At 46.7% G+C, this 58,936-nt stretch overlaps 1 protein-coding gene across 2 annotated transcripts; it reads left to right on the plus strand.

The window, feature by feature from the left end:
* The first annotated feature begins 5,361 nt into the window (after positions 1-5,361).
* Positions 5,362-47,004, plus strand: WT1 (WT1 transcription factor). 2 transcript variants are annotated; one of them, XM_057749495.1, is made up of 10 exons: positions 5,362-5,371; positions 7,160-7,282; positions 7,716-7,818; positions 17,851-17,928; positions 18,956-19,006; positions 36,488-36,584; positions 38,989-39,139; positions 42,352-42,441; positions 43,040-43,123; positions 45,670-47,004. In XM_057749495.1, exons 1-10 carry the CDS (start codon positions 5,362-5,364, stop codon positions 45,789-45,791), a joined length of 909 nt encoding a protein of 302 aa, XP_057605478.1. In that variant the 3' UTR covers positions 45,792-47,004. The 2 variants fall into 2 exon arrangements, with proteins under 2 accessions (XP_057605478.1, XP_057605479.1); XM_057749496.1 differs by lacking the exon at positions 18,956-19,006 and having other exon boundaries at positions 43,040-43,132.
* The last annotated feature ends 11,932 nt before the right edge of the window (positions 47,005-58,936 follow it).

A 58,936-nucleotide genomic window follows, 5' to 3' on the forward strand; every position in this document is an offset into this window, starting at 1 on the left:
TGCAACCTCCAGGTCACCCACGTTCGCCTGAGTCTGGCCTCTGGAATCCACAAAAAGCCACCCTGCTCCCCAGAGACCCCGAGATTATGACCACCAGTCCAGTCTGACGGCTCTAGAAGCAAGGGCCGGACTCGCGGGGGCAAAGCAAGGGAATCCGCCTCTTTGCAGTCCGGGAAAGTTCTCTGCGCTATCCTGAAGTTCCCGCCCTCGTGGAGCCCCCTGCCCCTCCCTCCAACCCGCCCTCCCTGATGAACAACCGCATGCCTACCCCCATCACACAGGGAAGCAGAGGGGACCTTCACTGCTCACCTGGAGAGGCTCGCCAGTGCCCCGAGGCGCCCACACTCGCGAAGGCCGAGAAGGGGAGGTGGGGGGAGGACTGTGTCCCACAGGCCTGTGGAGAGCGCTTGGCGGGTGGGAGTGGAGGGTGTCTCTGAGAGGGACGCTCCCTCGGGCCCGCCTCCCACCCCCACTGCGAGGACGCCCCCAAGGAGTCGCGCGCCCTGCCTGGTTCGGCTAGGGCTGTGGTGTGAATGGAGCCTCCGAGACTCCTGACTCCTCCTCCTCCCCCGCCGCCGGCCCCTCTTATTTGAGCTTTGGGAAGCTTGGGGCAGCCAGGCAGCTGGGGTAAGGAGTTCAAGGCAGCGCCCACACCCGGGGGCTCTCGCAACTCGACCGCCTATCCGCTCCCCCCTTCCCGCCCTCCCTCCCACTCATTCACCCACCCACTCACCCACCCACCCAGAGCCGGGACGGCAGCCCAGGAGCCGGGGTCCCGCCGCCTCCCCGCCGAGATCCTGGACTTCCTCCTGCCGCTAGAGCCGGCGTCCACGTGTGCCCCGGAGCCGGCGTCTTCGCACACGCTCCGCTCGGGGCCTGGGTGCCTTCAGCAGATCGAGCAGCCGGGGATCCGGGCCCCGGAAGGCATTTGGGCCAAGTTAGGCGCGCCGGAGTCGGACGCCGAGCGTCTGCAAAGCCGGAGGGGCCGCGGAGCGTGGGGAGCTGAGCCACAGCAAATGGGCTCCGACGTGCGGGACCTGAACGCGCTGCTGCCCGCGGTACCCTCGCTGGGCGGCGGCGGCGGTTGCGCCCTGCCCGTGAGCGGCGCGGCGCAGTGGGCACCGGTGCTGGACTTTGCGCCTCCGGGCGCCTCGGCTTACGGTTCCTTGAGCGGTCCTGCGCCTCCGCCGGCCCCGCCGCCGCCGCCGCCGCCGCCTCACTCCTTCATCAAACAGGAGCCGAGCTGGGGCGGCGCCGAGCCGCATGAGGAGCAGTGCTTGAGCGCCTTCACCGTCCACTTCTCGGGCCAGTTCACCGGCACGGCCGGAGCCTGTCGCTACGGGCCCTTCGGTCCTCCTCCGCCCAGCCAGGCGTCCTCCGGCCAGGCCAGGATGTTCCCCAACGCGCCCTACCTGCCCAGCTGCCTCGAGAGCCAGCCGGCTATTCGCAACCAGGGTAAGCAGGCCGGGGAGCGCCCCCTACACGCGGGGCGGCGGCGGCTGGGCTGTGGCTGCGCGCGGGCACTCCCCCGTCCTACCTCTCCCCTGACCGCAGCTCTCACCCGGCTGCCTCCCCAAGGACTGCGGGGGGAGAGGAGGCGGCAGCTGGGGGAGAGGAGGCCCAGGAGAGGGAGTCCACGGCGTGGGCCCCTGACATCCTCCAGAGTGGGGGGCCGGACTCTTCGCAGGAGCCGGGAGGTCAACTGGGGCGCCTCGGACCCCCGGAGATTGTAAGACAATTCCCCTCGGGAATGGGAAGCGGGAACCCGCGCAGTGCCTGGCTCTGCCTTGGGAAGAGGTTTTGTCGCTCAAGGCACCAGCAAACTATCGCCAGGCATTGGACTTTTTAGATTCTGGATTCGGGGTGGGACCAACGCAGGGTGAGCAGCCCTGGCTGCCTCTGCCACGCCAAAATATCCAGCAGCCGTTCTAGCCTTAAGGGAGGCACAGTAAGTTCCTTGGAGCACTGAAACGAGTAAATGAATGAGCTAGAGACTGAATAGTGGCTTTCCTGGACCCATGTCCGTGTTCGCGCGTGGCTCCAGGGTATGGTAGTGTAGAAGTGGGTCTCTCCTGGGCTCCAGCTCAGCAGGCGGCCACGCGGGCTCCAGGGCTGGAAGAGAACCCCGTTTATGGGATGCCACACTCTGTGGGACCGGGTCCTACCACAGGCAGCGGAATGAGGCCCGGGCGTCGACTTTCCTTCCAGCCCGCCTGGGGCGCCTCCTCGTCGTAGAACGCGGGGCTTAGCTGGAGAAAGATTTTGCGAGACTTGTAGGTTAGAACAAGGACAGGGTTAGTTTCTGTTTTCAGTCATTGTACATCGAGGGATACAGCCGGTGGTTTTCTCATCCGACGCCGGGGCCGGCTTACTTCTGTTTCTCAGGGACCAGCGCGGATCCAATCACGCCGAACCTCTGTATTTTGATTTATAAGTTTATTCTAATTAGAATTCTGCGCTGTTGTGAATCGAAACTAATTCGGGTTGATTTCGATATTTTAGGAAATGCTTTAAAAACGCAGGGGCGGATGCTTTTCCTAGAGCAGAAGTTCGATCGGGCCTAGGGACTGGGATGTTTCTGGAATGCGAGGGCTAGGAGGAGCAGAGTGTGTACTGTCTGCAGGAGGTGCTGGGCTCCCGAGGCGCAGAAGAAGGGCCCTGTTCTTCCCGCCTTCGCGCGCACGTTCCAAACGCGTATCTCCAGGCTGTTCGTACCTTAGCCCAGCCCGGAGCACCTGGCCCACCAGGAGCCCTGGCGAAACCGAAACCTCCCTCCTCTCTTCGTTCGGGGAATCTGGGGTCCATGTCCTGTGGAAGAACCTCAAGCCCATCCACGGGGTCCCTCCACTGTAGGTATTTCCTAAAGGAAATTAGTGTTTTGAACTCAAAGAGTATTGGAGTAGCACCGTGACGATTGCAGACTCCTGTTCTCTGGTCGTACCACCTGTTTAGCAGGCTGGTGCTACCTTTGGTAAAACTCCAGGTCTCAGTTTCCCCATCTGTAAGAGGAGAACCGAGATGGGCAACCTGATATTTGACTCTCGTGTGAAGTTCTATGCCACTGAAGCAGAAGTCTGACTCCCCACCCTGCCACCCCAGGGTTCTGAACACAAGGCAGCAGCCACACTTAAACTTGGTTGAACCAGAAGCGGCAAGACTGGCAGGCAGGTGTGTGACCTGAGTGAGTCTCTGTGTAGATGTGTGCTATTTGAAAACATCTGAGAAACCATTTGATCTAAGCACCCCCTGTGCAAAATATTACCATTATCATTTATTTGAAACCATCTGGATTCTGTGGGGTTTTTGGAACCTGGACTCTGTGGCTTTGGTTGGATCCCTGTGTCCATCCTTCTGCAAGGTGGTCTGGTGCCCAGAATTACATTAATTCAGCCTGAGGGGTGAGACTGTGGGCTTCTAGCCAGCAGGCACTACGCTTAAGGGAAAAATCCCAATTGCTGTCTAGAGGATAGGCCCAGGATGTTAACGAGAAAAAGGGCTTGGGAGCTGGGGACCAGGACTAGCAGGTAAAGGAGTCCCTCCTCCCCATCTTGGGAAATAGCCTAGTAGAGAGATAGCCCCAGACCCAGGCCACAGCCTGTAAGCTAGTTATTCCTCTTTTCGGGCTTAGGTTTTCTCTTGTAATGAAAATGTAAAGGGGTCACACTTGCCCTGTCCCTGGGACTCACTCAGCTGGAAGCTGGGGTTGGATGTTAGAAGCCACTCTTGCCTCACTGCTGGTGTTGGCAACCAGAGTGGGCCCTGAGATTTCAGATTTATTCTCTTGATTTCTGGGCTTCCTGCAGCTCCCCCAAGATTGTAGTATCTTGGGAGGAGGCTTGAGCTGGGGAAAGCAAGGGCATCAATTCTTTCCCCAAAGTGTGGGAATGGCCATCAGCAGGCCGAGGCAGGAGAGGAATCAAGATTTTGGATCCCTGTCCCCAGGCAGGGCAACCTAGCAGTGGCCCAGGGGAGGGGACAATTGCTGGTACTTTCGCGTACCTACTCCCTACCGCGAAGTGTCACATCTCATTTTCTTTTTCCAATTTCTTAAATATAACTGGTATTTTAATCTTGCTTCTAAATATTAATTCAGGAAACATTTATTGAGCACCTACTTCATGCCAGGCACTAGGGATTGAATGTTAAGACAATTAAAGTTCCTCAACCTTTGCAAGAAGCTCACAGCCTGACACTGGAGGAGCCCCTCATTTTTGGATGAGGAAATCTAGGCTCTAAGAGATAAAGTGTGCAGGAGGTCTCTCTGTGGCAGAACTTGGACTCAAACCCTGACTATTCTAGGCTATTTCTAGCTCTGTTCCCAGGGATCTTGGCCCCACTGTTGACATGGTTTACCTCTTCCCTGCTGGATGGGCACTGAACACTGTAGTCTGTGTGTGAGGGGTGGGGAATTTGTCAGGGCAGAAGAAGGGTGAGGACTTGGATAGCCCCAGACTAAGTGCCAGGTTTGGGAAGGGAAGACCAAGACTGCTTGACAGTCTGCATGATTCCCGCAGCCCCAGTGTCGCACAGAACCCTATCCCTAGAGGAGGCCTTGTTGTCACCGGGCCACCGTAGTGTCATGTCGGGACATCAACTCAGCCCTAGGGCCAAAGGCGCCCCCCTCGGGTTGCATGGGAGAGGGTATTTCGTTGCGGGACAGATTTCCGCGTATGCTGCCACAGCTGCGGAGTCATCGTTTTCAACCTTGGACCACCTTCCTGACTGAGCCTAATGTCCACTCCATCCTTCAGCTCCCTCGGGGCCTGTCCTGGCCCGGTGGATCCCGGGCTCCTCCGCTGCGGCGGGCGGGGGAGAGAGGCGCAGAGCTTGTCTCGCCTCTCCGCGGGGTCAAGGTTGCACTCCCTTGCCCAGCCGAGACTAACCGTGGGAAAGGCGCTACCTTGGCCGCTCGAGCCTCTCCCTCTAAGGCCTGTACAAGGAGCCTTTGAACACGCTGCCCCTTTCTGCCGGCAGCTGTCCCTCCCCTGGCCCCCCGCCCCCGCGTTCTCCGCGCCTGGCTCAGGGCGAGGCTCCGGGACAGCGCGCTCTAATCAGCCCCGCATCCGATAAGCTTCTTCTAATTTAAAGAGCCCTCCCTCCTCTTGGAGGGCGCTTTCCCAGATGCCCACCCCCTCTCCGGGGACGGGGACCTGAGAGAGGGGGGTTGGAGGCCAGCCCCTGCCCAGCGGTCCGGTGTCCGGTCTGGGAGGAGGGGGCTTGGGAGCCTGGCGGGGCGCGGAGGCGACGCGACCCAAGAGCTGCAGCCCGCAACCCGTGGCCCTCGCCGCGCACCGACGGTTCCGGAGCCCGCCTCGGAGGACGGCACGGTGGCCGGGCCACTGCCTACTCATCGGCTCGGGAATGGAGAAGGGTTCGTCTAGAGACAACTTCTTTGTCACTTCTGTTTCTCCGCTTTATTTAAAAAACGTTCTTTCAAAATTCGGCCTTCCCTCTGCAAAACTGGGTGCTTGGAGCCAAATTTCGTTTGTCAGCGGATTGGTAGGCCTTAAACACAGCCTGGCTTCCGCTCCCAAAATGAAGTGCCTGGAAGTGCAAGAGTGCTCACCCACTCCTGACAGCTAACGAGGCGGGGGTTATCTTCGCCCACTTAGGCCAGAAATGGAGGCCTCTGGGGTCATGCAAATTATAAAGGCTGGTGGCTTCTTAAGTTGTCAACCTGTGGCGCCCATTGGTGCGTGAGACTTGGCCTGCCCTGTAGTCTCCAGTTCTTAAGACTTGCTCCAACCCTCCCTCCTGCACTGACACACCACATTCCCTGAAGTGGGACTGTAGAAGCTCAGTCTTGGCTTTGTTTGGGGGTGTGTATTTGAAAGATGTCGGTAATGGGAACATTTCTCTGTTCAGTGTAAGTCTCCGTGGACACTTGTTGTAGAGCCTTGATCCTGCCTGGGGCAAGAGCGGGGATTGGGGTTTGTTTGACTCGTCCCACTGCCAAGAATTGAGCGGGGTTTGGAGACTCAGCTCAGTGGCTAGAGGCGGGGTGAGGGGACTGGGTCCGGCCCAGTGGCCCTGCGGGAAGCGGATGTGAGCGCCTGGACCAGTTGGATTCCTCACTTGGCCTGGACCTCAGGCCAGAGACTAGGGAGGCTGTGCATAGGAAGGGACCCCCCCCCCCACTGGGTTCAGGGCTCAGAACCGATCCTTATCTTACCTGGAGGGTGCTTTTTCCCCAGAGGCAGCTACAGTTTTACAGAAGCTACTGGGGTAAATGTTTAAAGTGACAATAATCTAGACAATAATTTAGCGACAGTAATCATAGAGGGAGACTACGTTTTTCAACCAATATCACATTTTTCCCCCTCACCTTCGGAGAGCTGGGGAAGAATACCGGCGGTATTGCCCTCGGTTTCTCGGCAGGGAAACTGAGGCAGAGGACCCGTGCATACCATGGAGGGAAAGGGAGGTACAGTGTCAGGCACAGTCTGAAACCAACAGGCTTCCCGCCCTGGGGCGCGAGGAGGTCGGCCCCGGCAGTGGTGATCACCGTCGGACTCGCTGGGGGCGAGGTGGGTCCGAGGGAGGAAGGAGGAGGGCGCAGGCTCGAGGCCCGTGGGCCCAACTTGAAAGGCCCTTTTTTCCCCTCACCAGCTTTCCCGAGGGCCTTGGGTGTCAGTGGTGTCGGGTCGCGCAGCCTCAGACAGATAACATTACTCTGTAATTACTCTCCCCATTTAAAGCCCATGCCGTTTAACTGGCTTCGAGTAATTAATGAAAGTTGGTGCGCGGGACTCTGATTTACGGCTGCGAGTCAGCGCGGGGTCAGCCGAGCAGATTCATTTCGGTCGCCCGCGCTGCCCCTGCGCTAAAGCCGTGGTATTTTGTTTCGGGGGGAGAACAACTTTCTCCGGCGAGCGCTTGGCGGTTTTCATGCTTGCGAGGTTCGGTGCAGAGGCGGCGGACATCGTGAAAGACAAGGGCGTAAATAAATTGGAAATGGTGGGGAGGTCTGGGTTTTCCTCGGGAAAGGGCGGGGAGCCCGTCCCGAGGTCACATTGGGCCCGGCATCCCGCCGAAAGCCCTGGGGGCTGATGGAGCGGGATCCGAACGCCCGGCTGGGCGCTCCTTGCCCGGGTTCTGGCTCAGACACACGGCCCCTGACTCCCCGCTGACGCTGTTTCTCTCTTGGCCGCGCCCGCAGGATACAGCACGGTCACCTTCGACGGGACGCCCAGCTACGGTCACACGCCCTCGCACCACGCTGCGCAGTTCCCCAACCACTCCTTCAAGCACGAGGACCCCATGGGCCAGCAGGGCTCGCTGGGTAAGCGGGGTGGGGGGAATGATGTGGGGTCCTTCTCCCCTTCTTCCATGCTACTCCTCCCTCGCCAGGAATTTCCAACCCACGGCAAACTGGGAAAAGGAGAAGAGGACATCTAAAGGAATTTTAGAAATAATTAGCCTAATCTCACTCAAAAGAAGAGATTGTTTCCCCCCAACCAAAGTATGTTAGCTGCACTCAGCGAGACCACGAATGTCCAGAGGGTCCTTTCGGTGTTCTGTGCGGTGACTGCTAAGAAAATGTGAAATGAGAGACTTAGCTCGGTATGATACGCTGCACGCCCCATCCTCCAGGCCCCAGTGCCCCCAGCGCAGCCTGGGAGCCCAGCTCAGGACACCCTGCCCCAGCCCCTGCCCGCGGCCTCGCACCCCCAGCCCTGGGCGCGCGCTCACCCCGCTCTCTTGGCTCTCTGCAGGTGAGCAGCAGTACTCAGTGCCGCCCCCCGTCTACGGCTGCCATACCCCCACCGACAGCTGCACAGGCAGCCAGGCCCTGCTGCTGAGGACGCCCTACAGCAGGTAGGAAGGCGTTCGGCGCCACATCTGGGTCCACGCGACCCCGGAGCGGGCAGCTCGAGCCAGCAGGCGCCGGAACGTCCGACGCGGGGCAGCCCAGATGCGGGCGTGCAGGGTCCTGGAGGCAAAGTACGCCTTTAGCCCAACAGGCTCCTTGAGGCATATTAAAGCCTATCTCCTGGCTCCTATTTGAAAGAATTAGCTTTCCCCGCCTCCGGGTGTTTTCACGTGTGCGCGCGCGCGTGTTGTTTTGTTTTGTTTTGGGCCGCTGCGCGTGGCAGGCACGATCTTAGTTCCCCGACCAAGCGTTGAACCCGCGACCCCTGCAGTGGAAGCGCGGAGTGTTAACCACTGCGCCGCCAGTGAAGTCCCCCCGGCGTTCTTACTTCGAATGCAAATGAGGGCGATTACTGTTTTGGGCTGAAGAAGAGAGAGCGGCGCTTTGAGGAGTTTTTTTTTTTTAAAAAGGGCTCTTTGCTGGGAGGACTTCAGCTTGGGATCAAAGATTAAACGCGGAGTCCTCTCCCACTCTGTTCTTCTCACTTCTCAAGCCCCTGCACGCGCACTGCGCACACCCGCCAGCCTTCTTTGGGAGGAATTCGAGGGCGCGTAGACTCCGGCCACAGCCTTCTCCCCAGGGCTGCCCCCCCCCAGAGCCTCGGGCTGCGGCGGCGCTCTTTGGGCGTCGTCCCCAGCACCCCGCTACCCCGGACGGACTGTGTGCGGGACTGTAGTCGGGCGGCAGCGGTGCCTGCGGGGAGACCGCTCCAGCCCGCGCCCGCCCTTCTTCCTGTTCCCGGGAGGCGGAAGACCAGCTTCTTTTCCTTCCAAGCTCTTTTCCTGTCCCTCGTGCCTTCTCTAGGTTCTTGCTCCACCCTCCACCTTCTCTCCCCCAAATTTATTCTTCAACTTTGGGTGAACTTGGCCGGCATCCCGCGTCACCGATAGGGTTGCCTAGTAACTACACCGGCCGGAGCCGGGCGGGAAGGTGGGGCGGAGGGAGGGAAGTGGCCGCTCGCGGTCTGCGAGGCCCGGGATTGGGCGCGCATTACCTCATAGTCCATCCCTACCCCCCCAGCCGGTGCTGCGGGGATCCTGATACCGACTGCCCCAGACTCATCTCCATCCTCCCTCCCTTCGGTTGGATGACCCGAGGCTGACGTCAAGGGAAGGAGGTAGTGAGGTAATAAAGGAAGGAAAAGCGCCTGCCCTGGGAGATTGGTGGAAGGAATGGCCGCGCCTGGGGGACCTCCAGTCCCACAGGTGGAGGAGGGGAAGGAGTCTTCACTCCGGAGCCTGCAACGGTTCATCCCAGTGTCCCGTAGTGTTTATGAAACTGAGCCTAGGACTGGTCTGATTCTCCCATTCCGGGGAGGGACAGGGTCGAGTCCGTCTACTTCTGCACGCCTAGGGTACACAGACTTTGGAAACCTTTCCTTTTGATTGGGAAATCCGGTATATCTAATCTGATCTTGGATTCAAGATAACTTTTTTTTCTCCCTCCTCCCCCCTCCTTTAAAAAATTTTTTTTAAATATTTTTTTCTATTTTTAGAGAGAGGGAGAAGAAAAAAAAAGCATTCAGTTCTCCCAGATAGAGGTATTGAATGATCACACCTTCTCACCCTCCTTTTCTCTCTCCCTAGCTAGAACCCAATTCTGTTCTTTGGCACCGCAGGCCCAGTGATCTGCCCCAAGCAGCCATCTCTGCACCTTCCCTTGGTGGGTCAACTCACTGGAATGGGTGTAGAATCTGAAATCTCTGTTGTGAACCCCGTCCCCAGGCAAAACTGAGACGGTGGGGCCATTGCCATCCTTTTTAAGGAGTTGTTCTTGCCCACTGCCAGAGTAGCACTGCTCTTATTCTAGCCATTGGGGGTGCACTTGGAATGGTTCCTGGTGGATGACCTTGGCCCAGTCCTTTCTTCTTGGCTCCTGGTTGATGTCTCACCCCAAGCAGAGAGGAAGATCTTGATGCTGGAATGGGTGCTGTTTAGACGGGCTGGGATACCTCCTTGGAGGTTGGGGACTGGGAGGCTTTGGAGTGTGGTTCAGTAGTGATCCAGCTACACACAGTTTTTACTCTCCCCTCTTCCAAGCCTAGATCCACCCTGTGGGTCCCTAAGAAGGGACTGAACAGCCTAGAAAGGAGTCGGAGATAAAGTGATCACAACCTCTGGCTCAACAGTAGTTCTCCAAACTGAGTCCCTGTGGTAGATTTTGACTTAGAGCTGAATTTGTGGTTGCTGTGGAAGTAGGAAAAGTCACTTGGATTGCATTTAATCATAAAATTTCACAGTTTCTAATCCATCTTCTAACTGGCCACTACAGAAAACAGTTTTTTCAGGTTCATCTTTCAGAGATAATCGCTTATGCCTTTCTTCTTTCTACATAATTGAAAGTTCTTTGCTCATTTTTATATGAATGTCATAAAAATACCATTTTCTTTCTCTTGTTACAGAAAAGTTTGTAAGTAATAACGTCTCCTGTAAAAGAATTTGTGACCCCTGTAGGGAAAAGTGTGCTTCCTTGAAGTTTGTGCTGACTGAGTCTTTGAAGCTCCATCCACCCTAAATTCACAGCATTTCTGATCACTTTTCAGAGATGAGGTACTTCCCCTGCGGTAATGCTGGAGGGACAGGCGTAGGGATGCTTTAAAATTGGATTTGTGCATCAACATTACTCCTGTTATGTCATTTCCTTCTTTCCTTCTAAGAAAGTTTGGAAGGGCATTTAAGTGCTTTTGTGAGCACAGTGTTTGAAACAGCATAGGAAATACGGCTAAACTTTAATCACCCAATGGCTAAGCTTTTGGATTTTAGATATTCAGTGGTTCTTCTGGTCCCTGGCTCTGTTCCCTTTTCTGTCTAAAATTGAGACTTCCTGGGAAAGGCTTGCTTGTATTTTGTTTGACTTGTTGCCCTTGACCCCCTAAGGCAGCCTGCCCAGCTTCTTTGCCCTGCTCTTCCAAAGCTTCTGTCTCCCCAATTTTGGATTTAGTCTCCCTTCCCACATGATGTAAAGGGAGGGGGTACTTACATACACTGACATTAAATAAGCACTGCACAGTGTGAATTTGCTTTGAGGAAGTTTTCAAAATTCTCTCCCTATTCTGAGAGAACTGTAAAGTGATTCTCTCCGCTCTTTCAGGTAACAGATCTGAGGAGTTACAGCTATGCATAGATGTGATCAGTAGTAAATAGGAAACGACCCCAATCAAGTTATAGGAAGTGTTAGGGATGGTTTTCTCTACCTTCTCTGCCCTCCACGTATTGAGGGTGGGTAGAGTTTTGTCTAAAGGTCACTTAGTGTTCCGGAACCAGGTATCAGCCCTTCTGGAGCCGAGAGATCATAGCTGGGTGAAAGCGTGAGCCTTTATTACATAATCACGAGGCTTTATTGCATATTGTGTGCTGCTGGGCACTGTGCTAGGTGCTTCACTCAGTTTACGCATTTAATTCTTCTGATTACCTGTGAGGTCGGTACTCTAATCCCCAGTCTACTGAAGAGGAGATGGGTTCAGAGACTCAAAGTAACTTGCTTAAGTTATACAGTGAGTGAGAATCAGAACCAGAATTTGATTCCCAGTCTCTCTGCCTTCAAAGCCCATGTGTGCTCTTAATCGCTGAGGGATTCCAGGCCATTCAGTGTCCTCCACCTGGAATACCTCCCTTACACAGTCTGTGCTGGCACCTTTGCCAATAAATAATAAGAACAAATGCTTACATAAACTTACTACCTCCAGAAACCATTCTAAGCACTTTACAAGTATTGATTTATTTACATTTAATCTGAAACTCTTTGAGGTAGGCAATAGGTTATCACCCCCATTTTATACAGGAGGAGACTGAAGCCTTTGGAGATGAATTTGCCCAGTGTGACACAGTAAGGGACAGAGCAGGTGTGAGGCTCCAGAATCCATCTTCCCACCCTCTGCACCCTGCTGCCTCTCCTGATGGTTAAGTGCCATTTTCTTTCCAAAGGTGGCATCTGCCTTAGATCTTGCTAGACGAAGGTCTTTATTCCTCACATTTGTGAAACAAACCCCATTATCCATTAGTTTTACCCATAGTTTTCAGTTGAGATCGCTCAGTGGATCAGAGGCAGTATTTTCATTGGTGTGTATTACAGGCGCCAACTTGAGCTTTCTCGCGAAGAAGTCTTAACTCGCAAAGCAGCTGTCTTTCACACTCCAGACTCCTCCAGCTTTGCCTTTACCACTCACTGGGCGTGAACTACTGAAGTTCAGTCCAGGCTCCTAAAGAAACAGGCAGAAAGGGCAGAGACCTTCCTCCCCGTCCACCCAAGTCCCAGGGGGAGTGACAGCTTCCAGGGCCACGCTGGTTTGTGCTTGCTCAGAGGCAAGGTCCCAGGGAAGGTGGGAATCCATGCTCCCCTGAGGGGAGAAAGTAGTGAAGTCCAACCCCGCTAAGCACAGTTCTCCCCTGATTTTGACCTAGGACTGCAGCTAGCTGGGCCTTCCCTGCTCACTTCCCTTGAGTCCTCTTCTGCAAGTCCCCTTTGTCCTTCTGCTTGCTGAGCTCTTTGGAGCCCATAACGCCTGACCCATGCCCATTTCACAGGTTGATTCTCACAGTCACTTTGAAAAGGGGTTCTGCGCACCGTGTTTGAAAAATATTCTCATGCACACTAATTTTTTTAGACATTGTAGTTTTCTTTTTGCTCTCTTATTAGGTTTGCATATCCATATCTATTTTTAGCAACTGTGCTACCAATTGAAATAACAATGCATATTTCCTTTGGTCCCTTAGCAGGTAAAACTATTCCAGTTCAGAAGCACTAATTGCTGATTTGAATATTTTTAATCGAATGAGTCACCAGTGATGAAGTTGACAGTGGAGCCTATTACCAGTAGATCATCTTTCATGTGAGAGAAGCTTCCTTAGCAGCCATAGAGCTTCTGGGGAATCCCGTCGGTGGGAAGTAAATGATCTATCATTTAGGGTGGCCTTCAATGTAGAATTAAATCAGAGGACAGCTCTCACCCAAAGAAATAAAATCATAATTAATACTGCCTCTTAGTACATGTGTGTCTACAAATACTTTACATGGTGTACAAGTTTCACTTAAGACACTACTGATGTTTGTTTCCCGTATAGGTAGGCATGAAGGCAGAAAGCCTGAAATGGTTTCCAGGGTGGTGGGCTGTGTTATCAAAGCCAAAGAAAGGCTTGAATTGGACTTGTCTCCAGGGAGCAGGAAAAACCTAGTTTCAAATATTCCTGCAACTTTTGTGCTGACCAAGTGTTTATTAATAGAAGTTGAATCCCCAGTGGGTTTTTCTTTGGTTAACTGGTGAGCAAGGGAGAAATTACAATACCAAGAGATTGACTGTAAAATGATTATTCACCGTGGCCTGCTGGGCAGAAATTTCTGAAGAGGCAGCCTCCATGGTACCTCGGAGGGAAGAACGCAGGAAAAAGTCTGCGTGGACGTTTGGCTGCAGCTTCTGTGCATGAGCCTTGGTTATTAGGTAGAGGCGTGGGGTAGAGCTATTACAGCAAACTCTGGAAGCATCATGAATTCTGATCACAGATGCCAGTTGCATGTGCCTTTTTTTTATTGGGAATTTTTTTTTCTTGATTCCGGGAAACACTTTTCTTCCACCAAGATGCTGGTTTGCTTGCTGGCAACCATCTGGCAGAGGTAACTCCAATCTTAATCAGGTTCGACAGTTCCATTCCAGTGGCAACAAGAACTTTTCTACCTTGTTCTGTTAAATATATTTAAACACCCTTAAAGATGAAAATGTACTTTAATTACACATGCATTTGAAGAGTGGGGAGTTCTGGTCCAGATAATAGCTGAGAGCTTTTCTCTTCCTTTCTTTTTGTGCAGAGGTCGAGAACTCAGTAATACTTGCAGTTCAGGCCAAAACAAACTATATGATCTACTACTGATTTCCTTTTAAGTTCCCCTTTTTGCTAGGACTGACTTCCTTTTATTTTACTCCAACTTGCATTAATCCCAGTTATAGAAGTTTCTTTCCTCTCTTCCTCGCTTCCAACTTCAAACATTTCTTACATAGGAATCCAGTGACTTTTTTTTTTGTTTAAAGATCTACTTAGAAAATATAAAATACACCATGACTTTTGGAGTATATTTTGGCAGCCGGCAATTTCAGAGTTCACTTCCTAACAGAGCTAGATGGGGAGCTGAAATGCCTACGTGACCACTGCGGTCGCCGTGAGCTAAACCGCCTACTTATCTGCTCTCCTCTGGGAATGAGGTGGTCGACACCTACAGTGGTTATTTAGTAATTAGATGCTTTATTTGCCCAGGGGTCCTATATTCCTTGACTGGTGCTGCCTCTTTTCGTGGGTTTTCATGATGAGAGCTGGGTGTTGACCAATTGCCCGAAGAGATCAGAGCTTGCGCATGCTTGGACCCAGTGTTCTTAGCTCAGATTCACATTCTGTCCTCTCCCAGCAGCAGCTATTGTCATTACTGTCATTGACGTCCAGCTGAAAGATGGTGCCAGCCAAGCTGACGGACTGAGCCGCTGAGGAGCCCCCGCCAACAGAAAGCAGGGTGTGGTTAAAATCGTCCTCTGATCCTACGGCCAGCCTCAGGAACCCTGTTCGGATCTTTTTTTCTTCTTTTGGTTTTTGCTTGGAGATTTTCTGAAAATCCTTCCCCATTGGCCCTTCCCACCTTCTTTCCCTTTATGAGGATTTGCAAGCTGAGCTATTAGGACCACTGAAATCCAGAAGTAGGGATCCTACTGAATCTTGGCACACTATTTTTTTAAGAACTTTTATTGCGATACAATTGACATACAATAAACTGCATATATTTAAAGTGTACAATTTGATATTTTTTTTCTTATTAGTAATGTATATATGGCAACCCCAACCTCCCAGTTCACCTCCCCCCAACCCTCCCCCCATCCCGCTTTCCCCACTTGGTGTCCATATGTCTGTTCTCTACATCTGTTGGCACACTGTTCTTAATCAGCTGAAGAGGATGTGGTTGGGCATTGTGCATCTTGTAACTTTCTGGAGACAGAGTAGTTCATGATGCTCCCTTGAGCATGTTCTGTTTCACCTCCAGACTCCTGTCTGTATTACTGTTATGTTATTTTTTACTATTACTTAAATGGTAGTGAGAGGACAAGGCTCAGAGGTCAGATAATGCCAGGAAGCCTTTAAAGGGGCAGGGCAGGGTGGAGGTGGGAGCATCAGGAAAGTCAGCACTAGGCTCCTCTCTGAGCTCTAGTCCTCTTCTGATAAATGGGGGTCATAATTACATCTGCCTCACAGAGTTGCTGTGAGGAGTATTGGTCATGCATGCACATACTGTACAAAATTTGATGGATTAGAGAAAGTTAAAATATATTCTCTGCAGGCTTGAAAGAGCCATAATTAGAGCTTCACAACATCCCTGTAAAATTAAATTGATTTAGATTAATATTCCCATTTAACAGATGGGAAAACTGAGGTGCAGAGAGCTGATCTGATTTGCTCAAGGTGTTAAAATTTACAAAGTAACACTGTCCAGTAGAAGCATAATGCAAGTCATCTATGTAATTTGAAATTTGCTAGTAGCCACGTTAAAAAAAAATAAGAAACAGGAGATTAATATTTAAAATATTCTAATTGACTGCAAAAGCCCAAATCTTATTTCAGGGTGTGGCACACTCCATATTTCAGGTGCTCTATAGCCATGTCTGACTAGTAGGTACCATATTGGGCAGTGTAGTAGAGAGTACTTATCAAGTACCCACTAGGAAAATACATATATAAGACATAGATTCTGTGTTTGAGAAGGTGTGCTTTCTGGGGGCCAAGAAAATGTCCTTAAAATTATTTTCTCTCTAGGAATCTGGTGGACTATTCTTTAAGTCTGTGAGAAAATGCCTAAAATCATAAAGTTAGATATTTGGGACTCATTGACCCATGTGTGTAAACTTCTGCCACTCATCTTGCGTCTCAGACCTCTTGAAAATTACAATGTTCTTAGTCTTATGAAGGATGAAATAATTTCAGAAAGATCCCTCATCCCAGTAGGACCTAGGAAAATTGTCAACTGGGGCTGAGTGATTTTAGTCGTTGAAGAGTGTTTTAAAAATCAGTGACAAAAATCGAGAGCTGCCTGGGGAATACAATGCCTGTTGGCTGAGATTAATGGCAAGATTAATAAATGGATTGCTTGATGAAAAGGCGCAGGAGAACAAAAACCAGTAGAGATGTGGAGGAGGCTGCTTATTAATGAACTGTCAGCCCAGAGAAAGTTCAAGAAACTCTCCTGTGTTAAATACAGCAGGCTGGCACTTCTAATAAAAATTGGGGTCCTTCAGGAATTAATTATACTGGCCTTACAGCAAGAATTTGTGGAATTGCGAAACGTAGTGGCACAGACCAGCACGGGCCGCTGCTGTGAACCAGGAAGCTGCAGGGAAAACTAATCATTTTTTTTTCATTGATATGTAGGATATTGTAGTAGCATAATAGCCAGTCAGACATGGGGATGAATGATGGGGTCCAGATATGCACTGACTAATGAAACTGCACATACTTCGAGTTTGAAGTCACTTCACATTTCATATGTAAAATTCCCTCCTGGAATCTGATTTCCTCCTTATCCTGTGTACCCGCCACTAAGGCGTTCCAAATAATTTTCAGAGTGATTATATGAGAGGCAGATGGACTCCACCATGATTTATCAAGCTATGCTGAGAGACAGCACAGTGTTCATTTATTCCAAGGGATAAATGTTGTAATTTCCCTCACCCCTCCACAAGTTCCCAGTTTGGCTGGCCTGACCAAACCTTCTCTTAATTAAACTTTGGTGTTGCCTCTGCCCGATGGATGAAGCGGCCCAAAGGAATGCCGTGGCAAGGTGGAGATTGTCCAGAATTTGTGATCTGGTATCACACTTTAGATAGCGAAAGCTTCTTACCTTCTTTCCCTTCTGCCATGAAGGTGGAATGGAAATGTACTTCTGTAATGTGTTTAGACCAAGGGTTCCCAGACAAACCATTAATCTCTTGGGTCTCAAATTTCATAATTAACCATTTCAGTTCAGGACTAAATTTATTCCTAATAGAGCTTGGTTATTTAGGAGATTTCTGGTAATTGATTTATGTGCTAGTTTTCTAGGAAGATAAATATAAAATTAATAATTTAATTAATAAACATAAAAGCATATAATAAAGATGTTCATGAGTTGTACCTGCAGGATACTTTGAGAAGAGTGTTATTTCAGGAAATAGATGTGATAGCTCTTCTATAATGCATTTAGAGATGTGTTTTAAAACATGTAATAAAGATGTTTTTAAGAGTCGTATGTGCAAAAAAAAAGGGAGAGAATAACTTTCGTTTGGTTTATATAGTGGGATATTTTTCCTTTGGGGTCTTAATGTAAATGATCAGCCATTGTTTTCCCTCATATAATATAGAACTGGGTTGGGGGCTTTAAAAAAACTCCATGACAATAAAATTTATCGAGAATGATTCCTTCAGTTGTATCTATAGTTTATCATTCTCTTTCTTTTGCTTGTCACATCTTTGAGTATTAGACCATCTATCACCCATCACTCTTTGACTTTTCAGGCCCTCATAATCCACATGATACTTATCCTTTTGATTAAAACAACTTAATGGCCTTTTCACGAATAATTAATCTGCTGTCTTTTTTACTTTCAGCTCCAGGCTTTTAACTTTAATGTTGAGCTATCCAGCCTGTGTTGCCTTTCAAAGTTTCACTCCCTTTAGCCTCTTCCCTTCAAAGGTTTAATACCTCTTTAGAAACTTCAGTGTTTGCTCTACTAAGGTTTTTTTTTAAAGACTTCCAAATTACTCTCACATCCTTTCTGCTGTGTGTGAAGTGAATGACGTGCAGAGATCAGCGGGATGAAATGAGAATCATTTCAGACTCATGTATTCCATCATTCTGGAAAATGTGGAGGCTTTCATTGTAAAGAAAAGTTAAAAGTCTATTGCTTTTTGAAGAAACAGTTGCATATATATATTTTTTGTATTATGCAGTTCTAACTCTGGATGTTTTTCTAACAGTGACAATTTATACCAAATGACCTCCCAACTCGAATGCATGACCTGGAATCAGATGAACTTAGGAGCCACATTAAAGGGGTAAGGTCTTCTCTACTCTGTTTCCCTTGAACAGTAACTTACACCTGTTTGAGCCATTTTAAAGTCCTTATGCCATATGAAGAGAGTACAGTTGTAGAAGAATAGGCAAGGCTCTCTGTGGAATTAAGATATTTTCCTCCCTCTCCCAGTTGGTCAGTTGTGTTCAGTATTAAAATTTCAGGAATATCAACAGGGGATGTTCTTGTCTAGAACAAGGGTGTTGAGAATACAGGGAAAACTTAACATGGCCGTTCCTTATTGAATGTTTTAGAGTTCTTCAAAGTTGTATCCGTCAACCTTGTTTATGTTTTGCTAGTGATATCACAGAGGTTAACCATTACATTATCTTATCAAGACATGCTTTGGGTTTACAAAGTCCAGGATCCAAACTCGTATTTGAGTGAAGATGATTTGGACCATCCAAAGTCAGATGTGCTCCTGCCTGATTGCTCCAACAGGCTTTTATCACACTTGATACACAACCAGAATAGGGGATTACACAGCAATCAAACATAGGTAGGGGCAATGCTTTGCACCTGGAAATGAAAAAAGACCGTGGGTGGGACTTGCTTTAGACAGTAAAAGAACTCACTTTTAATTTCGAATCTGAGTTGATAGGCTGTAGGATGTGACAGTCATGAAGCACCTGTGGTGTCAGGTGCTCATTTAAGTCACTCATCTAATCTTCCCAGGATGCCTAGGTGCTGTTATCCTGGTTTCCAAATAAGTAAGTCAAGCTCAGAGAATTAAGTAAACTTCCCAGGTTCACATCATACTACATGATAGAGCTGGGATTCCAAGTCCAGATCTGATTCTAATGCAAAGGCTCTTTCCAGCCTTCCTGTGGTGCCTTCCACCCCACCACAAGCCCCCGTGGGATCGGGGACTTAGTTCAGCACTCTTGACTAGACAGCTGGCTTCACGTCTCTGTGTGTTTAGTGGTTTCTCATTGGATTGTGGGATCTGGAGGGCTTGCTAGAGCCATGCCTGCTCCAGCCCCCATTCCCCGCCTCTTCTTCTCTTCTAGAGTTGCTGCTGGGAGCTCCAGCTCAGTGAAATGGACAGAAGGGCAGAGCAAGTGAGTGGACAATGTGATGATGGCAAAGCAAGTGACATAGGCCTTGTTGACTGGCCCCTGGGGTGATGCAGGAGTTAGGACTGACAGTGGGTAATCAGGGTAGCAATTGGTGCACAGGGATGGGAAGAATCGATGCATTTTTTCCCCTCTGTCTCTGCTTCCTCTTATTTATTGTAGACATACTGTGGGTAGAAATGGAGGTGGTGACATCTCTTATCAACATACTCCTGGAAAACAATTTTAAAAATGATGCCGTACGAGCTCTGCTCATTTCCTGGCGAATGTTTCAAAACATTTTAAATTTGTGGCATTACACATATTCCTGTTAGATCGGTCAGATCTTTCAGCCATACTTAACTTGCCTTTTCTTTATTTACCTTTAAATCTCTCAGGAAGAACTTAATTTTTACCCCAAGTCTATGGCCAGATTTTTTGTAAAGACTTTTTAAAATTCCTAAACATCTGTGTTCCCCCCAGCCTTATAGCCTGCACCCTGGGACATTTCTGTAACTGTTTCTTTTGATTTTATTTTCTCTGCTTAGACACCAGAGCTGGCCTCCCTCTTCTCATCCTTCTTTCGTTGGTTCAGTGCTGTTTTTTGGATCTTCCTTCAGTGGTCAGCGAAGTTGTTTTTCATCTTCTGAGACTCACTATTAGATCCTTCTTTCCATCCCCAGCCCCCAGTTTTTCTGCTATTTTAACCAAATCTCCACTTCCTCTTTCTACACCTGAAAGTAAAAAAGCCTGCTGTTGATTTGGTTTTTTTCTCTCCCTACTTCCATCCAAGGGGCCGCTGACAATTTCAGCAACGTATGTTTCTGCCTGCTCACAACTTGTCCTGTGTTTTATGGTCCCAGCCTTTCTTTCTGGATCCCTAACTTTTCTGCTCTCTTCTCTACTCAGAATTCAGTAACTCTCCCCAAACCACGTGCCAAGAATAGATAGAACATGACTGTGAAGTGAGCAGTATTTAAATTTCTTCATGCTGGAGTACAGGGTTAGTTTGTTTGCTTAATTACAAAAGTTACGTATAAGGAATCTTGGCATATGTATTTGAATCTGGGTCTTTCCATTGGTGAGATAATTTTGATACCTTTTAAGATCTTTAGACACATGATATTAGTCACTTGCTGGGGAGTCAGAAGCTATATTGTAAGGTTGAAGCACAAAGTGCGAATAATTTGTTCAGTCCTGTATAACAAACAAAAACTAGAAGAGTTTTCATTGATCTGGTGCTTACATTTTGGAAAAGCATTCCTGAAATTAAAATGTATTTCTTGAATACTTTATTCAGAGAGCTGTATAAGAAGCATTAAGTAACTCCAATAGATGGTCTTACAGAAGAGCACTGTAACTCTTTGGAGAGCAAAAAATTACAATTGTCTGATTTACTAATACCTTCTCTCATGCTGGGTTTTTATCCCTTTAGCACATATTGTAAGTCAACTAAATGTTTGCTTCTGTGTGTGAATTGAACATTTATCTAAAGATGGATGTTAACATTATTGGGCTGGATGTGAAGGGCTTTATATACCTCTCCTCTTTCACGACAATCCTAGGATACTATGCTCACACCCATCTTTCAGATGAGGAGACTTGAGAGGGTAAAGCCACCTAACCAAGTTCACTTAGCGAGCAAGTGTCAGAGCCGTGTTGGAACCCACTTCTGTCTGACTCCAGGATCTGGGCCCTAGATTAGAGTTTCTTAAACTTTTTAGACTGCGAACACAGTTAGAAATACCTGTTACACTGAGCTCAAATGTACACACACACACAGAAATTTTCACAAAACAGTACTTACTACATGCCGTGCATACTGATGTTTTCTTTCTATGTCATTTTAAAAAATGCTGGTTGAGATGTATAGATTGATTTTACAACTCACTAATGTATGGTGACCCACAGTTGGACTCTCTGTTAGCTCTAAAAATAGCAACTCCTTAGCTCTTTCCTGCAAGCTCATGAACAGCTGAGAACTGGATACAATTGAAGCTGATATCCCAGTAGAAAGTGGTTTTTCCCCAGAGTGGGACATAATCTGGGTAGGTGTCTTTATTTTCTGTACCAGATTTGCTTTCCTTTGCCATCATATGAAAACGCTGTTCATACATTTGAGGAAAGATATTCCATGAGGAAAGACAAAGAGAGATAACTGTATTTTTGCATTTATCCATTACTAGTATCTGGACACTATATGAAATCAGTGGTAAGAAGAATCATGGAGACAAGGTAGATCTGTAACAGGAAAACTGGAGGTTTGAGTCATGTTTTGGAGAAAAAGGATATAAATTCTAAATCACTCATAAAAAAGAGGCATTATAATGTTTTTATTAAAAGGTCATGTGCCTCAGACTAACGCCCACTAAATATTTATTCACATCATCGTCCCTTGAAAATTTTACTTTTTAAAAAAAAGAATAAGCTTATTTCCTTGCTGAAGCAAGTCCATAGAGACATCTTTCATTAGATGTTGGGGAGTGGTGTTATTATACTGGGTGGGGATAGGATTTTAGGGAGAGTGTGGGTAAGACCAGATGAAAACATGAAACAAGGGGAGGAAGGAATCTTGCCACTGATTTACTCCTCTCTTCTCCCTCTCCCTTTACTCATTTTCTAATCCCTGCGTGCCGGTAGGGATCAGAGCTACTTTTATGACCTCAAATGGGAGAATACTGTATTTCAATTTCAGTCAAAGAGGGGGTACTTTTGAAGCCACTTTCTTAGCTCTGACTGTTTTCCTCACCAACAAATAAATGAAATTAAGTTTTCTAAGTGGGTCACTGGGAGGAAAAATGGCCAGGGACCCTTTCTAAGCACTAGTCCACCTTTATGTATAATTCTGTGTACGGTGCCTTGTATTGTTGTCTGCTTTGTGTTTCTTTAGAAACATTTTCTGTGTTCCTAATGCCTCCTGATTTCCTAACACTGCTCCCAAGCCCAGCGACTCTGTCAGCCTCTGTTTTGTCTCTTCTGAAGAAAATATCCTGCAAAATGGAGAAACACATCAACCTTGACTGTGGTCCAAGTTACTAAAACAAGGAAGAAGTTATTCTCTGGGGACTTGGGTAGGGGGAGTGGGAAATCGAACACAATAGAAATGTGAAAGGAGTGCTGAGCAAAATAAATGTCCCTTTGCTGGTCCAAGAAGTTCAGACCGTTGGGAACACACAGTATTTGACCTGTGGATGCTTGAAAGGAAAAATGAAAGACTCAGGATGAGTGATGTATGGTGAAAACAAAGCTGCGTGTTTTGGTAGGGCCAAGGCTGTCGAATCTGGAGAAAATCCCCACTAGACATGGTCTCATCCCTGAGAACCTGTGCCAGAAGAGATAGCTGTCTCCTCTGGCTGGGAGTTCCAGTACACAGCCCAGCACCTTCCCGCTCCAGTTCGTGAGCAGAAGGTATTCGTCCAAGAGATTTACTTCTTGAAAATGGATAGCTTGCTTTTCGGGGGCTCCTGGAGCTTATGATGCAAACACAAAGGTGGAGAGAAGCATTCCTGAGGGTACTCCTCCGCCTCCACTCCCAGGATAAAGCTGTTAATTTCTTCTTTTATATGGTTACATTTATGCATTTCAACTGTGTTGGACTTGGCTAGGGTCTGTTAGCCACACTTAACCAGAACAAAGCAGGGGACTCTCCTGGGTTTGCAGGATAGAGATGAGGACTCTGATTTAGAGCTTTCTCCCCTGTTCCTCTCAATGTGAACTAATTCAGTGGTTTCTTTGCCTTCACTTCACTTCCCTGCTGCTACTTTCCTCTCCCTAACTGTTCATCTTTCCTCCTTTTTCTCTTTAGGCATATATTCAATTCATGTATTTGATTTTTTATTATGTAAGTAATATGTATAAATTATAGAACAGTTAGAAAATCAACTTTATAGGAAAGAAAATTAACACTCCCCCTGCTCCCGTAGCCGAGATGAAACTACTATTAATATCATGTTGCATGGATGATGCCTTAGAGGACTGGGACGGGGAGGGTGGGGGGGAGTCGAGGGAGGGAAGGAATACGGGGATATGTGTATAAAAACAGATGATTGAACTTGGTGTACCCCCAAGAAATATAATAAATTAAATAAATAAATAAAGTTACCCCAAAGAATAGTAAAAAAAAAAAATTATGTTGCATATACTTTCAGACTTTTTCCATGCATATATATACATTTGTGTCCTTTTCTTTTTTATAGCAAGTGATTGGCTTGGCTTAGATCTAATTCAGCAAATGCACTTCTATAGGCCATTGCAGAGCTCTGTGTTTCAACCTTCATGAGAGTGTTTTTGAAAATATTCTTAACCTCTTAAAAATATTTCACTTTAAAAAGCATTTTGGGCTTTATAGACTTACCATCTCCACACTATGTTTCTACCTATTCTATTTTAGAGCAAGGAATTAGTTTTATCTCATAAACGGGAGGACAAATAACAGGTTTGTTCAGGTCAGGAGAAGAAAGAAGCCAAGCAGGAAAGGCAGCAAAGGAAGGTGGGGATGAAGGGGGCCAAGCTGGGATTGAGGAGCGTGGTGGACTTGGCGCAGGGAAGGCTTAATGAGGGCTCCAGTCTGTTGATAAAGGTGTGAGGGGTGTGTGTGTGTGTGTGTGTGTGTTGGAGGGTGAGAAGGTATATCAGATGAGTGGAGGATCTCTTTCCTGACTTCAAGGAGTCTTTTGGACCTCTCATGTCTATGATCCCATCATGGGCCCTTCTGAGACCCTCTGCTCACCATTTATCCTTCTCCCTGTCATCTACCCAAGGAAAAAAAATCATCACCTCTAGCTAGAAAAACATCCATATAGAAGCTACACTCATAAGAAGTCATCCAAATAAATGCATCTCTGGAATGAGGGGCTACTGCCTATTTTCGTAGGGGTTTTTTTTTTCCCCTTATTAAAAGTGAACCAGTTCATTTATTATAGTTTTATTTCTAACTCTTCATTTTAAAAGCAAAGCCATAGATGTAGTGTTCTTAAGGCTAAGAGAGTGGCTTTATCGAAATGAAAACAACTTTTTCCTCCTTGATTATAGAAGTAACACAGGCTTATTATATATTGAAAAAATTCAGACACTACCAAAACATTATAAAGGAAAAAAGAAGTCATCTGTTATCTCACCACACAGAGATAACTAGTTTTTAAACATATTGGGGTATATTTGTATCTGCAGAGAAAAAATTCTGGAAGCATTTACTGAACTATTAACAGTAGCTGCCTTTGAAAAGATTAGAGGGAAAGGGCAAAAGTCTGATAGAGATGGGTTTAAGAGATCTAGGAGGAGATACTCTGGAAACATTGTATTAAGACAACCCACTTCCATGGAGTTTTGCTGCAAAAAGGAGCAAAGAAATGGGATTCTAGCTCAGTGGGGAGAGAGGGTCAGGAAAAGGTGGTTTTCTGTTGTTGATTTATTTCTATTTAGATGGAAGTACATGCATGTTTGCTATTGAGAAAGATCAAGAAGAGGGAAACAAATTAATGATGGGGGGGTAGAATTGCTGGAACAGGGTCCTTGAGAGAGAAGAGGCTCCATGGGCAACTGGGGGCTGGTTAGCTAGGAGCTGGGATAGTTCATCTAGCAGTAATACTGATCTACAAGAATTCTTTGTTTCTAAGGATACTAACCCTTTGCTTAGGATGTGCTGCAGATGTTCTCTGGTTTGTATTTTAACCCTATTACTGCTTTTTTTCTGTCAGAAATTTTTATTTTCATAGTAAAAATTATCATTTTATATTTCATAGTTTCAAGTTTTTGGCTTTTATATTATGCCTAGAAAGATTTTTCCAATCCCATTTTCAAAAATTTACTTATTGTATTTTGGTATATTTTTTGATTGACTTCTTGACACTTAAACATTTAATTTATTCTGAATTGATTTGGCAATTGGATTCCACCTTGATTTGTTTCTAGATGACTAACCAGTATCCCCCGACTGCTTTGAATAATGCATCCTTTTCTCATTAATTTCGTATATTACCTTTATCAATTCTTGAATCCTATCAGATGCCTTGGATCCATCTCTAGACTTGTTATTCTCTTCTTTTGATCAGTCTGGCTCTTTTTGTCAAGTATCAGGCTGTTTTCTTTGCTATAATTTTATAGGCTGTTTAAATATCTGATAGGAAATTTCCCTAGCATTGTATTTCTTTTTTCAAACTATTTCTGGCTATTATCTCTTGTTTATTCTTCAAGATGAACTTTAGATTCATGTTGTTAATTTCAAAGAAAGTCTTTATCAGTATTGGTTCCTCAGTTGTAACAAATACAGCATACTAATGTGAGATGTTAAGAATAGAGAAAACAGTGCAGAGTATATGGTAACTGTCTATTATCTTTAGAAAGTTTTCTGTAGGTCTACACCCATTCTAAGGTAACAATTTTATTTTTTAAAACTCTTAATTGGAGTTTAGAATGAATTGCATCAGGTTTAAAAATTAATCTTGGAGAATATTGACTTTTGAAAAATTGCTAATCCTTTCTTCAAGAATGTGGATGGCATTTCTCAACGTTTTTTCAAGACATTCTATGTCAGATGTCCCTATTTTGAATTTCCTCCTTTTCAAGCTTTTTAACAGTAATGCCTCTGGCTTCAGAGATTTCTTTGAGAATGAGTGTGATTCCTTTGAATGTATTGCAAGGTTTTTCTTTTTTCTTCACCTTGAAATACTTTGCTATGTTACTAATGTCAGCTGAAAGGTGGTGGGTGCCTCAGCTGACATTAGTACAAACCTCCATTTCAACTGGAGAAGCAGGAAAGGGCTTCGTCTTAAGAGCCCTGTGCTTGATTCTGGGGTTTTAGGGAGGACTTCATTTTTTTTTAAGTAATTGAACATGGTTGAGTAAAGTTTTTCAGATTTAAGAGCAAGCTGGGTGGGAACCTTTGAGAACCCAGGCTGAAAAGATTCTGCTCATTTTCCCTGTATAGAATTTCACTATCATGTGAATTGCGGACACCTCTTCTTGGGATGAAATTAGCATAGAGCCTGGCCATAGAGCCAAAGCATTGAGAGTATAGAACCCAGTGAGTTAGATGAAATTGGGATTCTGATGAACGAGCACTTCAATACCAAACGCGTGTAAGGGGAGATCCACATATTTCTTTTATGGTCTGATGAGGTGGTTATGAGAACGTGTGTGCTTACTATGTTCGTATGTGTTGCACAGGAAAGAAAGTCGTTCCTAAAGATGTTCTTCCTGGCAGTAGGAGCCAGTAAATAGTGTGGACTTTGGGGATTTTTTTTGTTTTGTTTTGTTTGGAAAGGAGCTGTATTCTCCCCAAACTGTTGTGGGAAATTAGATTTAAAATAATTTTTAGCTCTGCTCTGAGTGTGAAATAAGAGAAAAAAGTCAGTAGGAGGAGGTTTGTGTACCATTTCAAGTGGTGAGGAAAGCTTGATGGTTCATAATGGCTGATTTATACAAGCGTTGTTATCAGGCTATTAACCACTTAGCCTGTATTCCCTATTAAATAGTGGCTAACGACTAGGCTTCATGGAAGTGAAAACATATGAACTGTGTCTATAAAGAAACTTTTGAAAGAGGAATACAAACAAGTTTTAGTAATAATAGCTAGCATGGTTGGAACAAGTGAGCATCTTCCATAAGATAATACTTTTTTTTAAATGAATACATTAATTTTTATTTTTTACCTTTCTTGATGTCATTTCACTGAGTTTTGTGTCTATCATGAAGAGTGGATGGAGGGCTGTTTTTATGTTTATTATTGTGTATTGGAGTAGAGCCGATTGACCATGTTGTGGCAGTTTCAGGTGCACAGCAAAGGGACTCAGCCATACATATGCAGGTATCCATTCTCCCCCAGACTCCCCTCCCATCCAGGCTGCCACTTAACAGTGAGCAGAGTTCCCAAAAGGTAATACTTTGAAGGGACCTTTCATAGTACTCACTTATAGGAATTGTGATTTGATATATTTGCTGAAAAATAAATCCAATTACTTCTAGATAACTGTTAGATGATGTATTAACAGGACTTTTTCTATAGCAGGTGGCAGGACCCCAGTTGTAACTGGCATAGGTCAAAGAGGGAATTTAAATTTAGCAGCTTATTGTATTGTATTTTAAAACCCCATGCGTGGATTCAGGGGCTGAGACAGTGTCTTTAGAACACTGTTTCATTGTCCCTTGTCTCTGCTCTCCTCTGTGTTGGCTGTCTTCTCAGACAGGTTCTCTTTAGTGTGGCAAAAATAGCTGTTTTTTGGCATTTACAGCCTCACTAGAAGATTGCCTCCCTATTGGTTCTTCTCCACCAAAAGACCCAGGGAAGGCTCTGATTGGCCTGAATTGGGTCATCTAGCTAGAGAATGCAGTGATATCATTGGCCAGGCCCCAGGCATGTACTCACCCCTGGAGCCTGAGGGTGGGATTAGAGTGGGGTGGTTCCCTGAAAGGAGAAGAGGCTGCCTTACTAGAGGAAGGTGGGCAAAAAGAAAAAAAGATACTCGATAGAGAATTTAAAAAGTCAGAGTTAGTGAAAGTGGGGTGAGTCCTCTTCCTCTCCAGATGTGATGTGGAGCTGAGACCTGGACAGAAAACAAATGAAGGATGGAGTGGTGTGGGGGCTTCTTTCTAATGCTCATGGGAAAAGTGTTTATTAAAAAGTATAATAGTTGGAATTATCACCAGAGTATTATTTTTAAAGAAAAGCGACATAAAATATATTTTGATTAAAAGTAAAAAAATGTGTCTTTTTCTTGAGGTCTGAACTGAAATGAAACTACCTGAGGCCAGGAGGAAAGTAAATTTTTCAAGTAAAAATATGGCTGATTGTTTTCTGTAGACTACTGCGGAAATCTTATACTTATAAATTATCAGATTACAGATATTACTTGTGTTTTTTTTCTTTTTTAACTTAATCAAATTTAACTTGGTCATTTCATTTTTAGATTCTACTGTCTATGCCGGATTAGTAAAAGAAACTGCATCTTTCAGCCTTTCCCTTAATGTTTGCAGTAGCAGAGTAATCCTTTGGTTTTTTGTATGGATACATACTTTATATGTATCATCTTATGTATTTATGTCTTATATTATGCATGCATATATTGATACATTCTATATCATATATATTTATACACATTGATTTGTTATATTTCCAGTATGAAAGAGTAAAGACAAAGAAAAGAGGATGGCTTGATGGCATTGCTGATAATATTTGTGCAGAATTTTATTTAAATATTGCCCTTAGCTCATAACACTCAGGCAGAGAATAACATAGCATTCGTATTGAACTAGAGGCAGCTGTGCTAGGTTGCCACCAGCTCTGAATATGTGCAAAAAGATGATTCCTTATCTATTCATTTCCCAAAGTCAGATTTTATAAGTGGATATGAAAGTGAGTTTTGAAATTACTCTGGCTCTAGGGAAATTACATGTTCATTCAGTAAAGCTTTAAACCCAAGCAAGTGACCACTGAGGCTTCTGAGGGGACTTTGTGACCCTAAGGCCTCTAGAACTGAACAGTTCAAGTCCAATTGTCTCTGGCTCACCCTTGTGCGTGGTTAGCATTTGTGCAGAGGCTTATTTATTGTTTTGTTGGTTTTTATTTTGTTGATTGTCCTCTCTTTAGTTTCTTTTATGCCATAACTGCCCTCCCCACCCCCACCTCCTCTTTTTTTCTCATGCTATGATTTGTTGAAGATAGCAGGTCAGTTGGTCTGTAGAATATCTCACAATCAGGACTTGGCAGATTGCTTCCTCTTATAGTCTTTTAACTTTGGATGTCCATGCCCTGTATTTCCTAGAAATAAGTAGTTAGATCTGGAGGCTTGATTAGATTTGGGTTCCTTTTTTTTCTTTTCTTTTCTTTTCTTTTCTTTTCTTTTCTTTTCTTTTCTTTTCTTTTCTTTTCTTGTCAAGAATAATTGAGGAGTGGTGGTGTGCTCAGTCTCATCTCTTGTGTTTAAACTTTAAGGAAGCACACTTTAAAACATGGTTCCATTGCTCTTTTCCCTCAAAACTGGCATACCAGACTGGTGCGATGGCTCCCAAGGCTTGCACAAAGTGTATTTTCTTCTTTTTTTCTTTTCTTTTTTGCAAAGTGTATTTTCAACACCAAAAGGAATCAGGCATCTAAGCATCTCATATATAAGCCTGAATAGCAAAGATGGAGAGAGAAGAAGGGTTGATGGGTAAATTCCATTTTCTGGATACATAAGAGGTATGGAGTTTTCCCATATGCTTCCCTTTAAATCTGATAAATTCTGCAGAGGTGAGAAGACGGAGGTGAAGATGGGGGTGATGCCTACCTGGCCAAGGGTTAGAGGTGGGAGAGAGAAATCACAGGTGGAGGTTTCCCTTTTTTGAGTATTCATATCAAATGCTAGTTGCCCTCAGAAGGCTCTTCTTTTTTTTTTAAACCTCTTCTGTTGATAAGGGATTTCAGGGCAGCTCTGGTTTTCCTCATCTGTAAAACCTCAATTCCTTTTTATTAATCTTCTTGTGCCTGTGAAATATCAAAATTAATCATTTGTAAAGAAGCTAAGTTTTTTTCTGGGCCGAACCTCAATGTACAAATTTTTAGCATGAGTAGGGCTCATAATTTGTGTTATATGAGAGGCGTTTTCTCTTTTTACAAACTTTCTAAGGTCACATGTTTATGTATTTTAAAGCTGTCTAGGAAAAGGAAAGTTTCTCAGGATACATTTTAATGCATTTTAAAGCTGTTTAGGAAAATGTACAGTCCGTGCCACCACCAGAAATGAAGTCACGAGATGTATGATCTGCTGATAACTGCTTCTGCTTACTTTATTTTTGCAGTTCGGTAGAAGGAAGTTTTCTCGTAAAAGTGGTGCTCAGTTTCAACGCCTCTATTGCACATAAGTAGGCCGTTTCCTGCAATGTACCTTGCTCTTTCTTGTACCGAATAAATATCGTGCCTCTGAGCAGAAGCTGAAGCATGCGAAGAGGGCATATTTGAACTTGCTCATCCTCACAGCCCCCATCCTCCTGTCCTACCCACTGCCACTGCATTTTATTTCATTCATACCCCTGGAGAAACGATCTGGGAATTATTCAAGTGTCATGAGGAAAGAAGTGAACCCAGGATGCGCTTGCACCACCAGAATTGTCTAGCTGGTTTTGAAGGAAGAGGAGCTACATTGAGCTGGATGCAAACCCCATTTCTGCTACTTGCCACCTATCGCGACTTTCGGCAAATAACTCAATCTCTCCTTAAACCTCAGTATTCTTTGCTGTCAAATGGGGATAATACTATTAAGTAACATTTATTGAGGGCATACCATGTGCCAAGCATTGTGCTTTATTTACCTAATCTCATGTGATCATAGAACAGTCTCATGGCGGGGGTACTGTTTTTCTCATTTTACATGAAGCTGAGGCCAGGGAGACTTAAGTCATTTGCCTAACGTGATACCCTTAATAACTTCTAGCACTGTGCTAAGGATAACAAAAATATAAGTTTTATAGATCTCAATCACCAGGTTTATAAGAAGCATACAAGAAATAGTTTCCGTGGTTGTTAGTCACCTAATGCGTATACCCATAGACCTGAATATTTTGTAGGATAAGGTTACTGAGTGATAGATTAACATTTGCTCCCCATATAGTTTAGCTCTTTGGTTTTCAAACAAATGTATAAAATAGGTTATTGCTTCATTGTACAGAAGATGAATCTCAGTCACAGAGAGTTTAGATGACTCACCTATGACCACAGAGCAAATAAATGATAGAAGTGGGCCTGGAACACAGGCCTTCAGATGCAGAACGCCTGTTCTTTCAGACTAGTTTTTCAGATTAATCTGGAGATAAAGGATCCAGGTTAATTTAGCTCTGTCTAATGTATCTGGAAGAAACCGAATAAATCCAGTTCCTTTGGTATGGTAGGCTGAATAATGACCCCCCCAAGGATATTCAAGTCCTAATTCTTGGAACCTGTGAGTGTTGCCTTATATGGCAAAAAGGGACTTTGCAGATGTGACTAAGTTAAGGATCTTGAGATAGGGAGATTATCTTGAATATCTGGATGGGTCCTAAGTATAATAAGTGTCCTTGTAAAAGGAAGGCAGAAGGAGCTTTGACTACAGAAGAGTAGTAGGAGATGTGATGCGGGGAGCAAGAGGTCAGAGTGATGTAGTGAGGTGAGGAAGGGGCCAAGGAATGCAGGGGAGTTCTAGAAACTGAAAAAGGCAAGGAAAGAGATTCTCCCCTCAGCCTCCAGAAGAAAATAGCCCCACCCACATCTGGGCTTTAGTGCAGTGAGGCAGATTTTAGACTTCTGGTCTCCAGAACCCTAAGAGCATAAAGTTGTGTCCTTTTAAGCCACCAAATTTGTGGTAATTTGTTACAGTAACTGTACAAAACAGATACACTTCAACTTACTGCACAGCAACTGCAGTTTTCTATCTGTAACCTCAATGCTGAAGCCTACTTTCAAATGGGCCAGTGACATTTAGAGGTAAGCTGCAGACTCCTGGAGAAAGGTAACTTCTGAATTTTGCTCTAGCAGCACTGGCCACTCCTGCTGTTCAAGTATTAGCATCCTTTCAAGCTTTCAAGGGTTTGAAAGATTCTAATACTCATTTCTCAAATAATCAGGTACATCCCCACCTCCACTTTGTTGCCACGTAGGAGGAGGCAACAGAATCCAATGGAATTTTCCAGTTTGCAGCTTAACCTTCACTGCTGAGCTTTTAAAGCAGAGGTTGCAAATTGGTGACCCTTAGGCTGGAGGTATATTTTGTTTGACCTGACAGTGATTCTTCACAATTTCAATTATTTGCCAGGTGAACTCACATGAACGTCCTGATTTCTGACTTTTCAGGATAATGGAAATATCTGACAACACTGGGTTTATGTTATCCACAGTACTTGGCTGGTAGAGCGGGGTCCTGGCTGCCTCTCTTGGGCAAGGGGGTGGGGTGGCTGGGGTGGCTGTCCCTGCCAGTTCGGTGCCATCTTTCTCTCCAGGGCCTTCGTCATTTATTTTTCTCACTTACTTGGTCCCTGTAGGTACCTGAGTTTGTGGCTTTGCTTTAAGGGAAAAAAAAAAAGCTAATCTATATTCTGACCAGTTTAGCAAAATTATTGACCTTTGACCAATAATCTGGAAATTCATGGAAAATAAGAGAGATGACAGAAGAGTTGAAACTTTTGTCTTAGTTTTAGTCTTAAATGAGGCAAATATCTTAGTTTTTTAAGTAGGAAAAAAATGTCAGTAGATTCTGGAAACTGTAGAGCAGTGAGATTAGCACAAGTTGTTGGTAAATTATTAAACTGGATTTTGGAAAGCACATAGGGAATAAAACAGATTAGGAACAAAGGTGTGTTAATCATATATAAGACAATGTTCAAGTTTTTTTTATAGAATTACTAGTTTCAGTTGAAGGTCACAAATGCAGTGGATCTTTATTGTAAAAGGACATCTGATAGTTATTTTTTGATGTCCTTGTGGATAAGGTAATCATGGGCTAAGTACTTAAGTGAATGATTTGTGCCTAGTTGGACAATAAAACCAAAGGATCTGTATTCAGTATCTTCATCAAGCTGGCGAGTGGTTTCTTGTGCAGTGCTCCGGGGCAGGAAGGAAGAAGCAGTTGCATTACTCTCAGCCTCCTCTTGCATATCTTTAGCTGCCTGCACCAGAACCTACCGGCTCTTTCCCCACCTGCGGGACCCATGGCTGTCCTCATTACACCTCACTGTACATCCCGGTGCTCTCCCTGATTATCTTGGCCAAAGAGTCATCAAACGCCCTTTCCCTGTCATTCATCTGAGTCCAGTATCTCATCCGTCAAAGAGAAGTTTATGAGGCAACAAAACAGAAAAACATGAAAACGTTTTATAGAGCACAGATTTTTTTTTTCCCTTAAGAAATTCTGGCCTCACCCAGGCTTGGATCATGTGCCTTTCTGTGTATAGCACCGAGGTTACTTTCCTCTCATTGTCTGGGTTGGAAGGTAGATCTAGTCACTGCATGCATTTCTACCCTGAGGGAGATGTGAGATCTCTCCAGTGCTTGGTCTGGTGGGATTCATGCTTGGTGCTAGAACTTGGGGCTTCTCCTCTCAGTCTGGACGGAGGTCACATTGTCATAGTTGCAAGAGCCACAGCTCTAGTCTGGGGAGCTGTCTTCAGACACCTGGATTCAGTCTTGCGGAAATTTTCAGGACTATACACCTTACTTCAGTCACAAAGTTGAGAGGAATCAGGGGAGCACGTGAGTCTCTGTCCTCAATGCTAAGTTTACCATACAGTGGAGGAGACACACTGATGGCTAGAAAATAGTAATACTCTCTGGTTCTTCAGAAGACAGAAATGAGGAGGCACATTTCTGCTTGGTTTAGAAAGGCCTTTCCTAACAGAGCTCTCCCCAAGTAGGGTGGGCTGCCTTGAAAACTAGTCAGCAGTCGTGTGGTCCAGCAGATGAGGCTGAGCTGGAGGAGCTTCCAAAGGGGGTCAGAGTAGATGCCTTTTCTGCCTCTATTAATCTATGGTTCCAAGTCCCCCCAACTTGCTTTCCTTTACTTGCCCATAGAGAGTCATTACCATGATGAATGCCCACGGGTTGTACTCAGTGTTCTGGGCAGACCACGCTGGGAAGAGTGTGGGGTTGCAGGGTTTCTGCTGTGTGGGATTGCATTGGTAAGTTTGTCTCGTGGAGACACAAGAGCCAATAAGCAAGGACCTGGCTGTGTTCCTTGTTCATGGACCTGGTAGAAGAATCTAGTGGTGTATTTGGCAGGTACAATCTTGTTGCTTCTTTTGTTTGTTGGTTGCATTTGGTTGTGAGGATCATGGCATCCCTTTGAGTGGTGCAACACTTCATTTCCTGGAATAAGTATCCTGAGAAAAGTCTGTCTCCCATGTCCGCCACCTCCAGGAATCCAGATACATCAAGAGATTAGCTCCCAAGACAGGAGATTCCAAGTTCTTCCCCTTTGATGGTGGAACTTTAAAACTATTCAGACTTCTATTGTCTTTTCCCTAAAAATCCCTCAGCCCTAGAAAACATGTATGTCACATTTTGGCTCCATACAGAAGGTGAAACCAAGCAAAGGTAGCATCTCTTCCCAGCCTTTGAGGCCAGATGTTCTGGCAGCAGCATTCTTGTCCTATCTGTCCTCTTTCTGCTGCCACATCAGCTCTCCCTTCCCGCTGCCACATCAGCTCTCCCTTCCCCACTGTCTATATAATGTAGTTGTCAGGAGGGCAGGCAGACTCTTTCTTTCCTTAAGCACATTCTAAGATTCTGAAAGGCAGACGCTATCTGAGTTTGGCAGTTCTTTCCAGTTTTCGTGTGTCTGACCCTGGGTCAGCTCTTTGGGACATTTCCCCCCCAGATATGTCAAAAACCACCTGAAGGATGTGGAGATGAGGTGTAGGAGGTTAGGGAGAGGAGAACTGCCACCCACCTCCCCCAACTGCTCTCATTGCTGTGTGCAAAGGAGACAGGCCATTCTTTCTAAAAAGCTTGGAGCCAGAACCGAATGTGAAACGCCACAGCTGCTGTGACCACAGGGTGTGTGGACGTGTCCGTCGCTCTGGCAGGCGCTCTTCCCTTCCAGGGATTCTCTCCCCTGGGTGAGTGAGCGTTGAGCTAGCTCCGGATGGAGTGGGCTACCTGCCTCCTTCAGGGGACCCCTGGAATCTCTAGAGTAACAGAGGCAGAAGGTGGGGATTCTCAGCCCTGACAGACAGTTAATTGCACTCAGAGGCTTAAAAACACGCATGGACCCTAGTCCCCAGAGATAATTTTTTAAAATAAATACTTGCAATTTTATTTTATTTTATTTTATTTTTTGGCACAGTCACTTTAATTTTTATTAGCGTATAGTTGATTTACAATGTTACATTAGTTTCTGCTGTACAGCAAAGTGCATCTGTTATATATATACATATATCCACTGTTTTTTAGATTCTTTTCCCATATAGGTCATTACAGAGTATTGACAAGATTTCCCTGTGCTATACGGTAGGTGCTTATTAGTTATCTACTTTATATATAGTTGTGTGTATATGTCAATCCCAGTCCCTCAGTTTATCCCCCACCCCGAGGTAATTTTTAAGCAGCTTTATGTATTTCACACACTATACCATTCACCTATTTGCAGCGTACGGTTCAGTGGTTTTAGTATATTCACAGAGTTTCACAACCAGTACCACAGTTTGAGGACATTTTTAGCAGTGACTCTCCATTTCCTCTCAAAATCCTCAGTCCTAGGCAACAAACCACCCATCTACTTTCTGTCTCTATAAATTTGCCTATTCTGGACGTTTCTTGTAAAGAGAATCACACAACAGGCGGTCCTTTGTGTCAGCATAGTGTTCTCAAGGTTTGTCCCCAGTATCATGTACCAGTACTTCATTCCTTTTATCATCAAATAATATTCCATTTTAGGAATATACTATATTTTGTTTATCCACCATCAGCTAATGGACATTTGGGTTGACTCCACTTTTTGGTTGTTGTGAATAATGTTGCCAGTAAACAATGTGTAGGAGTTCTCATGGCACAACATATTTTCGTTTCCTCTGGGAATGTACCTAGAAGTGGAATTTCTGGGTCACGTGGTAACTTTGTGTCTAACCTTTTGAGGAAATGCCAGATATTGTCCAAAGCAGCTGCACCATTTTACAGAGGCATTTCATAAAAGCTTCCTGTGGTGAGTATAGACGTGATGTGATGATAACGTGCTGCCAACGTGGGTTGGAACCCTCACTCTGCCTCATTCGGAAGTAAGAAGTAAAATAACCGCAGAACAGAGATCAGCTTTTACCCAAAGGGGAGAATACTTTCAGAGCAGAACATCCACCCCTTCCTTCCAAGGTGTTCTTTTCAACCTTCTCCATCCCTCAGTTCTCACCAGTAGTCCCAGGTCAACCGAGCTCTGACTACAGGGCTGGTCCGTCTAATGCTGGAGGAAGGTGATCTGTCCAGTGTCCACCTATAGGGTACGGGTTGGCTGCAAAGAGTTAAGTGGATCTGGAAAACCGATCTGTGGGTTAAGTGGAGCAGAGCCACGGATGTGTAACCCCCACTTCTGAAGATGTGACATCTCTTCTTGTAAGCGTCATCACTTTCTTGCTGCTATCTGGTAAAAACTGAGTCATGAGGTGCGGACAAAAATTCCTTGCACTCAATGTGAAACTTGAGGCATCTGCTCATTCCTGACATATTCACAGCTGTCGGCCCTGCTGTCTTGATGGTAAACAACTTGCTGGGGATGAAATGCTGCCACAGTGACTTTGCCCTGCTTGTCTGAGAGAGGCATAGACCCAGATGGTGTGCCCTCGCGAATCTGAGCATGAGGGGCTGCGTGGGGGTGACCCGAGGATCGAGCCGTCCCGCCTTTCGCAAAGCCCTGCTTCCAAAGTAGCCCCAGTGGAGGGAGGCAGAAACCAACCATGTTGTCCCATGAGCTCTCAAAGAACATTCCTTCTGCTGCAGATGCACGTTTCCAAAGGGTGCTGTGAAGCAGCCTGAGTCTTGTGCTCCCTTCTTTGTGTTTGCAGCCACGGCACAGGGTACGAGAGCGATAACCACACCACCCCCATCCTGTGTGGTGCCCAGTACAGGATACACACCCATGGCGTCTTCAGGGGCATTCAGGTGAGTACGCAGGGGCCCCGGCTGCCGCTTTCCTTCCCAGCAGGCTTTCACTTCCTTGCTGATGGCCGTTTGGCCCTGGCAAGTCTGTCCCTAATTGTAGGCTCCTGTGACAGCAGGAACCCCTCCTCTTCCACTGGCTCAGGTCGGGGGCCTCCTCCTTTCCAGAGACCAGTGTGGATGTGGCCGCCTCTCTGACTCAGGCCAGGGTGCTTCCTGCAGAACCCCCGCCTTTCCTCCTTCACGGCTAAACTTGCCTTCTCCAGGGTGGGCTGTGCACATCTCGTATCGGGGCTAAATGAGCTGGAATTCATGACCCGGACTCTTGACGTCTAAGAAGACTTGGTCTGCATGGTAAAGTGCCCAGAGTTAAACTCTTATCATTGCTAAGAATAACAATAACAATAATAACAGCAGCACGTATGGCTGGACACTTTCTGTATGCCAGGCCTTGTGCTAAGTTTTATACGTGGACGTTTTTTTTAAAAGATAGAATTAATTTTTTTCCAGCAGTTTTAGGATTAAGGAAAAATTGTGCAGAAAGTACAGCGAGTTCCCATATTCCTCCCCTCTACCCCCGGTCTCCCCTATTATTAACACCTTGTATTGGTGGTATATTTGTTACAATGCTGAACCAATATTAATACATTATTAACTGAAATCCATAGTGTACCTTAGGGTTCACTTTGTGTGTTGTGCAGTTCTAAGGGAGAGTGAAGAAAGTAAAGTAAAAAGGCTGACGTTTCAGAGAATTCAGGAAAGTCAGTGGAAGGCCACCTCCAAGGAGCCTCTCTTGGGTGCTGAAAACCACACACAGTTACCAAGGGTTTGTGTTTGTGACTTAGTGGCTGCAACATAAGTAACGGCTGAGATACTTTCACCAGAATAGTCAGCACACTAGAAATAAGTTGTGTGTGGGCCAAGTCTGCACGTGATGTGTGGGGCAAATGCTTTGAGATGTTCTTTCTGATTAATGTTTCCAGAAGCGTCATGGTGATAGAACAGCATGCTCCCTCATCCCAAGCCTTCCAGTGGTGGGAATAAAGGCAAGGGTTACAGAAGTAGGGAAATCTGATGGAAATCAGACAAGTACCATCAGACTCCTCCACCAGGACTGGCTGACATTGTCAACTCAGTTTTATATCCTACTGCTGCATGCGCTGCCTCTAGGATGAATGAAAGGAAATGTAAAAAGCTCCTTTTGCCTTCCTTTCCACCAAGCCCAGTTTGTCAGACTCACCGTCATGGCCTCCAATAGACACCAGACTGGATGGGTGTTCATTTTCTTCTGGAGTAGACCGGTCGGACACAGCTGGCTCACCATTTAAATTTATGCCACCTTTTGGCTTGAAACACTGTGGCCTATCAGTAGCACAGCTGTATGACACTACTGTACGTTTTCTTCAGAAAAGATCTCACAGTGCAAGGCAGGGCGAAAGAGGAACACAAGTATAAGCTTGGGGGCGGTGTGGAAAGTGCACAGGGCAGGAGTGGGTTAAGCTCAGAAGTGGCTCCAGGCCTTAACACAGACTGTGGACGTGCTCTTGGGCCTTGGCTTGCACATCTGTGAAAAGACGAGGAGGATTCAGTGGTCCCTGGGGCACTTCCACTGCTCCCCGTCTGTGACTCACTGGTCCCGGGAGCTTGAAGGGGCGATTGCCTCACTGTTTCCCTCCAGCTCCTCTTCATGGAGGACCGACCGTGCACACACTCACTCCCACAGATGTAAGGGATCAGCAGAATGCCCCGTGACGGACCTGTAAAGTGGACAGAAGGCAGACACAGTGTCTCCTAGTGTCTCTGTTAAAGGATTGCCCTGGCTACACCATGGGCTCTTGTGGTTTCAGCTCCCTTCACAGACAGAGCCCCCACATCCCAGGACTTCCTTCTTCCTTGTCATTTACTCGCACGTGGAAGCTCTGCTCATTTAATATTCCATGTTTTTCTCTAATAAGGACTTCCCAACACATTGCAGATTGGGCCCAAGGTCATGGGGCCGGGTGTCTGAGTGGGAGGGAATAGAATAGAACCTGGGGCTTTGGACTTCTAGACCTCACTGCCTCAAGAGGAGAAGCTGAGAGACAGGATGGACTGGGAGCTCTTCCAGCCACCAGCGTTTCTTTTCCAGATGCTCTGGACCAGCAGCCCCAAACACACGTCATCTCAAGTCCCGGTTCTGGTTGATCAGCCGTGATGACATTAGAGCACTGCATTGTAGAATGTGCTGCTCTGTCATCCATTAGTGATGTCTGCTGTGGGCGCCTAGGGTATGGAGGAGGGGAGCGGATTTAGGCCTTGCATCCACCATCCTCCTTTGGGAATACTTCCGTGCTCACTTTCCTTGGGAGGAACGTGAATGTTCACATGTGGCTGAAAACCTGTGTTTCTCTCATGCTCTGCTTTGTAGGACGTGCGGCGTGTGCCGGGAGTAGCACCGACTCTTGTTCGGTCCGCGTCTGAGACCAGTGAGAAACGCCCCTTCATGTGTGCTTACCCGGGCTGCAATAAGAGATATTTTAAGCTGTCTCACTTACAGATGCACAGCCGGAAGCACACTGGTAAGTGCGTCCACCGCCCAGCCTTGGATCCTGTGGCCCAGGGCTGGCTCAGCAGCCCCGGCTCCTGGCTCTCGCTGCCAGGACCCAGGGGATTTCTGGGATGGAAAGTAGGTGCTGCTTTCAAAGGTCTGGGCTGGGTGATGGAAGAAGGCTGCCAAGGCCGTTTTGAATCCTGATTATCCATCCTTTATTAAACAAGGGCAGAGCAGAGTCAGTGGAGAGAGAATTCCACAGAATTAAAGAGATGTGTGCTTGAATACTGGCTTCACCACCAGGTGGTGTGACCTTGAGCTAGTTACCTAACCGTTCTTCGAACTTCATTCACCTCACATAGAAAATGGAGATGATAACCTACATTATACAATTATTGAGACTAGATTAACTCCTAAAATCAAATTGCATTAAAGGAGTTAGAGATATGAAGCATCTAGTACAGTCCCTATGTCAATAGGTCTGAATAAATGATAGTGTTACTTTTATAATACCATTAGCATCTGTTGAAGAAGAGCTAGCCTGGGAGCTTGGTAATCAGATGATTCTGAAAACTTGATGTGCAAGGTCATCATAAGACTAAGGAAGAAATGGTCCAAAGAAGAACTTAACTGCTTGAGTTAGTAATAATCAAGCAGATAGGAATGGGGAAATGGCTTGTAGGTTTAATTTTTGTTTTCAATCTTAAAAAAAGAGGTGATGATTTTTTATGATATTTTAAAGAAAACTGGGCTTTCCCACAGGTCAAGGGGTCTGCCTCTGGGAAAGAGAGAATTGGCTCATGTGGTTGTTGGCCACCTTGAATGTGAACAGCCATTCACGAATATCTGCTCTTGGCTTTGTGGGCACTGGATGGGAGTGTGGCTGGGTGTCCGCTGCAGGGAGGCAGGGCAAAGTGCAGGCTTTCCTGCTGGGGAGCTGGTACCGTTCTTTCCATGACTGAAGAGTAGCTCCGTTGTTGTGATTACCATTATTATTTTATCGTTACTGTGGACTTTGCTTTGGGGAAGCTGGAGAGGAAAGTGAGCTGCAATCAGATCTCTGTAGACACTAGTCTTTGTTAAGCCATTGCATCTGCAGGATGCAGTTCTGGCTGAGACCTGAGCTTGTACTCAGTAGACCCCTTGCTTTGAAGCTGAAGATGAGAGAACCAGTTGCATGTTATATTTTTACATATTTCCCTAAATGGGGTCATTTGAAAGTATCTGTGAAGATTATAAGGAAAATGGTAAGGTAAAATTCTGCCTAGATCAATGCAAGAGAATACACTGAAGGCAATATGGTTGTAGGAATTTTAATGGGAAAGAGACACTTAGAAAACAGTGAGGGTTAGATGTCTGTGGGAAGGGAAGGCAGTGGGAAAGATAGCCACGACCGTCAGACCTGCTGGAACCTTTAAGAAACTCTTCCTTGCAGAAGAAGAGGAGGGCGGGGTATTTAACAACCCTGAAGTCCCCTTCTTGAAAGAGTGCCATCTTTTTGTATTTATTTATAATTATAATACAGACTATTATGTTAAGTACTTTTATATTGAATACTTTCTATGTGCCAGATTCTCTACATGCATTATTTCATTTAATCCTCACCACACAATTATCCAGTGGGTAGGATATGGCGAAGCAGGACTCAGACTCATGCCTTTTAACTCCAAGTCACAAGCCCCCTTCTCAAAGAGTCTGTGGTCTCTTTTGGAGCCAAGACATACGCAAATGAAAAGGGACCAAGAGAGTCTGTGAATTTGGAGGCGCTGAGAATGCTTGTTTGAGTGAGCATCATTCGTTTCTTAGAGGAGGAAGGGCTTGGGTTAACCATCAAAGGGTTGGCAAGATCGGGCAGAGGAAATAAAAGATGAGCAGAAGCAGAAAGGCAGAGAAAAGACATGAGACTGAACTGGAGTTTTGCTTTTTCCAACTTGAAGAGGTGAAGCTTAAGATGCAGGGCTGGTTATCAAAAGAAAGTTAAGGAAAGGCTCTTGCCCTCAGGATTTCCAGCCCTCGGCAGAAGCTAGACCTGGACACAGCCCCATGTTAGCAGTTCTTGGCTAAGTAAGTCCTGTAATGAGGGAAGGAAGGGCTTTCTATGTGAACATGACGTTTCCAAGAAGGCATCGTAGAGGAGGTGCCACTTCATTTGTGAAGGATGTGCAGTAGAGTTTTTGACAGGTTAGGAATCTGTAGATAGGGATGAAGGATGTTTAGTGTGAGCAAAGTACAAGGCAGATTTCCGGAATGGTGAGCTCTGTATAGCAGGAATACAGATTAATCTGGGAAACAGAGCGGGTCATGAGGCTGGAAAGGTAACCAGGGACTGCCTGGCAACAGGAAGAGCCAGCTGATGCTGGGATGGCTTGCCCTCCATCCCAGAATGCTGGTGACTCAGAATTTTCATAAGAAGGTGGGATGGCCCAAGGTCGCTCAGTGCACAGAGGGAGCCCAGTTCCCAGGGTTTGGCTGAACTTTCTCCAGTGAGGACAGGGGTGGGGCTTCTCCATTCTGAGGCAGGAGGTTGTGTAATCCCACTCCTGACTTCTCTCGGATAAATGGATACCAAAAACTCTAAAGGCTGTGGCTGCTGGTTTAACTTGAACAGCTCACAGCCATGGAGCTGTTTATGCCTGACTCAGGAATGGGAAGTCAGTAGCAGAGAACCCCAGATCTTCAGTCCATAAAATGTAAAGCACTTAATTCACAGGGCCAGCTCCAAGGCACATCCATCTCAAAATCCTGCCTCAGACTCAGTCTAGAACTTAATACTGCTTTGGTTTATTATTTGTTTAAATATTCTCTGCCAGTATTTTTGGAGCACTGCCTCTGTGCTAGGCACTGGGCTAAGCCCTTTATGTGGATGGTCTGTTGTAATCTGTTTATACATCCTTGGAAGTTGTCAGATTATTGGCCCCATTTCACAGTGAGGCAATGACACCTCATCTAGCATCTTAAGTGGAAGAGCTGGGTGTGACTCCAGCACCAGTCTCCAGAATCTGAGCTCCCTTCACTTCTAACTCATCTTTATTCACGCAGCCCCCCTTCTGCACCCAGTGCCGTGAGTGTATGTAGAGGGGGGCCTGTAACCTCACCCTGTGGTTGGCAGCACATCCCTAAAACCTTCCTGCCAAGTGCCTTCAGCCTTTTGGGATCACTTCAGTCAAGCAAGAGAAGTTGCCTCTAATGAGATCCTCGTTTCCAGTATCATTTTCCAATGGAGTATGTGTCTTCCCCAAGGTGAGAAACCGTACCAGTGTGACTTCAAGGACTGTGAGCGAAGGTTTTCTCGTTCAGACCAGCTCAAAAGGCACCAAAGGAGACACACAGGTTTGTAGGCTCCCTTCTCGTTGCTGGCAGTGTGTCCCCTCGGGTCACGGTTGATTTTGTGATTCTCTGTATTGTTCAGTATGGATGTGAGAGGGTCAGCCATTTGTTTAGTTTCTCCAATATTTTTCCCCCTTAATCTCTGGGGATTTACCTTCTCTTAAGGAAAAAAAGAAGAAAGAAAAGGAAAGGAAACATCCCACATTTCCCCTAAAAACCACAGAACCATGATATTCCTACTAGCAATTTGCTGATGATACACTGAGTGTCAGTAAAGAACACGGGTGGTGGAGAGTAAAATCCCATTTGTAGTGTGTGATTCACTTGTTCAGTCTCAGACACAGCTGAGACCTTGGTGAGAAACTGGACATTTGTGATTAAGCAATAGCTGTTTCCAAGACAACAGGTCTTCAAGGATTACTGCGCAGAATCAGGTGGTTCCTGCTGGGCCTGGGGCATTGGGGAAATCCGAGGGCGAGGCAGACATTGCAGGCGTGGCTGGAAAGGCCCGGCTCCTCGGGCTGCCGGGAAGCAGGCCTTGCGGGCCTCGCTTTGCCCCCACATGGTTAGGGCCGCGGCTAGACCTTCTCTGTCCGTTTAGGTGTGAAACCATTCCAGTGTAAAACTTGTCAGCGAAAGTTCTCCCGGTCCGACCACCTGAAGACCCACACCAGGACTCATACAGGTAAAACAAGTGCGTAAACTTTTCTTCACATTTATTTTTCATTATTTTTTTAAACGACTGTTGAATGGAGTTGCTTGTGATGAGAGAGATGGGAAAAGACGAGTGTCGAGGTTCCAAGCAGGTTTAGATGCAGTGGAGAGAAGGAACCGTGCATGGCTATCTTTAAATAATAACATTGTTTAAGAAGGAGCGGGGGTGGAGGATACAGAGCATGAGAGATGTGAAAAGAACTCCTTTCATGAGGGTCCAGAGTGCAGTGAAGAGAGAAGCTAGGTCCACGCTGTTCCCAGTTTGTTGCATCACATTTTTATCACTCAGTTTGATAGGATAGTCAGCCTTACAGAAAAACAGCAAAAATTCGAGCAAGCCAGATACTTATTCTGCAAGTTTGTGTTTCACAACACTATTTTCAGAGACCTGAGTCTTTGCTCTGCTGAAAGTTAATGCCCCAGGAGCAGTCATGGTTTCTGCCAGACTCGTATCACTGTGTGGGTATTATTTCCTTCATACTAGAACAGAGAGGGGAATAGGACATGAATTCACTGGCTGCTGAAAGTTTTCTCCACAAGGCTGGTGTGATTCATAATGACAATAGCACCTCTTTCTTGTGTATTTTCTAGCTTTGGAGGAAGGGCCAATGCTTAGGTTATCTCGTTTTATCTTCACAACATCCTTGGAAGAAGAGTAGGGTAGGCACGTTTGATCCCCATTTTTCAGATGAGGAGACTGAGGCACGTGGTGATGAAATGGCTTTGTCTAAAGTCCCGAAGCTAGTAAGTAGCAAACCCAGCTCTGTCTGCTCCCAGCCCACCTACCCGCTGCCTCCTTTGCTGGGGAAGGAGCCTGGGTTCACCTTGCAGCCTGGGGAGGATAGAGAATCAAGAGGAGACCCAAGGTCAGCAGAGTTCAATTCCATTGAGAAACTGAGGAGCATGATGACCGACAAGAGAGAAGGTTGGGATTTGTCCGTTAGGAGGTGATCTTTGACAGTGTGGCTGGCGGTGGGAGTGGGGACCAGGAGCCCGATCGGGAAGAGCAGAGGAGCAGCGCATGGGAGGTGAGGGAAATGTGAGGTCACGAGCCCCCCTGAAGTCCTGGATTCTCAGCCCCACCAGGCTGTACTTGGAGACAGTCAGGGTACCTGTGCCCCAGAGTTGGCGGGATGGGCGTCTCGTTCCCCTACTCTGGTGCCTTTGGTGTTGTTTCTTTGCCTTGGTCCTGAGCTCATAACTTGGTGGGAAAGAGTTACCATCCCTTGCACCCTGCCCCCTACCCTGTGCATATCTGTATATGTACAAAGTGGCCTGTATTACCAGCAGGCTGTTTAATGCTCTGTTTGATTGGCTCCCAGTTCTGACCCTGGGACAGCACCTCTTGGGACATTTCTCAGTGCTTGTCCCTTCCAGTATTTCGCAGAGAAAGCAAAGTGGGACTAGTCATATCCTGAGAACATCCCAGGTGGTACAGGAATAGGCTCCTGAAAGGTTTTTACTTAGGATAAAGGCACAACTGTATTTCCATTATGCCGAGGCCCAAGGGGTGTGATGCAGCACAGTGTGTGGGCTTTGGAATCAGACAGTCCTGAGTTTAAGTCCTAGTTGTGTCTGCCCTCACCAGAGGTCCAGCCTCAACTGTAGAGTGGGGATAAAAATGCTGGCTTTACAGGCTGCTGTTAGGAGTACATGAAATTATATATATGTATATATATTGAATATATATATGATACCCAGTACAAGGATTGGTACATATTAGGTATTCCTAAAGGCTAATTGTCTTCCCTGTTCCAAAATGAGGCTTGGAAGGAACTGCTGAGGCCTCCTTAGATGGAGAAACCTCAAGTCTTTGGCAAGCTTGTTAAAAATTTCAAAACCACGCCTCAGCTAGAATCTTGTGTATAATGGGTTTTATGTTCCGAATAACCCTTTACGGTAAAAGGGTAACCCTTCCCCCCCAAAAATAATAAATAAACTAAAAAAAAAAAAAAGGGGGTAACCCTTTAAGGTAAGGTAAAATAAATCACTTAAAAACACCCAGGCCATCCAGAATATCTGTACAGACAGAGATGTTAAAGCTACCGTCACAGCCCCGCTACTGGATGGCTGTCAGTCAGCAAAACCCAGGGTTGATGATCCGGAGGCCCTTGTTTCCCAGTTACGTTCAGTTCCCTCCTTAAACAGCAAAGGGCAAACATTTACATCGTTCACAAAACAGTCGAACGGCAGGGGTTTTACGAACATTTTCCCCCTTGATTAGATGCGAACTGCCCAGACATTTCCATGAACTAAACTCATTCCTTCTCTCCCATTTCTCACGTCTTCTGACTCAGTGACATTTTATAATTGTCACAGTATTTTAATCCTTAGGGCTCCAGAGGTGCTGCCACTTCAAGGCTGCTTGCGAGATGAGCCTGGTTGGTTAGCTTAGGGAAAGAGCTAGAGAGAAGCTGGAGTGGGTGCCTTGTGATGATGTAACTCGGGCCTTTGATAGTCGAACTCGCGCCCCGTGTCTCCACCGCAAGTGTCTCTGACTGGCCATTGTGTCAACAGGTGAAAAGCCCTTCAGCTGTCGGTGGCCCAGTTGTCAGAAAAAGTTTGCCCGGTCAGACGAATTGGTCCGCCACCACAACATGCACCAGAGGAACATGAGCAAGCTCCAGCTGGCGCTTTGAGGGTCCACACCACGCGCCGTTCCGGGTCTCAGGCAGGACAGTGCGTGAACTGCGTTCAAAGCTGCCTCTAAAATTCCTCCTCACTCGCCTCTCTAAGAAGGAAACGGCGGTTGATCTTCATCCAGCTTCCGAGACAAGACGCCTGTACTACGGGATGCTACCAGGTTTGCCCAGAAGCGTTGGTCTCTGCGTAGCCAACTTTTAGTTGACTCATAGGGCCCTGGAGAAGTGGCTCTCAGTGTCCAGTTAGTTACAAGCCCATCCCCATTTGGTCTGGCTTTTCCACTGTGAGCAGAGCCACTGTTGGTAATGGTCCCCCCGCCCCTTCTCCCTTTATGCTCATTTTCACGAGGGATGGAGTCCTTGTACCATTTTCCATCATAGAATATTTATAGGCCAGGGCATGTGGCTGTGTCTGCTAATGTAAACTTTGTCATGGTTTCCATTTACTAACAGCAGCAGCAAGAAATAAATCAGAGAGCACGGCACTGGGGGTGAGTCCTGTCCGACATTCCGGAGGTTAGGCAGGCTGCTAACCTGGAAGGCAGGATGTAGCGCCACCAGGCAACTTTTAAAACTCAGGCGTTGCAAGCAGCTGAAAAAAGAATCAGAACTAACCAGTACCTCTGCAGAGATATCTAAAAGAATCGCATCATTCAGTTAATTCCGTGTTAACATTAGCACAGTGCTCTTCAGAAACCACGCTTGAGGATCTGAGGTTTTGTTTTTGTGTTTCTTTTTGACTTTTTTGAGTTGTAATCATATGCATCTTCAGAGATGTACACATCTCCTCACACAAAGGAAGTGGAATTCATTTCTGTCATTTGGGGTGTCCTTAGGGTGTACAGACCACGCTGGTTATGTGGCTTCAAGCTGTAAAAATTAAAGTAACTCTAGAGGAAAATAAGGGCTGGTCCACGATCTCCACTGATAAGACTGTTCTTAAGTAAAGTAACTTTGGGTCTACACGTACATGTGAAAAAAAAATGAGACATTCGTGTGAGGAAATCCATTGTTTAAAGGTGGTTGGGTGTTATGTGTGTGTATTGTTTTTGTCTTTTTAAGGGAGGGAGTTTATTATTTACTGTGGCTTGAAATCATTGTGTGAATATATATATCTGATGATGATTTGCTCTTTGACAACTAAAGTTAGGAAATGTATAAATGTTAGATGCATCACTGTCTTGGTGTTGATCTTCCAACATGTTGATGATGACACTAAAAATGTAACCTGCATTTTTCACTTTGCTCTCAATTAAAGTCTGTTCAAAAGGAACGTGGTAAGAGTCTATCGGCTGTATTGTGTTCAACTCTTGAGGACAGTTGAGCCTCTTGTAAACAGGTAAGATGCTGACACTGACATCAGTGACCACTTACGTCTGTCCAGGTCCTGACCACTCTTTGCTTCTCTCTGTCAAACCTCAGGAGGCTGTGACTGGTCACAGGAGCAGCCAGTTAGCCCTGCCTTCACCTCTCACCGTGCCATGTGGATGGCATGGGGGGAATTGTGTTTTCAGAGTCATTTTCATCAGGTATCATTGCATTGCTTCTTTTTCCAGGTCAGCAAGAGAGAATAAACAGATGCAAATGATAACTGGTCTTTTTTGAAAAGTTCACAGGTATATACTGCAATCAGGAGGGTATAAACTCAACACCTAGTACAACCAAATTTACAATTGCAGTTGCTATAAATTAGCTTAGCAGGTTGGAAACTGCTTAGTCTCCAGGGCAGCCTGGTGTGAAAGCAAAGATCTACATTCTCTATAAACCCTCTTTCTGGCTCTGGTAGATGCTTTTTCAGTTGTAAATAAGGAGATTAATTTGGTGCCGCCCCTCTCAATTCCGTTATCTGGGAGCTTGCGTGCATTCCAGGCTTCATTTCTTCATTTAAAAGGTATCTTGAGCAGACAGCAGCTCACAACAGAGACTTTTCTGCGTTGAAGTGCAGCTCAAAGTTTGGGCCGCCTAAAAGTCAGGTCCTGAGGCCCCTCTTGGTTTGCAGCTGGCTCTTGCATCACTGTTAATTATAGCGAGTGTAGTGACTCATTTGTATCAGCAGTTTTTATCTTTTCCTGCCAGGAGACAGCATTTCTCTGGAGAAGCTCAGGACAAGCATGGCAAACGTCAGTGAGTCTGAGCGAGCCAGGTTTCATAACAAAAGCAGTCACATTGTTTCATCTGCACTAGGAAGCCCAGAGATTCTCACACTACTTTAGCAGGTTAGCTTGCAGCTAAGGTCATGGGCTTTGGAAAGCACATCAACCCGGGTTCAGATCCTAAATTCTCAGTTTCCTCATAGGGTCATAGTGAAGATTCAACGTACATAGCATCATCTAGGAAACTGATTACCTGAGAACGCATGCTAATTTCCTTTACCTCCCCCGTTACCCCTGGCATCCTCTAGTGGTGTCCAGACATCTTCATGCAGAATGACAAATAAATGCATTTCCAAATACTACAACCAGAGTTAAGGTTTGGAGCAATAGGGCTCTTGTCAGCCTCCTCACAGAGACCACATCTGTTTGCTTTGTGTCTTTTGTAATGCCCCCGGTGGCACTGAGTGTGTGTTCTGAGCCCCATGGAGTTGATCACGAGTAGATTGTCAGGATGACAGCTGGTCAGAGGGAGCTCTCTGTAGCTCAGGCTAGAGTCTACATTAGGTGCAAATGTCAAAATGTACATTTTTCCATCTCGCTTTAGTAAAGTGTGTGGTCCAGTATCTTTAAAAGGCCACCTCCAGCCCCCTAATGGATCTTCCCAGACTCTCTCATCCTGGAACCTCTATAGCACTTAGAGTACATACCATTCAGTAGTGTTTTTTTTTTACAGGTATCGTGCTTTCCCACCTAGGACCATCTATCTGTAAGGTAGACAGGACAAGTGTTATTCCCACTTTACAGATGAGGAAGCTGAGGCTCAGTGAAAGTAGTGGCTGAGGCAGGACTTGGTCTTGGTGTTCTGTATCCAAATTTCCTTCCAAAACGTGCTTGATGATATAGATGTGCACTCTGCTCCAGTTTCACATCTAAAAATCATATCTTCCTAACCACGTGTGAGCTCCTAGAGGAGCGATTGTCTCCCTTCCAGTGTTACTTCCTTGTGGACTTCTCAACCTTTAGTATCCATAGACATTCCCTGAGGAATTTGTTCAGGTACAGATTCCCATTTGGAAGCTCTGGGGTGGGGCCTGAGACTGCATTCCTAACATATTGCCAGGCGATGCCCACCCTGCTGGGCCGTGGACGACACTTTACAAAGACCTAAAGTCTGGGCTCAAGAAATACTTGCTCTAAGGTGACGGATGAGTCTTACACCTGACACTCCTGGGACTGCCCTGAACCTTGTTAGCCTGTAGAGAGTGGCCGTGAAGGTGGCCCGTGGCCTTACTGCGGTGGGCCCTGGGGCTGTGTGGGGCAGGAGTTGGTGCTGAATGCGGTCAGAAGAGCTGCAAGCAGGAGAGTCCATCCATGAGGAGCTTTGTTTTCGAATCAGCCTGCCCATCCTCTGTCAGTGACTTTCCACAGACAGGGGAGACACCCTCCTCCGGGTAAGGACAAGCATGGGGCACGGTCCCACCTGCGTGTCCAGCCCTCACACCTCCAGTCCACATCTCTGCAGCAGGCCTCTCCCTCCCTCAGGCTGTGTATGCTGGCACCCACAGACTGAAACCTCATGGCTTCAGAGAGGATTTGTTTCCTGTGAGCCAGGCAGGGAGTCCCCACGTCTCGTCCCTCCTAGGAGCCACTTTCTTAGCTCTTTGGGTACCAAAGGGAAAAGGAAAAAGGCAGTGTCTTCCAGAGCCCTGTTGTCCCTAAAGGGTGTTTGCACCACTGATTTTAAACTAACAGGTGTGTCAGGAACAGGTGTAAGGGTGGGTGGGTGTGGGTGGGTGTGTTTAAGTAGAACAGTGCTTCCCAACTAGAGGCGTTTTTCTTCAAAGCCTTGTAGCAGGCAGACTGACACATAGGAATTTCTCGCAGGTAAATGTGTAAGAACCACAGTGAGGGAAACAAATACCCAAGAAAATATGAAGGTCTTGGCTCTTTTCATTCAGCTCTTTGCTTCTAGTGACCATTTTATTGTGTTTCAAGTGATGGAAATTTGTGAAAAAATACATAAATGTCAGTGATCACAACAATGGTGACCACATGGTCTGATTTCTTACACTGAGAAAGTAGTTGCTTCAGTAGGCTTTTCTCCATTTCTCAAGCAAAATCCTGATTCTGTGAGTTCTCAGACTCACCTTGAGAAGGAAATAGAGAGCCAGGCAGCGTAGGAAGGGTCATCTCTCAGAGGGCTGGAAACCCACCAGACCAGCCAGCAGGTAAGCCATACACACTCAGGACCTCCTGAATCATGTTGTGTTTCAGAGATTCGTGAAAGGATGAGGACAAACTCCTGAGGACGCAGATGCAGGAAAGTCAGTGCCTTTAAACACACTCTGAAAATCATCCAGCTATGAGTGGAAGCCTCAGACAGACAGGTCTCAGATGTAAGCAGCTAAGGCGGACCAAATTAGCAAATGTGAGTTGAGGAGATAACAAGATGTTTTTATGGTTCAGAGGAGGCTTGCGAGATGGCCCAGGGGGATGGGGCTGAGACCAGTGTAGAGGGTGGGTTGGCTGAAACAAGTGGCTTCTCCCCCTCTTGGCATCCCGAGAGCATTGATGTGGACACCGGGCAAGAAGGATTGCCTGACGTGGCAGGTATTCTAAGGGCCACTGAGGAAGCAGTTGGACTCCAGGAGAAAGAGGAAGGAGGGGTGGAAAGAGGGGGACAACTCCGGAAAGAAAGATGAGACAGGTGAGGGCTGGAGTGCGGATATCAGGGAGGTCTGACCGGAAGAGGGGGCTTCTGTCTGACAGGGCCTGATCCCCGTGTGAACCCGCCCCTGCTCTGTTAACACGCACCCAGGGCCTTCCCAAATGGGAGATGCTCAAGGGCTAACATGCAAAGGATAATAATTGGGCCATTTATTGGACCTTTATGTACAGCCCAGTGCCATTGTACATGCATTCTCTTACTGAGAATGTTCCCAGTTTACAGATAAGGAAACTGAGGCTGTAAGAAGTACTTCACACAGGTGTCACAGTTCATGTACGGCAGATGTTAAAACCCAACTCTGACCTGGAGCCGACACTCTTAACGCCTTCATTTTACAGTATTTATCCCCCTCATCCCAGGGCATGTTGGCCCCACGCACGAGAAGAGCAGGAGTGCCGAGAGAATGCACCGGTGATGCCTTCTTGCCCACCAGCTTGTTCGGATACTAGGAATGTTTGCCAGGTGCCCCGAGGAAGGATAGGCGTGATTGGCAAAATGTTCCCCCGCCTCCCGTATCCAGTTGTAGAGCCTGTTTGTAAAGTATGTTTTCATTCAATATTTTATATTAAATACCGGAACTTAAATGACATAGCAAAATGTTAGCCGGACAGTGATAAAAGGGGAAAATGGAGAAACCCATTTAAAAGTTCAAGGTCAATGAGTACTTTTTAAAAGCAGCATCCTGCTTTCCCAAGGAGCTCTACGTCAGAGGGAGTGGGCGGAGGAGGAAACTGCTGGTGTCTAGTGATGGTGGTGGGGGGGGTCTCATGATGGGTCCCGTGGATAGGATTATTCCCTTGTCTCAGCAGGCAGCCTCCATTTTTCTAAGATGTCTCTGCGCCCTTACCATCCAAAGGAAGAAGGCCAGGAGCCTGTCACAGATGTCTCTGGCCCTAATTTTTTCTGAGGTCTAAAAATATAATGATCCACATCAGTGGCCTTTATCACTCAGTGTGGGCACAGCCTTCCTTCCAGCCCCCACTGCAGCAGAGCTCTCCCCTGGCAGGGGAAGAAGGGCACAGCGCTCCTTGGTAAGGGTTTATGGAGATCTTGTGGGGGAAGAAGTCCAGGGAGGCCGCACCTGCCCTCATCCCAGCACCAGGCCAAGTGAGGCGGATTTTATCCCCTCTCATAGATTCCTCCTGATAAAGATGCCTTTGAGTTCACTGGGTGGGCAACACAAAGCATGTTCTGAGGAAGATTCCTGTTGCTGTCCCATGGAGATAAGCTGCCAGTGTTTTTAGGCAGGGACTCCTAGGCCCCCGGAGAAGCAGCTGAGGAGCTGTGACTCTTGTAAGACCCTCCCTACACCTGTAAGTGTCTAGTAAATTCCAACAGCTAGTGGCAAGATACAGTGGTTCTGTTTGCTGATCCAGCTCCTGGGCTGGTCCTTCCATTCACTGCTGACAGGAGCAGGTCTAGAAAGACCCAGAGCAAAGGATGAGGATTGTTGAAAGAGGCCTTGGGGTGGGTGTATCCTCCAGGAGGCAGGAGCATCCCAGGAATGGGATACAGGCTCTACCACTCAGACCGTGTGATCTGAAACACCTGAACCTCAACTTCTGCTCAGACAGCACTGTTCACCTCCACGACTGTCCTGAAGACAGAAGGGGACGCCAAGGGGGCTTAGTCCACACGCTCAGGCTGGACGTCCAGCAGGGCAACGCCATTCAAGGAAGATTGAGGCCGAGCCTGGCCCTGGGTTCTTGCCCTCACTGGCCCTGGGCCATCCCGCCAGCAAGCCGTAGCCCACCGCACTGCAGAGAGGAGATGTGGGCCCCACGGGGCAAAGCTGGGAGGGGCAGTAGTCGGCCACCGCCAAACCCCACGTGTCCCACAGTTGTCTCTGTGATCCTCCAGGAGACTGAAGGGACTGGGACACGGTCACCTGGGCCCCTGTCAGGCACCCTGGCAAGGAGGCAGCCATCAAGTGGGACTGGCTGGGACCCACCCTCATCAGAGGTCAGGCCCATGCCCAGGTGTCTGGAGGCATCTTTTGTATAAGGGTCCTCTCTGAACCCATCAAAATGCCGCCTGCTGGTTTCAACTTCCCAAGTAAGAGGAGAGGAAGAAAGTGTGCGAGGCCTTGGCGCAGGGATGAAACGTGGCGTGTGTCAGCAAGAGGGACCGTGTCAAGGAACCGGGAGAGCTGTGGGTCTCAGTGTGGGGGCCAGTTTGCATCTTTTGGAAACGCCTTCCTGGCTCTGCATTCCTCGTTTGGTGTACTGAACGAGAAGCACAATAGCTCAAGTAACCAAAGGCAGCGGCAGTGGAAAACTCCTGGGTTCTGAGATGAATTTATAGCATGGGGTTTTTTTTAGAACCCCAGTGATAGATTCACATTTTATCAATATTTTACTGCTGTCATCACGGTGCTACTAAACCTGGATGAAAAAGGAACGGTTTATCTGACTATCTGCTGCAAAGTCTCCAGATATTTATTTCATTTTGCCTATTTTCCTCCCGACTAGTCCTTTTAGGATTGCAGCCTGTGTGGATAGGTGACACTCAGCTTCATTCCGCAGATCTGCCACTGCCCAGCCGCGTGACTCTGGACAGCTTGACAGAACCCTCAGTTTGCCCATCTCTAAAGTGGGATGTAACACTGACCGCATGGGACAGTTGTACGGGATAAACGTGGCAAAGTGCCTGGCGTGGGGCTTGGCACGTAATGGGAAGCTAGTTAACAAAAGCAGCTTGTTCTTGTAATTTTGCCTTTGACACTGTGGGCACCCACTGGGTGTCTGGCTTGGGGAGCCTCTTGGCCTTTCCTGGGCACCCCCCTGCCCGCTGGAAGTCAATGAGGGGAGTCCAGGATAGCGGCAGGATGGCCAGTTTAGGCAGGGCATTCAGCCTGGTGCATGTGACAGCCCTTTCCCTGCGGCAAGCATTCCTTGCCGACTCCGTGAGGCGGAATGCAAACACCAGGCGAGTTCGGTACCATGCCCCAGCCTGCCAGGATGCACTCCTAGAAGCAGATGTGTGCAGGCTCCAGCCCGTCAGAAGAATTCATTAGGACAGCCTGTGATACGGTGCTGAAACCGGAGGCTCGTTCAGGCGGGCCGGGGATGGGGAAGCCTTGTCCCTGCTGAACCTCTCTAGCTGATAAAGGCAGCCTCTGCTGGCAGATTCCATTTTTCACTGGGCCATCTGCATCCAGTCAAGGATAACTTGTCTTTCCAAAAAAGCTCCTCGTCAGCATCAACCCGGCACAACGTCCCCCCTCCGTGAGTCAGGCACCTCTCCTGGTGCCTGGGGTCATGCGGACAGTGTGGTGTCAACAGGCCAGTGTCATCATAATATACACGGAAGCCTTGAAGTGGCTGGGTGTTTATGTGGTTGATGCCCTGTTGCTTTTTATCAGTCCGAGTTATTACCGATTTAGCTCTGTCTATATAGCTGGTCTATAAATCTTCAGAGCAGTGGTTTTCTTTTCTTAATGTTGTCATTGCAGCTATCAGCTTTTATCACCTGTTTATGTAGAGAATGTTACTACTCTCTGCAGTCATTCCTATCCTTTATCCTTTCCCTCTTACTCTCCCCCTTTTCATTCCCTCCCTCCACGTCTCTCTTGCAGTGGAGGTTTGAGAGAGTTGGTCTAGTCCTTCTGTCTGATGCTGGGGTTCTTGTGTAGTCCTGAGGGGACATCTTAGAGGACACAGTCCATCCTTGGGGAAGGCTCATAGGTTTGGGGAGATCTTAAGAGAAGGATCAAGTTCTGGGCCTTTAAGTCTACCCCATCCCCCGCCTTTCTGTGATTGCCAAAAAGTTTAAGGCCAACTGTAGTGGTTTGGGTCTTCCCAGAACATCCCTTCAGAGCTGAGGTTGGCCAGAAGGAGCTCTTCCCCTGCAGTGGTCAGTTCCTACCCACATCTAGCCACTGTTGTCCAACCACTACCATTATAACTGCTTTTATGGATCTTCTGGAGACAGAGACATCTAAATTAGGTTAAAAGTGATGTCATTCACTGCCTAACTTAAAATCAGAGATAAGTTTATAACTTCATTCATTTAGCACTCATATATCGTGAGCCTCCTATGTATCTGGCCCCTCATTCAGAGATGAAGCAAGCATGGCCCTCTCCCCAGGGGCCTCACAATCTAGTAGGAGAAGCAGAAACTTAAGCAGATAACTCGGGCGTGGGCAAAGGATCAAGACTGAGATTTGCCAAAAGAGGCTAGAGAAGGCTTAGCAGACAGAATATTTTTCAGCATGGACTTGAAGGATGCAGAGGAGTTTCTCAGAAGGAAAGAAGTGGAAGAACATTCCAGGCAGAAGGAACTGCAAGAATTAAAAGGACTGGGAATATCTTGGTACACCTGGAGCCATAGTGGGGAAGGAGGGCACAGGGCCATGTCCAGAAAGACTCCTGCTTTCTCAGGATGGTGTATCCTCGGAGCTGGCTACTAAGTGGTACATAGAGCTGGCTTCTGCTGCCTTGTGAGACCCAGTTGTTACATATGTAGGACTTTTGCAAGCCTGTTGTCAAACCATAGTAGCTTGAGTGCGAACGTTTATACCCTGGAAATTGGCAAGTGCTGCAAAGCAGGACTGCTCTTGTTAGTTTGTGTTTTAGAGAACCAGCTTGCACACCTGCTGCAGGCTACTCTGGGTGATGGGTGTGTAGCTACAACCCAACAGAGTTTGGGCAACCTGTCTCTCTGTACTGAGTCAATTACTCCCTTCTCCCAGGAAGGCCCGGCTGTGCGGTTCTTCTTCAACAGCTGCTCCTTAAGGATGAGGTCAAAGAGAACTAGAACAACAAGCTGCTTCCTTCTGTTTTGAAGACGACTTGGTTTGCGGGGCCTGTGTGCCTGCCTGTATTCTTGTACTTCCTCCCACGTGCCTATTCTAAAGCCTCCTTCGCTTTAGAACCTACAGGCAGTCCCCGCTGTGATCAGTGCCACGCCCTTGATTTCCTCCCTCGTGGGTGGGGCAGCACTGGTCCAGAAAGAGATCCTGCAGGGCAAGATCCTCAGACCCTGGAGATCCCAGCACGGCCCATGTCAAGAAAGGACTACGTTTTTAAAGAAATATTTTTTTGTTCCTTCTACTGAATTGACCAGTTATTTCATTGTCAGTTGCCACAGGCTTGCCTTGGATAACTGTGTGTACAGTTGCTCAGGCCTTGAAACCTGTGGCCACAAACGGTTGTCCCAGTTCAGTGTGATAGGAGTCAAGCAAAACACATTTGGGCTGTGGCTTTCCTGCTGACCAGTGGTGGTCAGTGTATACAAGTTATCTGACTTCTCTGAACCTCATTTTCTTTATCTGTCCCATGGGAATAGAATAACAAGCTCACTCCATAGGGTTGCTATAAGGGTTAAACTAGACTATGGGTACAAACTGCCTGGCTTTGCTAGTTCATGTCTTCTTCTCGCTCCTGTTGCCCCGACTACTCCCGCCCCCTGCCTTATCTTCATTTGGTGAATGAGGCTGATGCTAGCTTTTAAAAAAAAAAAATCCATGACGGATCTACCTACATTTCTTCTGCTGGACCCCATGCGTCAGGTTAGGGGAGCCATCAGTGACCCATCCAGGGAGAGGACTCACAGCTGTGGCTTTACGATCACTGTGCTCTAATCTCTCTGGATCTGTGACATGTGGATAATAATAGGTTTGCAGGGAGAATCATAAGAGAGCGTGCTTTTAAGGTGCTTAGCAATTTGCCTGGCACGTTGAGAGCCCTCAGTGGTGAAAGCTGCTGTGGTTTAAATTGCTGTGACAAAATAGGGTTGAAAGGATTCTGAGTCAAAGGACCGTAGAACTGGATGGGATCTTAGACTCCAATCGTCTTGTCTGCAGAGAAACAAAGGGCTGCATGATGCGTGGCAGAAGCAGGACTCAAATCCAGGTATCCTAACTCATAGTCCAGAGGTCCCGGCATCTAATCAGCAGCAAATGGTTAATCCTCGCACAGGACTTTGTTTTTTTTTTTTTTCCTACCAAAGCTGAAAGACCAGAACAACCCTCACGGAAGATCATTAATATTGGGGGTTGTTCCTTTGAGGCTAATGAGGACTCACATTGCTGCGTTCCCCAAGGGAGAAACTGTAAGAGGAGGCTGGGGCTTCATTTCCAGGAAGATGGAAGCTGTTACATGTTGCCTCTGAGCACAACCCCGGTGGGGACCAGAGTCCCTGAGAGCTGATGGAACATACATCATCCTGAAATCTGGCTGCCTTGAGCCAAATACAAATACAGGCGAGACCCAAAACTGGGATTTCAGCTCTCTTTAGCAAAATGAGGCATTTTAGCAGATAAGACAAAGCTGGGGAAATTGGCAAAAATCAAATATCAGCCTCAAAACAAATGTATTTGGAGCAGAATATTGACCATATGTAAAGTGTGTAAAAGTGATTTTTAAGTAGATTTTTTCCCTCTTTTTCTCCCTGGGTGTTTATTTTGGCCATTAGTTTGAGATGAATATTGACATTCTTGACTATTGAAAATCTTCCTCTAGGAGCTGGCCTCATTTTTGCATTTTTTTGCACTTGTTTTAATCTGAAACACTCAGGACATATAAGCCTGGGAAAGGAGGGGGTGAGGGGAGGGGAGCACATGGCTCTGTTTCATGTGGTGGTCTTTACGCTGACTCCTAGTTGCTGGAGGAGGTGATGAAAATGAAAAGCTTTAGAGCCCACAGTCTTTACACTGACTCCTAGTTAGTGGAGAAGATGATGAAAATGAAAAGCTTTAGAGCCCACAGTTGCAAGTTTGTAGCCAGCTCTGCCACACTCTTCCTGTGATCCTGAGTAAGTCCCGTAGGCTCTCTCAATCTCATTCTCTTATCTTCCAAAGAGAAATAATAACAGAACTGGCCTGTATCAGCCTGGGTCCAATCAGGAGAGAGAAACCACATAGTGACTTGAACAAGGTGGCTTAATCTAAGGAAGTATTCAACTCAGAGAGGTGCATACTTACAAAGATATAAGGAGAATCCACAACTTCCCTGGTGGCGCAGTGGTTAAGAACCCACCTGCCAATGTGGGGGACGCGGGTTCGATCCCTGGTCAGGGAGGATCCCACATGCCGAGGAGCAACTAAGCCCGTGTACCACAATTGCCGAGCCCGCGTGCTGCAACTACTGAAGCCTGCACGCCTGGACCCTGTGCTGTGCAACAAGAGAAGCCACCATAATGAGAAGCCTGCACACTGCAACAACGAGTAGTCCCTGCTCTCCACAACTAGAGAAAGCCCGAGCACAGCCATGAAGACCCAACACAGTCAAAAATATTAAAAAAAAGAGAAAGAGAGAATCGTAAAGGTGACCCCAGGGCTGAGTGCAACTACCCAAGGCAGGACAAACATGGGACAGGAGGCCTTCCTGAGGCTGAGGGTCCGGCTTGGCTGGAGAAGGTGTGGGTGGAGCCCACAGAGCGGCAGACAAGTCTGCTGGCTTGTTTGGCCAGGTAGTCCAGTGGCCAGGCAGTAGGAAACAGCCCACGTACAGGTGAGCCAAGGTGGGTGGGCAAAGAGAAGTAGGGTGTTGGGGGTCTACTTCTTGGCAGGTGACCCTTGGCCTGGAATTCACGATGCTGATGTTGAGAGCCCGTGGGAAACAATCGGCCAGGGCGCAGGCAAGCAGAGGCTGGCGGGCGGATGTACAGAGGATTAGGGAGCATGGGGGCCGCTTGCAGTGTTTGCATCAGGAAGGCCAGAGCAAAGTGATCACTGGGCTCCGGGCGGGGCTCAAGGCTGCTGAGGATCTAGGCACCCTGGGTGAGATAGAACACCACCGGATGTCTCCACACAGGCATGGGCAGATGCACAGAGCAGCGGAAGCGGAAGCAAAAGCAAAAGCAAACAGCACATCAAAACCAGGAAAACGTCTTCCTCCTATAATGTCTCTCCATTGCCCTCTACTGACAAAGCTTGCCATCATGCTCAGTGTGAAGAAATACTTCAAGAATCCCGTCTATCCTTGCCAAGCAGGTACTGAAGGGTGAATTGGGAGCTCAGAGGCAATAAATTGATTAACTGGGACAAGACTTCAAAGAGTTGTTTGAGAGATTAAATGAAAGAGACCGTGGAGGGTCCTTATCACGATGCCTGGTAACTTTCAGTAAATGGAATCTGTTTTCTTGATTCCTGCTATGGGGTATCAGTCCACATTTTCCAAAATGTGTATGGTCTTTAACTTACGTAGTAATGAACTCCATTGTTTAATGAGAAAACGGGCTCAGAAGAACAGCTTAAATATCCTGTAAAAGCCCCCAGTGAAAGCAATCCCACAGGCCAGAGGCTTTGTATGGTGAAAATTAGCAAGTAACACTTTTAGAGATGCTTTCTGGGTAGCTGCAACCTGGGCTGCTCTGGA

This window comes from Hippopotamus amphibius, chromosome 9, assembly GCF_030028045.1.
Source record: "Hippopotamus amphibius kiboko isolate mHipAmp2 chromosome 9, mHipAmp2.hap2, whole genome shotgun sequence".
Taxonomy (NCBI): Eukaryota; Metazoa; Chordata; class Mammalia; order Artiodactyla; family Hippopotamidae; genus Hippopotamus; species Hippopotamus amphibius.

Excerpts from the sequence above, each read along its gene's own strand:
- WT1 (XM_057749495.1), top strand. Across the intron at positions 36,585-38,988 it reads GCGTCTTCAGGGGCATTCAG|GACGTGCGGCGTGTGCCGGG; the intron begins GTGAGTACGCAG and ends TCTGCTTTGTAG. Across the intron at positions 43,124-45,669 it reads CCACACCAGGACTCATACAG|GTGAAAAGCCCTTCAGCTGT; the intron begins GTAAAACAAGTG and ends TTGTGTCAACAG.